The sequence below is a fragment of the Natrix helvetica genome, assembly GCF_964273705.1.
Source record: "Natrix helvetica genome assembly, chromosome: 1".
Lineage (NCBI taxonomy): Eukaryota > Metazoa > Chordata > Lepidosauria > Squamata > Natricidae > Natrix > Natrix helvetica.
In genome coordinates, this window is record NC_138548.1 from 217,090,117 (window position 1) to 217,162,205 (window position 72,089).

The window sequence follows — 72,089 nt, forward strand, 5'->3', positions numbered from 1 at the left end:
CCCACCTCTGTGCCTTCTGCCAGGTTGGTGACTATGTTAAAAACAGCCTCCCCCAAATTTCATTACCAGCCTACTTTATCCAACTGCTCTTTAAACCTCTCTTTTTACTCCAGACTTAGAGATAATTTGCCTCATTTCAGATGCTGTGCGCTGAAACGTCTATTAAAACAGTTGTGTTAAGGGATTATAGGAGATAGAAGTCCGAAACATTAGGACAGCATCAAATATGATCTATTCCTTCCCTAATCATTTCTCAGTTTCTTCGCTGGACCTCTCTCCCTGTCCCTGTTTTATTTATTCCGCATATCTTGAGGGTACTTGGGCAGGGATAATGTTTATTCTGAATAATGGAAAGTTGGCTGGGTTTAAATCCTATTTAACTATTTAGAGAAGATTGTTATCTATCCATCCGCCCATGTATCAAAGTAACATTTCTACTTCAAGGCTTAGAAGGCAAATTAACCATAAATATAACCTGGGAAAAGAGCATTGCTTATCTGCCCATGTTCCTTTGTTCCTCAACATCCTGCCTGACCCAGAGCCTCACATGTGAACAATAGCACTAGAGCAAGCGAAGTAACCAAACTTCTGGGTCAGGACAGAGATCTCCTTCCTAAGGGAGAGACGGTTTTAGCCTGCTGAGGTAGGGAACGGTTTTCGGGAAAGAGGCGAAGCTTTCACGGTCGTTTAGCGAGGACCACTGTCAAATGTTTCGGAAAAGAGGGGAAGCTTTCACGGTCGTTTAGCGAGGACCACTGTCAAATGCTTGCAATGAAATGAACATGCTTGGGTAGGGCTGCCAGGCGATTGAAAAAATCTCCTCAGAGCTGCTTTCCCAACCGCCTCCTCCGAGGCATCTCTAGACAGGGAGGAGGGAGGATGTTTCTTAGGGCACTTTTCGCATTTCCCGGGGACTCTTCCCCTCTTCCACGTGGTTGAGGTCGGCCGACAGTCGAGTGGCGCAGCGGTTACGCATCAGCCCCCTCGGTTTTCGTCCGACGCCGGCGCGCCTCCGAGGCCCCACGCAAGCCCGGCATCCACCCGCTTCACGCTCTCGCTCTCCTCCCGAAATGTTTTATTTAACATGCTGTACCGGAAGGAGAAGCCATCTTCCCTCTCCTCAGCCCTGAGCCGCCGCCACCGCTGCCATTCGGGCTGTCGTGCGCCCCAGCCCCCGGATCTCGGGGGCGGCGGGAGAAGAGGCGCGGGGAATCGGCTGGCAACCCCGGACGGCTGGGGGCGCCCTGGGACGCAAGCCTAGTGCCCGTCAGGGCCGGCTACATAAAGAGCCGAGGGGGAAGAGGGCTCCGCATCTCAGACGCTGCCGGAGCCTCCCTTCCCTGCGCACGCACGCACGGCCCCGATCCCGGCAAGAGAGGGTGGAAGGAAGCGGCCGCCTGCCGGCGCAGGGGGAAAACCAGCCCGAGCGCGCAGGGATGCGGCTCCTCCAGCCCGGCGGCGCGGCTGCAGTTGAGGCTGCAGCAGGGAGCGGAGCTACCGGGAGCGCTGCAGACAAAAGAACCGCCTGCGCCCGCTGCTGCCCAGCCAGCTCCCGAGGGGAGGAGGAGGAGGAGGCGAAGAGAGGGCCCTGTCGCTGGGGCTGCAGGTCCTGAAGCGGAGGAGCCGCCTCCCCGCCGCTCTGGCGGCCGGCAGTAAAGGGAAGCTCGCGAAGAAGAGGCGCAGCCCGCCGTTGCAGCGCGTCTGCTGAATCCTCCTCTTCCCTCTCCTCCTGCCTTCCTCCCTCCCTCCCTCCCTGGATCCTCCGCTAGCCGATTGCAGGCCCTGACCGCCGGAAAGCTCTCCCTTGGCTCGGCTCGCTTTACAATGACCCGAGGAAATCCGGACGCCGGCCTCCCGCGGAGGGTCCTGGAGGGACTTATGCAGCGCGCCGAATCCTAGCGGAGAGCAACCCCCACCCCCACCCCAGCGCTTCGGAAAGAGGGGGAGCGCGGTTTCTGTCCCAGCCTAGCAGTCCTCCCGCAACACCTGGACCTCGCGCCGGGACGACTGCTCAACTGCCCCCCTCGCGCCACCCCTCTCCCGACCCTATCGCCCCCCACCCACCCCGACGGGACCCGGAGTTGTAGAATCCCGACCTCTCGATTAACCCTTCTCCGCCCGCGCCCAAAGCCCATTCTCTCCGTCATAGCGGGCTGCAACCTCCCCCTCCCCATTTCCTCCTGCCCTTCATCCATCCCTGCCCCCTCCCACCCCGACACCTGTAAACGCGCAGCTTGCCTTTCCCCTTCGCGACGAGATGTGGGCTGCGAGTCTCGCTCCTTCCGTTCCCCAGTCTTCCACCTGCCGGGAGCTTCCCCGATCTTCTCCGTCCCTCGATGCTAGGCAGGAGGGGCACAGCTAGACGGCGGCGTCCCGCAACCCACCTCTCCGTGGCTCTCCCCCCTCCCCCTCCCCATCCCGAAAGGTACACGCTGCTGCCGCCGTCGGGGGGAAAAAAGGTAAATGATGTTCAAGTACCGGATCCGCATGTTTTTCAACGAGCTGAAGCTGCTGGTGTTGATGCGGCGGGGCCGCCCGGAGCCCGAGCCTGGAGCTGGGGGAAGCCGGGGAGCGCTGGGCGGCAGTGGCTGCGGATGGCCGCCCTTCGCCGATTGCTCGGTCCAGCAGGACGATGAAGCGGAATATTACGGCGGGGGAGGCGCCGAGACCCGGCCCCGGAGCCTGGCTTTGGAGGAGAAGGACCCTCGCCTTCAGCCTCCGGGACACCAGCCGGGGCATCAACCCACCGCGGGTGGGGCCGGAGGAGCTTTGGACTCAGTGTCGCTCAGCAGCAGCTTGGATAGTGGCATGAGGACCCCGCAGTGCCGGATTTGCTTCCAGGGACCAGAGCAGGTCAGTGGGATGAAAGAAATGTCGGGGAGGGGAGGGGGGAAGTTGTCCTGGGTTTTGAGGTGTGGCTGAGCCCCAGAAAGGAGGGGGGACCCTGGTGCCTGGGTCAAGTTGGAGCCTGATGGCAGGATGCCAGACCAGATGGGTGTTAGGGGAGAATGGGGCAGGAGGATGGGCTGGACCATTGGACAACTTCCTCCCCAATTTCCCCTAGTGCCTGCATCCTGTTGGGGATTCCTGTCAGTTCAGGGTTTCAAATGTCCTGGGTGGGCCAGAGGGTAGAAATACCAAGGCCAAGATAGTGGCAGAAGTGTGTCAGACATCAGTGCAGCAAGAGCCATAAAGTTATCAAGATATCAATGAAGTTAATTACACACACACACACACACACACACACACATGCACGCATGCATGCATGTATGTATGTATGTATGCTGAGATCGAGGGGCTTGGGTGCCTCTGTCACCCGGTGTCAAGGTGGAGACCACATCATCTCCTCTAACCTGGTTTCCAGGATGCCAAGGATTTGAGATCTGTTTGGGGACACGAGCTGAGCAATGTGGCTTCCGTTTCAAGATTTGTTTTATTTTTGTTTCTGGAGAAGCTCCTGTGGTGCCATGGGATGAAACTAATGGTAGTGCATACAAAAGTGATAACAGCTCTTAATCCCTGGGAAACTACAGTGGCTTCCCTCTGCTCCTGCCAGCTCTCCAATCCCACATGTGGGTTTGCTTTGCCATTTATTTCCAAGGAACTCAAAAGCCTTTTGGGGGAAGCTGCATTAGATGACCTCATTTATGGTTATGGGGATAGTCTGGGCATTGACCCAGGTCACTTAATCTAGGTAGAGAACCACAGGAGAAGCATGCTATCTTTTGAGATGGCTTTTCATTAGCCTTCGAGGAAGTGGAAGCTGCTTTGAGACTACAAAGAAGACCCTGGGTTTACTGAAGGTGTATTGTGCTATTTAAAATGCATGGAAATTGCAACATTCCTGAGTTGCCAGGATTGGAAAGCATTTCCACTGGGACCTGAGAGCAACTGTGTTGCTCCCCGTGAATTCCTTTTGCTTGCCTGGCATAGAGCCTTTTATGTTTGCCTATGCTGGACAGGGTGTCTTTAGGATTTCTCTTTCCCTAGCCAACTGCCTTTAAGAGTGCAGAGTGATGGGCTTTAGGCACCAAGACAAAGAAGGAGACTTCTGCTTTGAAGAGAGCCTGTGCAGCAACATCAGTTGTAGTGGCTCCCTGCGGGGATGTGGAAGGCTATTCTAAAAAGACTGGGCAGTAATTAGCTGCCGAGAGGAGGCTGGGTGGGGAATTTGGTGGGTTCCAGTGGATAAAAAGCAGCAGGAGGCTTAAACGCTGAACCTGGCAAAAGGCCTGAGTTGTGTGTCAATGGGAAGAAGACACACCTCCAGGAGTTGTCTGGTTGGCTCAGAGAAATGCCACCTATTGATCCCTGTCGCCACCTCTTGCAGCAAAGCTGTGTTTTCCTGCAAGAAGCAGACTGTTCCAACAAGCATGCCGGTGATGGTCACCTACAGCTTAAAGCTTTGAAATGCACAGAAAAGACAACAGTTTGCAAAAAAAAAAAAAAAGTAGGCACTGGGTGCCTCCGGCTTCCTTGCCTCAGAGATACTCGTAGGAGAGACAATGGGAGGATCATTCGAAAGCGTCTAAGTGTCCCACTTTAGAAAAGTGGGGATCTATGAAATCGATACTGATCGAACTGTGTAGGGAGAATAAATTGAAGATGGGCATTGCTTACCTTTGCAATTCAAATCTTGGGTTGCTTCAGCCTTCCCTTATGGCCGTGATGGCGAACCTATGGCACGCGTGCCACAGGTGGCACGCAGAGCCCTTTCTGCGGACAAGCCAGCCGTCGCCCCAGTCCAGCTGCACCGCGCATGTGCCTCTTGCCAGCCAGCTGGTCTTTGAGTCTCTGCCACACATGCGCGGGGGGCGGTGCCTTCCCCGATCTCCACAGGTTCCCTCCCCCAGGTAGGCCCTACCTTTCTACTCCATTTCTGCCACCTGCACCAACCTGGAAGCCAAAACGGGGCGTGGGAGGGGTATGTGCGGGGGACGCTTGCATTGCATTTTGGGGATTGGGGCACTTGACATCAAAAAGGTTAATCATCATTGCCTTATGGGGACTCATTTAAACATAGATTTTGGAGTAGATATTAACTGTGTATGTTGGAATTCATAATTAATCATTTTATTAGAGTTCAGGCAGCCACAATAGTTAGTACTAGCTCATTCTCCATCTGTGTGTTCCTGGACAAACGTGCTCTAGTGAGAATACGTCGTTACTGTCCATTTGGCATAAGGAGAGCATTGGTCTGTGGAGTTTGCATTTTTGGGGGGAAGGGGAAAGGGCAAGTAGAGTGGCTTTATGTCCTTTATTTAATATATCCCAGCCTGATTCCCTCCGGATGCATTGGACTTCAGCAATTCCCCTAATTCTCAGACAGAGTGGGTTTAAAGTCACGATGGTTGGGAACTATGAAAGTTGAAACCCAACACATCAAAGGTTATTAGGCTGACAAAAGTTATCATATGGCAAGATCACCGTGAGTGGGAAGGACACCATTTATGTGAAAGAGCCCTCAGACATGCAAAAGCAGTAGTAGTAACCATGCAGATTATACGCTCCATCTACGGAGTTGGACCGTACCTGCACGGTTTTGTTTTCTATCCCTTGATTAGTTAATCTGAAGGGATCGGATAGGTTAGTCTTGCTGAGCATTGCCTATTCCAGCTAGTATTTGCTCTTCAACTTCTTCAGCAGGAAAGAGTTGCTCCTCCAGTCATTTTTAACTAGGGATGCCAGGAATTGATTCCTCCCTCCTGCAGAACATGTGCTTTACTACGGGGGGGGGGGCGGGGGGAAGGGCCCTTTTGGAAAGGTCAGCCAAAGTGTTTAAAGAGTTGGGTGTACCAGGGGAGAAAGTGCTGAAGTCAAGCAGGTGACAGTTTGATGGTTCTGCAGGGTGGCGGCTCAGCCGGTCTGATGGAGACGATGGGTGGTTTCTCCCTTTTTAGCTGACCCGAAGAGGTAGAGAGAAGCTGGGCATCAGTCAGGCATGCCAGGAAAAGCTCTTTTCAGATCACGCCCGGTGCATGCCTTGCATTACGCCGGGATTCAGTCTGAGGAAGGGAGGCTATTGTGTGGAAGGCAGCATTGATTGGAAGGCTGCTTCCATCCTTTCACGTATTGAATGAATGGAAAGCTATGAAAGCTCTATGAAAAAGCCAGGCGACTGAGCTGGCATGATTGTAGGGTGTGGCTGATTTTTTTGTTTTGTTTTGTTTGAGTGACTACACATGTCGGCGTGGGGGAAAAAAACCACACCACTCTGATTTTCTTTTCACAAATTGGAGGCAGGGAAATAAACGAATGTGTCCATGCACTTTTGTGTGCCTGTTGCTCAGATAAAAAGCTTTTGATGAGCCCCTACTTCAAACCAGGACCGCATTTTGACGTGCTTCAAAGAATGTGGGTTTGCACAAGGAGGCACGTGTGTTCCTTGGCGTCTCCTTCCCTGGATCTGAGGAATATTTGAGCATTTGCACATCTGTCTTTGGGCTCACGTGGATGCACACCATGCTTATATAGGGGTGTACAGGGTTACAAGTGCAGGGTATACAAGTATTGTACTGGTGTTTCCTCTACCTCAGGCTTCTTGGTGTGGTTGTGTTTTGCGTCTATGTAGCCAGCTTCTCATTTCTAAGTAGTTATGTGTTTTCCTGAGACTCAACCTGGAGTCAGGAGGAGAGGCATAGGAACCTTTTGCCTTCTGATGAGTATATGTGTATGTTGCACCACCTGTGCGTGTCCACCTGTGCATACGTGTGATCTTATTTCCATGAGGCCATTCATATGCACATAAACATAATCTTTTGCAAGCCAGAGCTCTCCAGGTGCACTAGCTATAACTCCCACCACACACCCAGCAGGACAAAGCCTGCGATGCCTAGGAGTGTTGAGTGCTGAGCTTCAACACAAGGGGATGTCCCCACCTTGGAGGAACCCTGGGACAGATGATGTGAGCGAGTTGTCTAACTCTTAGCCTGCCTTAATTAACTCTTAATTTTATGTCAGAATTAGCCACAGACTTCCTTCCTTCCTTCCTTCCTTCCTTCCTTCCTTCCTTCCTTCCTTCCTTCCTTCCTTTCTTTCTTTCTTTCTTTCTTTTTCTTTTTTTTAATTCTGCCAAGCTTCAACTGTGCAGCATGCAAAATAATGAGACAGGGCAAGCATATTAGAGGCTGAAACATAACAGGCATCAAGTGGCACTTCTCTCTCCTCCCCATCCCCGCACCAAAAATCCTTATTAGTAAAGGGTAAGAGTCCAGCTGAAAGGGCTTCACATGGTGAAACAAGAGCATCCTTGTGTCGCTTCCCTTGATTCCAAGAGGGCTTGGGCAGAGCACCTCCCTGAGGGATTATGCTGCATAGATCAAATCGATTCAGTTCCTCTCCCCTCCCCGCCCCGCTTCCCCCCATTTACATGGCCTAAGTGCCTTGACTCTTGAAAACCCTCCTGGATTCAATTGTGCTTCTGTCGTACATGTATTTGGAGCACATAAAATGACTTCTGGTGCCTCGCAATGGGTTTATCTGTCTCGATTCCCTTATGCTGTTGTTGAAACTTATTCCCAAATATAACATCGTGCAGGCAACAAAGATGTCATTCACCTGTTTATAAAATGTATACATTCATCTATCTCATGGGTCGGCAACCTTAAACACTCAGAGCCATTTGGACCCGTTTCCCACAGAAAAGAAAATACCAGGAGCCACGAAATCCTTTCCGTGCCTGACTATTTCCTGAAAGGCCACACGACTAGCGCATGTAGTTGAATTAAACGTTCTGCTTTCTTCTGAAACTTTTGTTTTCTTGGATTTATCCATGGGGTTGAAAAGTGTACCGGCAGGTATCACACATTGGTAGTTGTGATGCATATTTTGAGCGACAGAGAACCGCAGCAGAGGGATGAAAGAGCCACCGGGTTGCTGACCCCTGATCTCCCTATACATGCACCTGGACAGGGAACCACAACTGACTGCAAGTTCTCTCTGTGTTGGCGCGCGCTCAACAGCAGGCCTGAGTTTGCTTCTGCATAATGTATGAAGTATCCCTCTGCTTAGCAAAAAAAGATAAATTAAAGCTTGAAAGTCCTACTAGGAGCAATAGTGATGCCTGCCATTGATTCAGGAGAGCTGCCTACAAAGATTTTGGCTTCATGGGAGGTGGTCTGAGAGTGGAAGATGTTCCTGGAATTATTAAAAAGTCATGTGGAAGTTAGCACCGCTCCAAAAAAGAAAAGACAACACACCTTAAAGTTCTTGGGGCATTTTATTATTGTCATTATCTAGCATTTGGAACACTTTAGGGAAGAAACTATTGTAGTTCAGCTCATGCCAATTTCAGCTCCTGGCATGTCTAATTAAAAGGATCAAGCAGCAGATGAAGGGGAAAGCTGCCTTCCAGCTGAGATCCTGGAAAAGTTCATTCCCTCAAAGGGAGCAGTACTGGATTAAGCAAACAGATTGTTTCACCATGTTGATAGCAGCTGCTTCTGTCCTGATCATCAGAAAATCCCCGCCACACCCACTTCCAACCATAAAATCTATTGCCCCTCTCTCTCGGCTATTCTGGTATAAATGACTTGATCTATTTGCTTTCACAATTTCTCCTCCTCAGTGGTGGGTTGCTAACCGGTTTACTACTGGTTTGCTCGTGCTTGCACACATGCAACACTTCTGGGCACGTGCAGAAGCGTCTGGGCAGGTGGGCGGAGCCCCCCCTGCCTGCATCACTACTGGTTCGGCTGAACTGGACTGAACCGGGAGCAACCCACCTCTGCTCCTCCACTAAATATAAGTTTGTGATAACAGAAATGCTGGATTTCTGCTCTTCTGTTCTCTGCCAGATGCTGAAACTGTAATCCACGTGTTTGCGGTAAACCTGATTCAATCCAGAGATTCACTCATACCTGAGTGAATATTAATATTGTAAAAGGTGCTAGGCTTGCCCAAAGTCAGGGGTGGGGGGCTGTGCATGTTCCAAAATACCCAAATATCTTTTTCAAATGCTTGATTTGTTTCCCCTGAAGAAAATACTCCCATTTCATATGTTTAAGAATAACAACTGTTACTACTATTACAGTCCTGAGCGAGATTAGTCATTTCTAAATCTTAATTGCTGGTATGTTTTTGTCAAGTGATTAGCTTTCTTAAATATGTGAGATCAACATAAATGTCACCCATCAGAAACTTTCCCAATGCAAATTGGATGTTTTCTGGTGTAAACTGGCTGGTGCAAACTAACCTAGTCACCATAGGAAAAATGTACAATTTGAAAATTTTCAGAAAACCCAGATCACAATTAAAAATAGATGGATTCCCCCACCCCACCCCCACCCCCCCGGTTCTACTTTTCATTGTTAATCTGCTTTCAGTATTGTCACTCAGTGCTCCCATGCATATAAACATGTGAGTGTTTACATGGCTGTAGATTAAAAATACAAATTTGGGGCCCTGGTAATGAATGATAGGAATACAGAATCTTACCACATCATTTATTTGTGCCATTCCGTGCTTCTCCAAAAATTAGTTCAGACACGATTCCAAATCTGCTTACCGTTTTATGTGCTTATTAGATGGCTCTTGGAAACAGGACATAAATGTATACATTTACAGGACTGAAATCCAATTATTTCTATTCTAGTGCTTTAACTGGGCCCTGCTGAGGCTACAAGGAGAAGATTCTCTACCCAGATGTGTAATCACCAGCCAATACCCCCAAGGAAACATTGTTTCCAGGTCAGAAACCCAAGTACACATCTTGATTTGGCCATCATGAGATGACCTTAAGCCAGTGGCTATTAGTCAGCTGAGTGCACCGCTAGTTGATTCAAGAGCTGCATCAACTTTACATAGCACACACTGTGGGACACACTCTGAAAAATATCCATTTTCATTGTTTTAAGGATAACAGGAGTGTCCTAAGCCTTTGTAAAGCTTGTAAAGAGCATATTGCTTTTTAATGTACAACCCAATGTCCCCCTAAATGAAAGAAAAGACAAATGTTCTTGGTTTGACTCATTTTGGAGAGCTTTGAGACAGCTGAAGAGATGCTAGTAGGTTATAACTGGCCAAATGTATAATCACCAACCAATACCTCCAGGGAAACATTGTTCCCCAGTCAGAAAACTCATGTGCAAATCTTGATTTGGCCATCAAGCTCATTAGTAGACCATAAGCCAGTGGCTATTTTTTAGTCAGGTGAGTGGATTCAGTCAGCTTCAGATTGGGATACAATCTGAAAACATCAGTTTTCAAGGGAGCACAGTTGCTCTAAGCCTCTGCAAAGCTTATGAAGTGTATATAGCAGTGATGGTGAACCTTTTCAGTACCAAGTGCCCAAACCAGAACGCCTGTGCGTGTGTAACAGCACTGGAAAGCCGAAGACTGGCTGGCTGGCACGCGCATGCCTGTTTTTTGGCTGGTTTTGGGCCATTTTGGGGGCTGTTTTCAGGCCGTTCTTTGGGCCATTTTTAGGCTGTTTTTCAGGCCGTTTTCAGGACATTTTGGGGGCATTTTCATGCCATTTTTTGTTTTTCTGCCAGAGGGGCCAAAAAATGGCCTGCAAAACAGCCCCAAAGAGCCTGAAAACAGCCTGCAAATGACCCAGAAAACAGCCAAAACCAGCCTGGATTTTGGGCATTTTGGGCTGTTTTCTTACTGTTTTCCGGCGCTCCAGTGGCCGGTGCACATATGCACACTGGAAACCAGAAGAGCAGCTGGTGATAGTGCACGTGCTCACAGAGAAAGCTCTGTGTGCCACCTCTGGCACCTGTACCATAGGTTCGCCATCACGGGTATATAGCAGGGGTGGGTTCCTGCCAGTTCTAAACTCTTCTATAGAAGAGGTTCCACAAATCTACAGTGCCATTTAGAACCAGTTCCAGCTCCCTCCCCCCACCCGTCGGCACATCATCAAGATGAAGAGCGAGAGGAGGAATTCTGGGAGTTGAAGCCCACAAGTCTTAAAGCTGTCAAGTTTGAACACCCCTGGCGTTTTTTTTCTAAAGGGTTAGGGGTGCAAGGGTCTTGTAACTTGATAGCTTTAAGACTTGCGTGCTTCAAATGCTAGAGTTTCTGAGCCAACATTTTGGTTGCTAAGCAAGAGCGTTGTTAAGTGAGTTTCACCACATTTTACAAGTTGGCCACGCCCACCCAAACACATGACTGCCAAGCCACTTCCACTTGGTCACATGGCTGGCAAGCCACTCCCACTCGGTCACATGGCTGGCAAGCCACTCCCACAAATCAGGCCACACCTACAGAAGAGGTTCTAAAAAAAATTGAAACCCACCACTGGTATATAGATAGTCCTGGACTTAAGAACAGTTTGTTTAGTAACCGTTCGAAGTTACAACGGCACTTTAAAAAGTGACTTATGACCATTTTTCACTCTTACGACCATAGTAGCATCCCCATGGTCACGAGGTGCTTGATCTCTGACTCACGTTTACAACGGAGCCATGTCATCCCCTTTTGTGACTTTCTGTCATGCAAAGTCACTGGGGAAACCAGATTCACTTAACAACCGTGTTACTAATTTAATAGCTGCAGCGATTCGTTTAACAAATGTACCCAAGAAAAGTCATAAAATGGGGCACAACATCACTTAATAAGTTTCTCACTTGACATAAATGTTGGGCTCAATTGTGTTCATAATTTGAGGACCACCTGTATTGCCTTTTAATGTGTACACCCCAAATTAAAAAGAGAGAGAGACTTTTTGGCTTTACTCCCTTTGAAGAGCTATGGATCTGCTGAAGGGATGTTGGTAGGTTATACATGCAGGTCACAGTGTTTGACCCTTAGCTTAATATATTTCACAGTTTGTTACTGAGGTGGAATGGGTAGGAGCAGGTCTGCATACACCAGGCTGAGCTCCTTATTTATTTATTGCTTATTTAAAATGTTTTTATCTCTTTTTTGGCCACGAGCCCTCTCATCCCAACATTAGTACACGATTAACAGAGATGACTATGCAACAGCAACTTGAAGGAGAGTACAAATAGCCAACAGAACGAGATAAAACCAGCCAAATTTCAAATAATAAAAACAATAAAACAGAATGTTAATCCATAAGTCATGATTTTGCAAGCCACAATAGTTAGAATTGTACAATAATACCAAGCCAAAATCAAACAAACCACATTATGGCTGAGGGCAATGTGTGAAGCCCATCTGTTTGAATCAAACATCCAAGCACATTTAGAACCATATCAAGGCAACAAAGGATGATCAACAGAACTTTCCTAGGGAGGGAGATTTGTAATCTAGGGTGGCACGACTGAGCTGTATTTCTGAAAACCCGTTCAGAAGAAGGGGAATGGAATTCAGGGATTGCAGATGTAAACCATCTGAAATCATGTATCAACCAACTTTGCCCAACCCAGTGCCTTCTTTGTGAGACCTGGAAGCCATCTTTCATTGGGGCTGTTACTTGGAACCCTGACATTCCTAATGTGTGGTAACCAAGGATGAGGACTATCTAATTTTGCTTCCTGACTCATCAGACCTACATACACCAGCAACTCTAACTGAGCAAGACAGCAGGATTTCCCATTAAAGGGCACCTTCAGTAGTTTCCTCTATAAGGTAAACAGGCCAAATGTCTCTGTAGAATGAAAACTTAAGCTGAGAGAAAGGGGCTCCTAGAACAATATTTCATCTTCTTGGTTTTCAGAAATATATTTTCAGGACATTAGCAGGGTCATCCCTTTTGAGTAGGTTGTGATGGTGCAAAGAGGATCAACATTTCTAAATGACACCAAATGACTGAGATTGACAGTCAACAGATATGCCTAGTAGCATTGTCTGGATGGTGAACTGTAGGAGTTACAGCCCTTCACACTTTGAATTGGGAAAAGGCTGATCTACCTGATGGCTTGATTTATAAAATGTCTACCCTACTTTTTCATTGTTAAAATCAAACTCAAAGCCCATCTAGTGGTAATTAGAAAATGCAATCAACTTCCCTAAGATGCAGCAATGAGGTCAATTAACTTAGATGATCTTTTTGTTTGGCTTGGTAGGGATGAGGCACATTTCATATGCGTATGTTGCACCGTGATTAATGACCCCATAATTAAACATACCTTGCTGGTGCGGGAAGTTTGCATATATTCCAGTTTGCAAAGGGCAGCCCTCTCTTGCAGAGTTTGACTCAAGCCTGATTTAAAAATAAGGACCTTTACAACTTTATGTCACTTCATTTAGTGACATTCAACATTATAGTGGCACTGAAAAAAAAGTGACTCATGACCGATTTCTCACTTATGACCATCACAGCATGCTTACTGTTACATGATCATGATCCAAGTGCTTGGCATCCAGCTCGCGTTTACAATGGTCTCCCGTGGTCACATGGCCACCATCTGCAACCTTCCCAGCTGGCTTCTGACTAGCAGAGTCAATGGGACAGTCAGCAGGGTAGATTGCAAATTACAATCGGGATGTCTCCTTTGACGAGTGTGGTGATTCACTTAATGACTGTGGCAAAAAAGGTTGTAAAATTGGGTGGGGGTCACATGATGTAAAATGTTGTGGTCTCACTTATAAGTCAAGGACTGCCTATAGAAGGGACTGTGGAGCGGGCTAATGTTGCCTTTCAACCGTCAGCACCTGGACAGCTCCCACACAGAGTCCACTCTTGTATGCGGTTTTGATTTAAACCAGTTTCCCAATCATGGCAACTTCTTCTTTTCTTTATTAAATGTATTTCCTGCTTTTCATTCGGGAGCTCAGGTTGGTCCTGAACCTGGATCTCCGCACTCCTAGTCCAACACCTTAGTCACCACAATACATTGGTTTTCTTCCAGATTTGTGGGCTTCCGATCCCAAAATTCCCGAATCAGCAAGATCATTACTGAGACTTCTGAGAGTTGAAGCCCATGCACCTGGAAGTTACCAAGGTTGGAAAACATTGATTTAAATCAGTGTTTCTCAAACTTGGCGACTTTAAGTCCTGTGGACTTCAACTCCCAGAATCCCCCAGCCAGCATAGCTGGCTGGGGAATTCTGGGAGTTGAAGTCCACAGGACTTAAAGTCGCCAAGTTTGAGAAACACTGATTTAAATTATATCTTCTAAATTGGCATCTGCAGATGTAAATTAGCATAAGGGGGTCTCCATGTAAACTTGTATCCTATTTCATCTTCTTTGATGTTGCGCCTTTTAGTTTTCAGACAGAGACATCATATCTTTGTATACCAGAATCAGTAGAATAAAGCCTTCACCCATCTGCACTTTTGGAAAACCCCTAGCTGGCTGCCATTGAGTGCAGAATAGTGCATGGCTGACCTGGCTCTGATTTAGGAAAGCAATTCTTTAATTTTTAACCAAGAGGTTGTAAACCTTTGTCCAATCTGCTCTGGCCACTCTCCTAGTCCCCATGGCTGGCCAAAAACAGATCCCAAAAGGGGTCTTTTTAAAAAGGCTGTTTGTTAGCAATAAGCCCATGGGTTTTGCACATGAAGCAGATGGATCACAGCTGATTTCCCTCTCCATAAAGGTTCTTGGGAGGAGTGAGTGGGAGTGTCTCCACTGGGACAAAACATATGGTTCAAATTTTTAATGAATTTCAGAAGAAACTGATCTTGGGCTTCGCTGTTTGATTAGCTAGTTAGCTTTTTCTCAGAATCATTTTCATGCTTTCACCTGAAGCATTTGAAATGGATATGGCTAGTAAAGGTAATAGTGCTTCACAACCAGGTAGTGAAGCTCAGGTTTATTGGATACATAAATGTGAGGCTGCGTTGTCATTTAAGAACATATAAAAATAACTTTCATGTGGTCCAACATGCTTTTCCTCCGCCTAATGGATGTATCTTCATTCCTGCTTCTGAATGGTGGTTGTCGTCGCTGTGGCAGGTAAATCCTTGACTTATGACCACAAATTTAGCCCCAAATTTCTGTTGCTAAGTGAGAGACATTTGTTAAGTGAGTTTTGACAACCTGGCTTGCCGCAGTTGCTAAGTGAATCCCTGCAGTTGTTCAGTTAATAACTCGGTTGTTAAGTGAATATGGCTTCCCCATTGACGTTGCTTGTCAGATGGTCTCAAAAGGTGATCACATGACTCCAGGACACTGCAATGATCATAAATATCAATCAGTGTCTAGCAGATGAATTTTGATCATGTGACCGTTGGAATAACCCAACAATGATAAGTGTGAGAAATGATCCTAAACAAAGGTGTGTTGCTGCCCGTTTGTCTACTGGTTCGCAACGCATGCACACTCTTCAACGTAAATTGTTCTGCACGCATGCGCATGAAATCCAACATGGCAACGGCCCAGTGATGGCAAGGGAACCAGTTCAGGGGCGTGGCAGGCCTGGGGTTGCTGCCAGTTCTGCGACTCAGGCCTGACTTTCACTATTAGTTCGGCCAAACTGGGCCACCTCTGAAAAAGTCACTTTTTCAGTATCGTTGTAAGTTCGAACATTTGCTAAATGAACTGTTGCAAGTCAAGGATTATCTTTATTTTAGCGTATGATGGCCTAGTTCCAACAAGATACCTCAGCTCTCCTTTGCTACCTCTGGAGCCTGTGATTTGGGCCTCTCCTGTTTCAGGTGGCATAGCCATGTGCCCAGTGAGAGGTCATTCCTTGACCGAATTTGCTGTTGGCACCAGAGGCTTCCAGAGAATGGAGCCTAGCAAAGGAATGAGTCATTTGGAGAGGCAGGGTGCACACTGAAATGTCACTTTAATTGTAGGGCTGACTTATCCTACTGGCTTCTGGCAATGGTTGAGACATTTCCCAGCTGATGCAGAGATGTCCGTGTTGAAGCTTTGGCTAACGGATTGATAAGAAGGACTTAAAATCAGTCGAGATTTATGTACTTTGGGGCCAGGATTCAACCTAAGTAAGAAGGGGAGTCCTCTGAAGGCGTGCATAACGCCTCATATCCACCTTTCTAGCATGATGGGTTGCCTGATGGCAGATCAGTGGAGCTAAACTGGCTGATAAGTGGCTCATTAGATGTTCCTTGACTAACTCACAGGAGGAGTGGTTCCCATTGTAGTCCTTTCAGATAGAGCGGATCCAAATGTCTCTACTGAAACTTTCAGAATCAACTCCCTTTCCACATTTAAGATAATATAATCTTTCTTGTCACTTTTTTCTGTGAACACACTGGTACACATTAAAAAATGAAATTCTCTCAAAAGAATTTTTTTTCATATCTTTGAATGGTCACTAAGCAACTGGTCATAAACTGAGGACTACCTGTATTGAAACTTCCAGTTTGACAGTTCAAATCTCACCAGGCTCAAGGTTGACTCTGCCTTCCATCCTTCTGAGATATATATATATATATATATATATATATATATATGTATGTGTATGTGTATGTGTATGTGTATGTGTATGTGTATGTGTATGTGTATGTGTATGTGTATGTGTATGTGTATGTGTATGTGTATGTGATTGTGATTGTGATTGTGATTGTGATTGTGATTATGATTATGATTATGATTATGATTATGATTATATATATATGTAGTCCTTGACCACAATTGAGCCCCAAATTTTTGTTGCTAAGTGAAATATTTGTTAAGTCACTTTTGCCCCATTTTACAACCTTTCTTGCCACAGTTGTTAAGTGAATCGCTGCAGTTGATAAGTTAGTAACCTGATTGTTAAGTGAATCCGGCTTCCCCATTTACTTTGCTTCTCAGGTTACAAAAATTGATCACATGACCTTGGGACACAGCAATGGTCATAAGTATGAATCAATTGCCAAGCATCTGAATTTTGATCACATGATGCTGGAAAGATTGTAACTGAAAAAATGTCATAAGTCACTTTTTTCAGTGCTTTTGTAACTTTGAACAGTCACTAAATAAACTGTTGTACGTCGAGGACTACCTGTATATGTATGTATATATGTACTTATAACCATGATCATACCCAACATGCATATGCGTGTACACACACACACACACACACACACACACACCCCAAAAAGTCCTCAGATTCCTCCTATCTAGAAAATGGTTCCAAATCTTCCCCTTTCTTGGTCCAGCTATGCCACCCGTTTTCATGTCATGGGCATTAAACCTGACATCTTGAGTGCGTAAGTTCATTGCCTAACATCACAGGACTTAAATAAGAATCTGGGCATGTAAGTTGCTTGGCTAACCCCCAGGAGGATGTCGGTTTGCTGTCGGTTTCCTCGATCTCAGGGCAGGTTCAGGTCAGCCAAACTAAGCCAGAAAGGAGAAGTAGGACAAAAGCATGGATCTAGCAAAGAGTAGCAAATTGGCTTGAAAAGCCATGGGGACACTGTGGTTATATGCTGAAAAGGCAGAACAAAAAAAGAATAAAAGTGGGGAAACGTTAGGAAGCATAATCTGAATCAGAATACAATAGAGGAGGACAGTTAAAGCAAAACTGCAGGAGCAAGGGGGAAAAATAAAAGAGAGATGGAAAATCTTTTGTAGGTCGAGAACTAAATTTCCAGGGAGACGGAAATCTCTGGAGACATAAATCAGGAAATCAGTGATGGGCAAATCTGAAGCCTAAAGTAGATGAAGCCAGAATTGGCAATAACTCATTGATTCTCTTTCTTCCCCCCCCCTCTCTCTCCCCCGTCGTCATCATCATAATCGTTCTCTTTCTCTCCTCTCCTTCATTGTCTTTTCCCCTTTTTCTCCAGGCTTTCTCTGTGATGAGTGCTTTAGGTCTTTGCAAATTATGTTGTGGATTGTAAGATCTTTGTTTTCACCTATCATCCATGTGCAGTTTTCATTGTGGCTTTTAATGAGTTTATTTACGTGTCACGCACTATGAAAGAATTCCTTCTTTTCCAGCTCTTGTGATCCTGCTTTTAATTTGTTCTGGAATTTTGGGGTTGTTGGGTCAGTAAGTTAAGGCCGCCTAGAAACTTATTGTCATCAAGGCCACATTGGCCACGATTATGTCAGTGTCGATATTAATTTCTCACCTTTCTACAGTATTTCTCCTAAACGTGGAGTTTTCTAATTACGCTAATTGTTATATCCCCCTTTTCTCACAAGACCGAAATCAGTAAAAGATCGAACATGGAAATTTTCTGAAACCCACGCCAATTAGTAGCTCCAAAACATATTGAATTGCAGCTGCTGCTGCTGCTGCTACTCTGTGGAATTAATGAGTGAACAGTGTAACCTTTCTGCATTCCAAGGTAACTGTGTTTTGAATGATATGCAGGGTGAACTTTGCAGCATTTTCCCCAGCTATAAATTAATTACAACATCTGTTCAGATAGCTGAGCTGAGCTTTGGCACTTCAATGTTACTTTCCATGAGCCACCTATGGGTGACTTTGGGATCAAACGTATCATATAAGGAGATAATAACATATGCTATTATTGATTTCTTTATTGTTTTTCTCATTTAAAAAAGGTGCAGGATAAAAAAAGGGTTTTCAAGAAGCCTATCTCCACCGACTACGGGTGGTCCTCAACTTATAACTATGCACATAGTAACTGTTCAAAGTTACAGGGCCACATGACTGATACTCATGCTTATGATCATTGCAGTGTCCTCATGTTCACATGATCAAAATTGGGCACTTGTTAACCAACGTGCTTTTATAGCAATAGCACTTAGACTGATATACACTTCATGGGGCTTTACAGCCCTCTCTAAGCCGTTTACAGAATCAGCCTATTGCCCCCAACAATCTGGGTCCTCATTTTACCCACCTTGGAAGGATGGAAGGCTGAGTCAACCTTGAGCCGGTCAGGATCAAACTCCTGGCAGTTGGCAGAATTAGCCTGCAATACTGCATTCTAACCTCTGAGCCATCGTGGGTCTTATGATTGCAGCATCCCAGGGTCATGTGACCATCATCTGGGACCTTCCCAGCAGACTTCTGACAAGCAAAGTCAACGGGAGAAGCCAGCTTCACTTAATGCCTGTGTGATTAACTTAATGGCCTCAGCAAGAAAAAAAAGATTGCAAAATCAGGCATGACTCATTTAACAACTGCATTGCTTAGTGATAGAAGTTCCAGTCCAAACTGTGGTTGTAATTTGAAGACTAACTGTAGTAAAGCTAGGGCATTTGGGTTTTCATTTACTTAGGCAAGTGGCATATCTTGTCCATGTATTTTGTTTCCATTGTATGGTTTATGATTCCAACTGGCTTTGAATTTGGTCCCACAAAACAACACTATAGGGGCAGGGAAACAATATGACTACAGGCTCTGAGTGACAGCTTGCTTTACCACCATTTAACATGCGTTTAATGTCAAACAGCTTGCTAGGAACTATACTGAGCTTTGAAGTGACAGCTCTTTGCTTAAGGGGCTAACTATCATGAAGTTATATGTGCACCACTTCTCAAATCCTCAGTGAGGTCTATCAGGACCTGCTGTTGCATAGTCTGAAACAGTGACCTGATTCTGAAATTGTCATTGCATTTTGTTGATTTCCCTGAATCTAAAGCAGTCACTGTGGGATTGTTGTTGAGAAATATACAAGAAGAAAAATATTCAAGCATCAAAGGCATTCGACATCAGGCTAATCTCCATCCATTGTATCGCAATATTATAACATAAGATTATTATAATGTAAAGAAGAAGACAACAACAACTGCAAAACGGCAGGAGGAGAAGGAGGAGGAGAAGGAGGAGGAGAAGAAGAAGAAGAAGAAGAAGAAGAAGAAGAAGAAGAAGAAGAAGAAGAAGAAGAAGAAGAAGAAGAAGAAGAAGAAGAAGAAGAAGAAGAAGAAAATCATCATCATCAGATGGCTGGTTTTTATGTTGACTGCATAGAATTTCATTCTTACATCCTGCATGCAGTTCCTTCCCACCTGTGGCTACCAAGCAAGTACTGAAATGCAGGGCTGCAATATTGCATTACTGCAGTGGTCACTATACTTTAGTCAATACAGGTAGTCCTTTGATTACAACCATTTGTTCAAATTTACGATTGTTCAGATTGCATATATACTGCTGGAAGCTGTAACATTGAACATAATTTTTTTTTTCATGTGGCTATTTATTGACAGAATATATAACTGTGGTTTGAGGCCAGCCACATTGCTATATTTGTTTTACTAGCAGCTGTGTCTCACAATAACATGAGAACAAAATCGGTGTAACATAGAGCAGCAATAAGGAAGAGACTGATTGGAATTTGTTGGTAGATTCTAGGTGATTGGCACTGGATCGGTTAAAGTTTTGGTAATTTATTATCTAAATAGTAGTAGCAATTTAGAACCATTTTTCTTCCTAAAAGTGAATGTTGGGGAGGAAAGAGAATGCTTATGGAAAAGCTAGGAGTGGCATTTAAAAAAAAGATAGATAAACTTGATTCATAATTTTGGGCTAAGTTTGCATGTAGAGTCATGATCCCTGTTTCTTAGGTGTCTGCCAATATACTGTATTTCATGAAACTGTAGATGGGGAATCTCAAGGTTCTATTAAAACATAAAATACTTCTTATAAGCCTCAGATCTGCCCACCTTCAGTTTAACTGATAGAAATTTGGACCACTGTTGGAAAAGCCACGGTGTGAAAGCTTCAATTAACCACCTGTTTTGCTACAGAAGTTCATTATCATCACCATGAGAGTATTGTGGTCGTACTGGGTACCATACTGGAGAATTGAGAAAATGGTGCAAATGGAACATTCCCCCTTTTAAACTCCCTAGGCAGAATGCATTTTTTTTTGTTTGCTTACCTGCAAAATGAGTGAATTGTTTCAATAGATATTCATGCCATAAAAAATTTCAGAAATTAAAGAAGGAACAGAGCAAGGCTTTCTGTGATTAGGCTCTAGGATATGCAGATTTTTGCTAATACTTTGGTTCTTCGTTGCTTTGTGAGAGAAGCAGGAAAAGCAGGTGTACAGAACACTGTGCCTCTAAATGCCTAAATAAAGATGTTGATCTGCCCCCCCTCTTTCTGACACCCATAAGCAAATCAGTAAACTATCTTGCCCTGGGTAAGACTCATGGCCATGTCAACTGGTATAAATGGAACTAAAACTAACTGGTAGAGTCCTCTGGAGTAGCCTCGGTGGAACCTGACATTTTCTGCATACAAAACAGCTGCTTGACCCATGGAGCCACAGTGGCGCAGTGGTTAGAGTGCAGTACTGCAGGCTACTTCTGCTTACTGCCAGCTGCCTGCAATTTGGCAGATGAAATCTCACCAGGCTCAAGGTTGACTCAGCCTTCCATCCTTCCGAGATGGGTAAAATGAGGACCCAAATTGTTGGGGGCAATAGGCTGACTCTGTAAACCGCTTAGAGAGGGCTGTTAAAGCACTATGAAGTGCTTTAACAGCCCTCTCTAAGTGCTATTGCTATTGATCAATAAGCAGTGTCTGATCCTCAATTGCAACCCACTGAGTGTGTGAGTGCGCCACTAATTACAGGAGGGCATGGTAGCAAAAGTCTTGCTGAAGTATCAATTTGTTGGGGGATCCTAATGGGTTATTCAGTTTGGCTGGCTGAATTCCCTTTTGGTGTAAAAGGAGTAGTCAGTTTGAGTGGCCTGGAAATGGGCAGGAAGTACATAGCAACACAACTTGCAGATTGTGGGGGCCAGTGGATTCTCCTGTGGTTGCTCCTCGCTGGCAGATAGGCAAGCAAATGACAACAAATTCGCTCGCTTGCTTTTCCTCCTTCAATTAATCCCAACCCCTGGCATTGACAAGCAGACTTGGGCAGCATCCTTGTAAATAATCTTGCTGTTCACTTGTCTGCTTTCTCCCTCCGGTGAGGGTGAGGAGAGTGTTGGTGCCACTAAAGGCATGCTACTTGGGGCATGTTGCCAAGAACAACATGAACCCTCAGAATCTCCCTGCTTTTTTTTGCCAGTGAATAAGCCAGAGCTTTTGGCTCACAGGCTGAGACTCTGATTCAAGGTTTTGCCTCCAGCTTGAAGTTCCCACCAGGGGTGGGCTGCTGGCGGTTCGGGAGACTCTCTAGCTAAGATTCTGTGCAGTTCAGAGAACCCCCAAATCCCACTCCTGGCTGGCCCCACCCACCCCGCCCTCCCAGAGTCCCCACGTGGCCCATTTTGGATGCAGGCAAGTGCAGGGCATGTGGGAAGGCTCGGGGAGGACAAAAAATGGGCCTACCGAAAGGCCAGAAATGGGCCCTTCTGGCCTCCAGAGAGACTCCGGAGCCAGGGGAGGCCGTTTTCACCTTCCCGGAAGCTCGAGGAACGCCTCCGGATCCCAGGGATGGCAAAAACATCCCCCCCGCCCTGCGTTGGTGCAGGAGGCTGACTAGGCCACGCTCACCCAGCAACCTGGAAGAGAACCCCTTGCTAAAGGTTTTGAAGCCATCTCTGGTTCCCACCATCCCAACTTGCTGGGAACAGCAGGATTACAGTCTCTTTCTACTTCCTGGACTGAAAACTACCTATATTGGTTCCAAAGGGAGAGCTATGATCATCACTGGTTTTGGTGATTGCTAAAAGAGCTGCCGGGTTATTACCAGTTCAAAGCCTTGAACTCAATTTGGGGTGATGGGAAGAGCCTTTGCAGTCTCATCTCACCTTCAGACTTAGGGGAGAAGAACACTAGATTACTTGGAAGGGTTGCTGAAACTGACAAAGGTCTTGCTTTACTTTAAGCCAAACCAGGGCCTGTTGTGAGCCTTGGCATGGATTTTAGAGCATGATCTAGATCAGGGGTGTCAAACTCAAAGCTCGCGGGCCACATGCGGCCTGTGGGGTGCTTAGATCTACCCTACCCTGCAAACAGCAAAGGACCGGCCCACGGTGCCTCTGCCAGTGCCCCCCCCCCACTCCATTTTTGTTGGCAGCCGGCTGCAGGAGGCCAATGCTGCCAAAAATGGGACCCAGGGTTGCCGCCTATGCCCCCCCACCGGCCTCCATTTTCACTGGCCGAGGGCTGGCAAAACAAACTATAAACCAAACAAAAAACAAAAGGAGAAACGTTTCCCCTTTTGCATTTGAGCATCCAAGAAGGGACAGGGAAGGAGAAAAGGAAAGAGGAAAGTCAAAGAAAAAGAAGGAAAGAGGGGAAGGAAGAAGAAAGGAGAATGAAGAGGGAATGAAAAACAAGAAAAAGAAGGAAAGAAGGAAGGGAGGGAGGTTATAATGAGAGAGAGAGAGGGTCTGAGGGAAGTCCTGCCTTGGCACTTAGCCACCACAGGTGCCCCGGACATTAGTGGTTGAGCTGGTCACGCCCAGCCTGGCCATGCCCACCATCCTCCCCACACTCCCAAGGTCAAACACAACCTTGATGCAGCCCTCAATGAAATTGAGTTTGACACCCCTGATCTTGATAAAGGCCATCCTTTAGTGTTTTCTGGGGAATCCTTGGTGCCCCCCAAGCTTAGTTGTTGTTGTTGTTTTTGGTGTGTGTGTGTGTGTGTGTGTGTGTGTGTGTGTGTGTGTGTGGTTATTTCATTACCCAACTGTTTAACACCTTCAGTGCTAGACGGTTTGCTCTCTGTGTTTAATGGCTTGCCCTGTCAGTGTTGATGGGAGCGCTGTTTTCTGAGAACAGACCACGCTGCCTTTCAACACTGAAGATGTTACCTAGTTGGGAAACAAAACATCTGCAAGAAAACAACCAAGCTCAGAAAGCATCAAAGACTCCACAGTTCAACCCTGAGCTACAAATATTCTCTTCTAGTGTTTTCTCTTGCCTTTGATACCTGCGATTCTGGGCCAATAAGTGATTTTTTTCAACTGAGAAGAGAATTTGACCACATGTATCAGCATCCTTCAAGTCAACATGGCATCTGTGATGGTATCTTGGTATTAAACTGACCCTCAGCACATAGTCCGTGCTTCATTTTTACCCAATGTGGCCTTCCCACATTTGAGGAGCTGAAGGTCCTCGGCAGGGTGGGATTCCAAATCTTTTCCTACGGGTTCTATGGAGAGTGCGCTTCGCACACGTGCACAGCACTCAAAGACCGGCCTGTGTGTCAGCGCTGTGAGCTGAGCTGTTTTTTAGCTCAGCTGAGGTGCGGCAATCCACTCTGCCGTGCAAATCAGCTGAGGTAAAAAATAACAAGGGAATATAGGACAGGGAATGATGGGGGCGGGGCCAGTCAGAGGTGGTATTTGCCAGTTCTTCGAACTACTCAAAATTTCCACTATCGGTTCACTTGAACCAGTCTGAAACGGCTGAATACCACCTCTGGTCCTCGGTTGAACGCAGAAGTCCCTGGATATGCCATAGAATAGATTAACATACCCTTAGCACCTAGGTATGATAACAGACAGAAGCTGAGGTGGACAGCTGAACTAAGCAGGGCAACAAGGACACTCGCATCCTGTGAACCTCTGACATATTTCCAGATCTCTTTTCAGAGATTTTTTTTTCCAGTAGATGTACGTGTGTGCATTTGTGACAGAAAGGCAGTGCACACACATCGGAATGAGGGCGAACAAGGCAGCAGCAAAAGGAATTAGCTAGCTGTGAAATTGCCGATTACAATATCCCTCCAGGCCGATAGAACGCTCCTGGCACGAATTGACAAATACATCCTGGGCACAAGTTGCTAGTGAGGAATATCATCCACTGGCACACATGCTTCCTATGAGGGTGGCAGTGGCATTGAGCTTCTATCTCTCTTGTAAGCCCGTGTTGGGGGCAGGTAAATTCCAGTTGGCATTTAGCAGACGGAGGAGGCTGATGGCCCATCTCTTCCCGTGAGCCCTGAGAAGCTGAAACTAAGGGGGAGTGTGGAAGACTGGTGGAAATTGGTAGTAACAGCAATTTGAGTAATTTTCCCTGTAGTGTAAAATGGATCCCATTATACCACCAGAGCCTACGAGTATGTCATAAATAGCTACACAAAGTGGTTAACACCACACAGTGATTCCGCAGCTTAAAATGAGCTCCGTGAACAATTGATGTGAATCGTCATACAGATATAAATGCACAAAAGGCATCCTTTGCCAGCTACTCATCAGCAGCTACTGACAATCATGTTTGAGGGAACCAAGGCCTATTTCCACAAAGGGGGTTCCAAAAATCATTTTAGGGAAAGCCACTTTCTTTCCCGGTGAAGATCTTGGACAGGCTCCTGAGAGCCAAGACGCTCTGCATTTGTCCATCTGGGTGTGTGGCTTGGTCATGAGTGGACATCTCTTGAGTGGCTCATGGCCTTTTCCATGGAACTGAAAAATAAGCCCACTGCAGGCGACTGAATTTGGCTTGCCTATTTTAAACTGCAGTCTGTTGGAAAGCGAGATTGGGGGGAAAAATTGGAAGTGCCAGTTTGGCTTGTAGAGTTGGAGAAAACTTTGGCAGCCAAGCCTGATGTTTCATGGGGTTGGCGATGCATAATACTTGCTTCTTCTTGCAGAATACCTGTTTCTTAGCCTATACGAGGGGTGTCAAACTAGATTTCTTCTCAGGTCAGATCAGCATTGTTGTTCTCCGTGGGCTGGCTGGGCAGGGGAGAGATGGGATGGAGGCCTTCTGCAGCACCCTGTTTTGGCTGGCAGAGTGCTCCAGGAGACCCTCCAGGCTCAAAACAGGATGTTGGGGGAGCTGCGTGTAGCCCTCCTGCACCCCATTTTGGCTGCCAAAGGCACCACGTGCCGGTCCGTTGCTATTTCCAGGCCAGCCCCATGGGCCAGATTTAAGCAGTCTGAGGACCGGATCCAGACTGTGGGCCTTGAGTTTGACATCCCTGGCATATATAGTCTGTGCATATGAATTATTGAGTTCTAGTTCTCCCTTTTCCTTAGAAAAAACTATGCTACAAACTGTCTTAAATTCTCTCTATTGCTTAGGAGATCTGGCGTGAACCCAAAACATTGCAGGCAGTCCTCGACGTACGCCCACAATGGAGCCAAACATTTATGTTGCTAAGTGAGACATTGGTTAAATGAGATTTGCCCCCTTTTATGACTTTCCTTGCTATGCTTGTTAAGTGAATCACTGCGGTTGTTAAATCACGTAACAATGGCTTCCCCATTGTTGACTTCACTTGTCAGATGGTCAGAAAAGATAATCACGTGAACCCGGGACATTGCAACTGTCATAAATATGAACTGGTTGTCAAGCATCTGGATGTAAATCACATGACCATGGGGATGCTGCAATGGTCATAAATGTGAAAAATGGTCATAAGCAGGGGTGGGATTCAGCTGGTTCGGACTGGTTCAGGTGAGCCGGATGCTAATTTTACATGTCGTTTGCTGAACTGGTAGTTGCAGGGATGGCCCTGCCCATACTGCCCTGCCTCTCCCAGGAGTCTCCACACGGCCCGTTTTGGATGCCAGGTAAGTGCAGGGCCTGCGCAGAACCTGGGGAGGGTGAAAAACAGGCCTCCCGGAAGTCTGGAAACAGGCCCGTTTCTGACCTCCGGAGCCCAGAGGAGGCCATTTTCACCCTCCTGGAGGCTCGGAGAAAGCCTTCGGAGCCTGGGGAGGGCGAAAATCCACCCCCCTGTCGTGGTGCAGGAGGCCGAGTAGGCCTCGCCCACCCAGCAACCGGGCAGAGAACTGATTGCTAAAATTTTTGAATCCTATCGCTGGTCACAAGTCACTTTTTTCAGTGCAGTTGTAATTTTGAACGGTCACTAAATGATCTATTGTAAGTTCAAGATTATCTCTATTACTTGCCTTCCCCCTCCACCCCCACCCCCCCGCCTGCTTACATTTCTTTTGTAACTATTGGCAAATAAACATAATTATATCCGGGTAAAGATAAATTCACATAGCTTTGAGCCCTATTGCGCAAAAATGTTCACCTCTGGTAGGAGAGAGCCTTAATGTTATCCCAATTAAAGAAAACAATCACCAAAACCAAATATATGAATGGCAGGGTTAGAGTTCAAAGGTAGCCTCTGTGGAATGGCCTTGGCAGCAGTACGTACCAACCTTCAATCTTTGAGAACAGCTCCCAGATGCCTATCTCAGGCTTAGACTTAGAATAACTTTATTATCACTTTAAATCATATTATTACCAGATTTGGGTTGCTTTATGCTGGTCTACCACTGTCATAAGCATTTGATTTGGGTTGCCAAATTCTAGATAACCCAATTTTCTTTCTATGTTCGCTGCCCTTTAGTGACCATCTGGAGTTTTAGTTACAAAAATATAGAGTAATAGAGTTGGAAGGGACCTTGGAGGTCTTCTAGTCCAAATGGTATAGGGTAGGAAAACCTATGCCATTTCAGACAAATGGTTCCCCAATCTCTTCTTAAAAGCAGAGTTGGAGCATTCACAACTTCTAGAGGCAAGTCGTTCCACTGATTAATTGTTCTCACTGTCAGGAAATTTCCCCTTAGTTCTAGGTTGCTTCTCTCCTTGATTAGTTTCCATCCATTGATTCTTGTCCTGCCCTCAGGTGCTTTGGAGAATGTAGGTCTTCTTTGTGGCAGCCCCTTGGATATAGGAACACGGCTATCACATCACCCCCAAGGCCTTCTTTTCATTAAACTAGACAGACCCAGTTCTCGCAACTGTTCTTCACATGTTTACGTGCTTGTAAAGGATGCCATATTATGAAGAAGTATAGTCTTCCTGAACGTCTATGGACATTCTGGGCCATCCAGGTCATGGTTGTCCCAAAGGTGCTTTCTGAAGAGGCAACTGGACTTTCTGGTTTTCCTTTGAAGACGTTTCACTTCTCCAGAGCTGAAGAAGCTTCTTGGATGAGAAGCAAAATGTCTTCAAAGGAAAACCAGAAAGTCCAGTTGCCTCTTGAAAAAGCACCTGTTCTGACCCAGGCTTCCTTAAAAAGCAAGAAGCAGAGTCTTGGTCCCAGCAAAACCTCTTTTATTTACATGACTGTGAATTCCTTTCATTCACAGTCAGCAAGGGTTGGCAAACAGTCTTTCAGTGGAATATTTATCAACATGAACCTTATCTCGTTTGGAGACCTGCCAGATAGCTAGTTTCCAAATGCAGGGCAAGGCAACACTTGGCACAGAGACTCTTATAGTCACCAACAGAACTTTCCACTCTTGAAACAACTGAAGGAACGAATTGTTTCCTGCAAAAGCCCACTCCTCTTTTGTTTCCTCTGGGAGGGGCCAATCACCTGCAAGGTGTGGCTTTACTCCCAAGTTGACCCTGCTTTCTTAGTTGTTGTCTCCTGGCAGCTCTGCGCATGCGCACACTGGGAATGGGCTCCAGCTGTTCTTCTGCCTCACTGCTGTCTAACTCCCTCTCTGCCTCCGATGCAGAGCCCTAGTCTGAGCTTTCCTCAGCCCCCAGGACTGGCCCATGTTCCTCCCTACCCTCCTCACTTGTGCCGGCGGGCCACAACAGCACTTTTGGGACATTTATTCTCTCTGCTTTCCTGTTTTCTACAGGGAGGCATTTTCTGTGGATAGAGGTTCAACACCTGAGATGGAACCAAGGGATTCAGAACAGATTTTCCTCCTTTGAAAGTAGGGTGGTGGTGGAAAAACCTCTACACACTTCTAATAGTAACACTCCTTTACATGAACACTGCCAGCACCATCAGCGCAACTGAAATGTATGAAGCTGAGACACAAGTTAATCATCTTAGTAACAGTCTGTGCCTTGGGCTGGCTGGCTGGCTGGCTATGAATTTGGGAGTTTGCAGTTCTGACACATCTACAAGGTGCCAGGTGGGAAAGGCTCTCTTTGATGTCTCCTTGGGGAAACGAAAGTGTGAAAAAACAAATAGGGGCAAACTTGTTTGCAAACACACATTCATTAGGAAGCCACAGAGATATCTGCAGCTGCTTGTCAGGTATATTTTTAGGAACAAACGGGAGCTTTACTGCTTTAGGAATGTGTGAAAAGGCTCTGTGTCTCTAGGATTTGTATCAGAGGCTTTAATGGTTTGAGTGTTAAGAAGAGGCAGGAGGGGAATGCCGAGAGGTTGTGGGGGGTTTTGTCAGTCGGATTCTGCAGCCAACCCTGACATGAGCTGAATAATTATGAAAATTGCACTGTAACATTTGACTTTCCCATTTAATTAAATTTGATTTTATTAAATGCAGATTGCCCTCGGCCTCAAGAGAAGTAGTTAAGACTTATTTGGATGACAATAGCTGTACTCATGTGCTCAGCTGTACAGTGACGTTGGCAGGTGCTGTGGGAAGAAAGCCTCGTGCCTCTCTCAAGTCTGGCCCTATTGTTGGGTAGAGGGAAGCCATAGTTGCTGGGTAACAAGTGTGTAACAACGGAAGGGAGGATTGTGCATAGGCCACGTTACTCTGAACTTCAGGCTACTTCCAGTTATGCTGAGATTCAGCTATTCTGTAAGGTCAGTGCAATGCTACCTTAGCCTTCCGACGTTCCAATCAACTCTGAACTGTGCATTCAAAAATGTGCATGATTAAGCTTCTATATGATCTAGTCAAGTGCCTTCCTTATTCCAAGTTCCGGATCAGACACATGACTTGTACCAGGATTTATGCAGCATTCTTCAAATCCTGACCCTCCTTATTTCATGGATAGTAGGAACTGTTCTGACCTAGGCTTCCCAAGGGCATGAAGCAAATCCCTTGCCCCGACAAATTGTTTTTTGTAAATTTCACAGTAAGTGTATTAATTTACTGTGAATTCTGCTCATTCACATCTAGCAAAGTCTTTCAAAGGAGGATTTACAGTCACAGACCTTATCTGGCTTGGAGAGCTGCCAGGCCGATAATGTGCAAAACTTGACAAGGAGTCTCGGAGAGTCAGGAACCAATTAAGTGAAAAAATTGTCTCCTGCAAACTCCACTCCCCTTTCGCTCCTCTTTGATTTCCTCTGGGAGGGGCCATTCATCGTCCACCTGTGGCTTTCCTCCCAAGTTGACCCCTGTTCTTTAGCTGTTCCCTTCGTCTGGCAACTCTGCACATGTGCACACTGGGAAGAGGCTCCAGGTGTTCGTCTGCCTCACTGATGTCTGACTCTGAAGGCAGCTGATAACTGGCATATGATCTCTGCCCCCCTCTCTGCCTCTGACACAGAGCCTTCTCCAGACTCCAGGACTGGCCCATGTTCCTCCCCAACCTCCTCACTGTCTGAATCTGCTGCCAGCTCCACTGTCTGCTGGCAGGTCACAGCAGGAACAGGCTAAGGTTGCTGGGCTACAGGAGTGACTTACTGATGGCTTTCTTTGATTTCATTCTGGGCAATTGTAAAATAGGAAAGCATGATCCTTTAGTATATTCTGCTAGTGACCAAACGATTAAATTGGTCAAGAATAAAGAACAAAAATTATTTTGTACACCTGCTAAACTCACTTAAACATGACTTTGGTCAGCATACATCTATCAAAACCAAAAAAAAATCAATTACTGTATAATTAAAAGTACAATAATAGTTAAGAGACGCAGGATCTCCTATCATCCTGACCCCACACCATGGGGGATTGGGAGAAGAACAAGCTTGTAATGTCTTTCAAAAATGAGCAAGGTCAACACCACCTGTATTTTGCTGGGTGGGGAGACGTAATTCCAAGGGGAAGGGAGTTGGCGGCTAATCAGAGAAAGGCAGTCCCACAAGTAATCCAGTCCTGTACCATGTAGAGCTTTGTAGGGGTCAGTAATCCAAGGCAAAATAACTGAGGAAATAAATATCACAAGTAATGCTAGGCTTTAATGATTTAGGCTACAATAACAGAATCTTGAAAGCCTAATGGGTTTTTTCCTTCGTTTCCTCATATACTAGTGTTGATATGAGGGCGGTTTTCTTCCCCATGCCTTCCTGTATTTCTAAGCTAAGTTCAAATATTTATTCAACATTCGTCACCTGTGCATTTTTTTCAAAACCGTCTCTGTACAATAGCAATTGCACTTAGACTTATATACCGCTTCACGGTACTTTACAGCCCTCTCTAGAGCGGTTTCACAGAGTCAGCATATTGTCCCCAACAACAATCTGGCTCCTCATTTTACCAAGCTCGGAAGGAGGGAAGGCTGAGTCAATTTTGAGCCAGTGAGAATTGAACTGCTGGAAGCCGGCAGTCAGCAGAAGTAACCTGCAGTACTGCATTCTAACCACTGCACCACCTCTACAATAGGCAATATTCAAGGTCATCTGGAAGCTAACCTGGCGGCAGTGCACCTCATGAAGTAGTCGTATTACATAGCTGTACTGAGGTTGATTGCTTTTTCAAGCTGGTCCCTTCCAAATGTATTCACTCCCATAATTCTCTGTTATCCAGCTGGGAAGGTACCAAGGTACTGGTTCGGTATGGAATGGATTTAGACCAGGGTGTCCAAACTTGGGAACTTTAAGACTTGTGGACTTCAACTCCCAGAATTCCCCAGCCAGCATGGCTGGCTGGGGAATTCTGGGACTTGAAGTCCACAAGTCTTAAAGTTCCCAAGTTTGGACACCCCTGATTTAGACAAAGACAACCATATTCACAGGGGGATAAGAATCCCAATTTAGATTTATAAATGTTTTTAAATGTGTAAATGTATGTCTGCTTTGTATTTCCCACCCAAGACAGGTCAAGTTGAAACTTTCCTAAGGTCGCTTAGAGTGGTTCCCTGCAACATTTTCTTTCTTCTTAGAAAGTATGAAAGCTCTGGGCTTTGTCACCCCTTGATTATGACATTTTATTTGTAAAAGGTGTATTCATGCGTACCGTACGTTGCTGTATTTTTGTAGACTTTTTTTTACCTACAATTTAAAAGTAAAATAAAGTAAGAATCGTGATAAAGTGTGATGATCCTGATAAAATTCCATGGAACTATCTCCACTGAAAAAAGCCAATGAGATCCACACACACAAAAAGACTAGCGTCAGTTAATCCAGAGATACTATTTGGGGTCTTCCTGAAAGCCCTGAAAAATTGTAAGTAACTGGCTAAAATTCAGAGGCAAACTGATGCATTCAACTTGGGAAGCGCTATTGTGGAGGAAGTTTTGAGCGCCAGTATAGTGTGAAGGTTAGTGTATTGGAAGAGACGAAGGAAATTCATTGTCCAAGCCCATTCTGTCAGCTGTAGAAGCTGATGTAGCTGCTTGGAGCCAGATTCTCTCTCTCCAATCAACACATTTCACAGAGTGATTGCTGTGGGAATAAACGTGGAGGACAAAGGCCTATGGATGCCATTTTGAGCTGCCAGATTAAAAAATGGGATATTAATCAACACTTAGAAGCGCACAGAAAATAGGACCACACCTGATCATTTTTAATATACAAGGAGAAATAAGAAAGAGAAAAAAAACAGTGTTGTGTGTGAATCAAACTGGAGATTCCTCTAATCTAGTGTCTTGTTCCCAAACAAATCCCAACCAGACACTACAAACTGCAACAGCAAGATTCTGCTCTCATGTTTTGCAGCCACTAGTACTGGGAAGTTTTGAAAATGCAGATAATATGTAACCATCTTTCTAATAGCCACCAATAACCCTCATCCTTCATGAATGAATAGGAGGAGGTATTCCTGAGGCCTCCAGAACCTAGATTAGAAACATGCATGACTATAGGCGTTCTAGACTGTGTACAGCCACACTACTTTGAAGAGTTGTCAACTCCAGACCTTGGTTAACCAAAGAGATGCTTTGATGTACTGTGATGTCTTTGTTGCAACATCTAAAAGTGGGGTGCCATTTTGATGGCAGAAGGGCTTCAAAGGGGTGCTTAAAACCCCAATAGCTGAGCGGAATGTGTACATGTGGCAGTGGGGAAGCTATCTCACATGTCCTATTACATGGCAAATACTACAGGGGCATCAGATCAACATATCTTCCTTCCTCTATTAGAGAAATTTCTAGGGAGATCAGACAATTTGTACGTGAACTATCTCCTTTAGAATTCAAATCCAGCCGCCACTCATGCAGTAGCAAAATGATAATAAGGAGAGAGAGAGAAAAAAACACCTAAACAACTAAAGACAGGGATGGGCTGCTACGGGTTCGCCTGGGTTCGGGAGCTACCATTACAGCCTGTTCGGAGAATCTCCAAATCCCACCCCTGGCTGACCAAGCCCAGCCCAGCCCTCCCCTCCCAGGAGTCTCCATGCACCCCTTTTTGGATGCAAGGTAAGTGCAGGGCCCATGCAGAAGCTCAGAAAGAGGGGGGAAATTGCCCTCTTGGAAGTTCCGGAAGGCGAGAAACGAGCTTGGAGGAGGCAGTTTCCGCCTTCCAGAGGCTCAAGGAAAGCCTGAGGAAGGCAAAAATGCGTCTCCCCCCCCCCAGGGTTCAGGAGGCCAACTAGGCCACGCCCACCATGGCCATGCCCACCCAACAACCAGCCAAAAACTCTGTTGCTGAAATTTTTGAAGCCCACCCCTGATTAAAGATCCTTATTTGTATTACTAATTCGCTTAGTTATTTTCCAATAATTTTTAGAAAATGGATTTATTTTAATGTTTAACTTTTGTGGTGGTATGTGACCATAATAAAGATGGATTCTGATTCAAAGAGGTGCTTCATTGAGGGTCCATTCAAAGCCAAGATCTCTGAGGCTTCTCATAGTTTTAGCATCATGGCCTTATGTGCATCATGAGAAGCCAAAGTTAGTTGTTAGTGTAGACAAGTGGCAGAGCTACAATCTTGTACTGTTACAATGTATGATTGCATATATGGGATTCATATTCTATCTAGGAACCAATTCAGTGGTGGGTTTCAAATTTTTTTAGAACCTCTTCTGTAGGTGTGGCTGCTTTATGGGAGTGGTTTGCTGGCCATGTGATGGGGTGGGAGTGGCTTGCCGGCCATGTGACTAGGTGGACATGGCCAACTTGTAAAAAGGGTGAAACTCACTTAACAACGCTCTTGCTTAGCAACCAAAATGTTGGCTCAGAAACTCTGGCATTTGAAGCACGCAAGTCTTAAAGCTGTCAAGTTACAAGACCCTTGCACCCCTAAGCCTTTAGGGAAAAAAAACCTAGGGGTGTTCAAACTTGACAGCTTTAAGACTTGTGGACTTCAACTCCCAGAATTCCTCCTCCAGTCATGTTGGCTCAGGAACTCTGGCATTGAAGTGTGCAAGTCTTAAAGCTGTCAAGTTACAAGACCCTTGCACCCCTAACCCTTTAGAAAAAAAACGCCAGGGGTGTTCAAACTTGACAGTTTTAAGACTTGTGGACTTCAACTCCCAGAATTCCTCCTCTCACTCTTCATCTTGATGACGTGCGGACAGGCGGGGGGAGGGAGCTGGAACCGGTTCTAAACGGCACAGTAGATTTGTGGAACCTCTTCTATAGAAGAGGTTAGAACTGGCAGGAACCCACCCCTGGACTAATTAGACCAACTGTGCTAGAACTATACTGTACTGTGTGCCTGAAACAGAAATTTCTCTTCTGACCTGAAGCTTTTAACTCCTCACCCTATTGACAAATGGAAATATATATCCCCCTTCTTTTTCAATATCTTGTTCCCCTTTATTCTTTACCCTGTCCCTCATCTTCCTAGTTATCTAAAGCAGACCAGAAGCCTGGACTTTTTCACCAATCCCACAGAGGGATTTAGTAATTCAGTTAATCATTGATGCTTTGCTTTCCAATAGTTTATGGCTCTGAAAGGGGGGAGATCTTTTTCTCCCTTTATAGCATGTACCATAAAACGTGATTCTAATTTAAATTGTAATTCTTCCGCTTCATTTCTGTTATCTGTTATTATGGTAGACAACATTCATAAACTGTGCTTACACCAGAGGTGGTATTCAGCAGGTTCTGACCAGTTGTGGAGAACAGATAGTGGAAATTTTGAGTAGTTTGGAGAACCTGTAAATACCACCTCTGACTGGCCCCGCCCCATCTATTCTCTGCCTCCCGAGTCCCAGCTGTTCGGGAAGGAATGGGGATTTTGCAGTATCCGTCCCCTGCCTCGCCCACCAAGCCATGCCCACCAAGTCACGCCCACAGAACCGGTAGTAAAAAAGTTTGAATCCCACCTCTGGTGCGTACGTGTGTGATCATTGGTGCAGCACCCAAATGCCTATCTGTGAAGCCATCCCCAATAAAATCTGTCATTCCTGCATCTGTCTCCTTAAATTCTGAAGTTTTTTTAACTGCTGTTGTCTCTCTGTGTGTTCATACATTGGGAGATATTTTTCAGCAGGATGCCTGTACAGAATGCATTGTGGGCAGAGGTCCATTACTTCTGTTTTTCTTTCAGAGTAAAAATTCACAGCATCTTAAATAAATGTGTGTGGGGGGGGTACGTATGTGTCTGGTTTTTGCTTTACAAACTGGGGACCCCAGTCAGTGTCTTCTGGTCTTTTGTACTGGGTCTCCCCTTTGTTGCTATGTGATGGGATTCATAAGGCCATCAGTTGTACCTGAGACAGGGTGTGTGAGAACTCTTTCTGACCCCTGCGTTGCCTGTCCTCCATTTGACAGGAACCCACAGCAATTTCCTTTCTGAGGCTCATATCCATAACATATCATTAATACTTCCTGCAAGCAGGTCTGAAATATTGATGCTAATTGCTCTTCTGGTTTGCCTAGGAGCACATTAAGTAGGTAGAACTAACAAGCCACTTTTAAAAATAATCAAACAGGGCTAATGGACAGCCAGCCTAGAGGTGGGCCTTATTACCCAGAATTCTCTGAGTAGGCTTTGAGGGGATTGTTTGCTCAGATTGGGTGTTCTTGGCATGATGGGAGATCAATCAATCAGAATAGAGCTGGAAGGTACCTTGGAAGTCTTCTAGTCCAAACACTCTGCTCAAGCAGGAGACCCCATTCCATTTTAGACAGGTAGTTGTCCAGTCTCTTCTTAAAAACCTGCAGTGATGAAGCCCCAGGGGTGGGTTCCTGCCAGTTCTAACCTCTTCTATAGAAGAGGTTCCACAAATCTACTGTGTTGTTTAGAATCGGTTCCAGCTCCCTCCCCCCATCCGTCCGCACCACGCTTGCCCCGCCTGCTGCTCACTTATTAGCTGGCTCACCAATCGCCCCACCCACCTCTAAGAGTCCTATCTAAACCTTAAAGTCTTAAAGATGTCAAGTTTGAACACCCCTGGGTTTTTTTTCTAAAGGGTTAGGGGCACAAGGGTCTTGTAACTTGACAGCTTTAAGACTTGCATGCTTCAATGCCAGAGTTCCTGAGCCAACATGACTGGAGGAGGAATTCTAGGAGTTGAAGTCAAGAAGTCTTAAAGCTGTCAAGTTTGAACACCCCTGGTTTTTTTTTCTAAAGGGTTAGGGGTGCAAGGGTCTTGTAACTTGACAGCTTTAAGACTTGCGTGCTTCAAATGCCAGAGTTTCTGAGCCAACATTTTGGTTGCTAAGCAAGAGCGTTGTTAAGTTTCACCACATTTTACAAGTTGGCCACTCCCACCCATTCACATGACTGCCAAGCCACTCCCACTTGGTCACATGGCTGGCAAGCCACTCCCACCCAGACACATGGCTGGCAAGCCGCTCCCACAAAGCAGCCCACACCTACAGAAGAAGTTCTAAAAAAATTTGGAACCCACCACTGTGAAGCCCCCACAACTTATAAAGGCAAGCTGTTCCGCTGGTTAATTGTTCTCACTGTTAGGAAGTTTCTCCTTAATTACAAGTTGCTTCTATCCTTGATTAGTTTCCATCCATTGTTGGTTGCCCTGCCCTTTGGTGCTTTGGAAAATAAGTTGAACCCCTCCTCTTTGTGGCATTGTTGTTGTTAGTATTAGTATTATCTCTTATTAATTAAACATGAAACTCAGTCAACTGAACATTTAAAAGTGCATCACAAATATCATTGACTGGTGCTAATGGTTGTTATGGGTTGTTGTTATTATTATTATTATTATTATTATTATTATTATTATTATTATTATTATTATTATTATTATCCAAGATATAGAAGGATAGGGTATAGGTTAGGAATAGGGAACTATAGTTTTACAGTTGTCGCCAGATGCCAATACCCATCATCCCTAGCTAGCCAGGATCATTATTGGGGATGCTGGGACTTAGGAGTCCGGCTAGAGACCATATATAGAGTCTGTTCCTCTACTGTAAGCCGTAAAGGATTCCCTGCTTTAATGTGATTCCTCCAACTCTCTTTTCTTGCAGGGGGAACTGCTCAGCCCCTGTCGCTGTGATGGTTCTGTTCGCTGCACCCACCAGCCTTGCCTGATTCGCTGGATCAGTGAGAGGGGCTCCTGGAGCTGTGAGCTGTGCTACTTCAAGTACCAGGTCTTAGCCATTAGCACAAAGAATCCATTGCAGGTAAGCCTTGCCTGGTGACTGAGCTTTAGGAATAGTGGCTGGAAGGGGAAATAGAGGAGTCAATAGCAGGGGATGGTAGACATGGTGCCTCTGGCCCATGTGCTATACATAATCTTTGTCCTCCTCCTCCTCCTCCACCACCACCAACTCCTCCTCCTCTCACACATGCACACAAACACACACACACATGAACACAAACACACACACACATGAATTGAAGACTCACCTGTTCCGACTAGCGGGCCTGGCATAATTACAACAGTTACCTCCTGGTAGATGTACTATTAACTGGTTATTTTAGGGGTATTGTTTTTAATTTAATTTGTGTGTTTCTTAGGGGTTTTAAAATTATATTTATATATACTGGCTAACTGTACAGTTCTTTTTAATTCTATTTTAACCTCCTCCATATTTAACTGTACATATTTAATTTTTCTATTTATTGTATTTTGATGTATTCTCTGCATGGACTGTACACCGCCCCGAGTCCCTTTTGGGAGAGGGGGCGGTATAGAAGCACAGTAAAATAAATAAATAAATAAATAAATGAACACATACACACATACACATGGTTACCATCACATTCAGTTATTATTCCATCTATCCCCCTCTGAGATATGGGGTAGATGAGAAGGTTCCCCAGAAATGCCTGTTTTCTTGGATGTACATCTCCCTCCCCACTTGTCTTTTTTGTTCCTCCACCCCATACACTAGCCTTATCAGCCCCAAATGGTGCTGGAGGAACTGCCCAGAGGGAGCAGGTTCCGCTTTGAAGCTGCCGTTCACTCCTAATATATCAACAGAGGCAGTCGGGTGACCTCCACCAGGAGTGTCATGCTGGAAGGGATCTTGGCAGATCAAGATACTGTACATCTGCCCGTGTTCCCTTGTTCTCTTCTGCAAGTGCAACATAATCTGGGAGGCAACATTTGGCCTGGAAAAGTCTCAGGCATAACCTTTATTTTTAATTTTTTTTGTTTTTCACGGTGGAGCATAACCGTTTGCTTCAACTTTGGGTGCTCCTTTCCCTCACTCCATAGCCTCTCGTCTTGTGAATTCCGGCTCCATGTAAGGGGCGAATGGAGAGGGAAGAAACTGAACCAAGTGACAGGCGAAGAAGTCGCGTTGCGGTGACTGTGCCAGTGACAAAAGAAATGAATTGGTCCTGAGTCATGCACAAGCGGACAGTTTGCTTGGCAACGTCAATTCTTGTCCTTAACTCCAGGGACAAGCTGTTCAGAGGGAAGCTGCTTCCTCTTTCTCTAACTTGCTCCTTCCTCATGGAAGGAACTGTAAAAGTTTTTTTAAATGTATATATATATGGTATATATATGTAATATGTAATACAGCCAGGGTTCGAATCCCAGTAAGGGTATGGCTAGCTGATGAGCTAAATAGCTTGAAATAGATCTATACTAGTCTCCCTTTATTTATTTATCAACACAACTACAACACAAACATAGCAAAAGCAACATTAAAAATAAAAATATCGTTTTCTGCCTGGATGGTCTTCTGTAATGAGCCGAAGGACAGAAAGGGGGAGTAGTGAGCTTCCTCCCATATTTGGGCATACCAGGGGTTGTAACACAAATACATACAAACATACATACATACATACATACATACATACATACATACATACATACGCAAAGAATATAGGAGTTTCAGCAGCGGGTTCTAGTGCTGAAAGTAGACTAGAGGAGACTGAGTGGCAACTTACCTTGCAAATATGATGTATTTATTTATTTAAGTATTTTCATGGGTGGGTGGCTACAGGTCCGCCCGGGTTCAGGAGAACCTGTACCTAGTGTTATGGCCGGTTCAAAGAACCTCCAAATCCCACCCCTTGCTGGCCCCACCCACCCCTCCCCTCCCAGGAGTCTCCATGTGGCCCATTTTGGATGTGAGGTAAGTGCAGGGCCCATGCAGCCTCTCGGGGAGGGAGGAAAATGAGCCTCCTGGAAGTTCGGGAATGCAAAATAACGGGCCCATTTCCAGCCTCCGGAGTGCCTCTGGAGCCTGGGTGTGGTGGTGGTTTTTGCCCTCCCAGAGGCTTGAGGAAAGCCTCCAGAGTCTGAGGAAAGCAAAAACCCTCCCCTCCCCCCCACTCTGCCATGGTGCAGGAGGCCAACTAGGTTATGCCCACCCAACAACTGGGCAGAGAACCCATTGCTGAAATTTTTGAAGCCCACTCCTGGATATTTTGTGTGGCTGCCCAACTCACCTCAGTGATTCTGAACAACTAATGGAACTAAACAAACAATATGTGCAAGCCCAGATCCATGACATTTAAACCTAATTGTGTCATACCCCTTCCCACCCCCCAATGACAAAAGCCACGGCATCTCATGGACACAGACTAACCTCCCAAATGATCAGATGATCCAAGTAGATCTTTTGGGATGGACAAGAATGAAACTTGTGTCACTTCCTTATCAACTGTAGGCACATGCATGCTCTCTCTTTCATGCAAAGAAACCACCCTCCAATACGAGAATTAATGCTTTTTAACTTGACAGGGGGTTGAGTTATGGCAGGGAAGGATAAAGAATTGGTGGCTCTCAAGATGTGGGCGAATGTCTTTGTTAGTCCCAGTGATGGATGCTGAAATGGTGCTTCAGCCATCTCTGGCGGGCCACTGCCGCTCCCGCCTTACTACAGAGAGAAGAAACGTGAATAGAAGTTGCAGCTAGGATAGGAGAGAAAGTAACATTACATTTGCTCTGCTAATCCCAAAGGTGACTTGCATCACCTCTGTGTGGTTTGGATTTCTCGGTCCTATTGGGTAGGCGCGCCCATCAACTCCACAAGAGTAATCACCCTCTTGGCTTGTTTCCTCCTTTACAGTGGCAGGCAATTTCCCTGACGGTGATTGAAAAGGTGCAAATTGCAGCCATCATCCTGGGTTCCCTCTTCCTCATTGCCAGCATCTCCTGGCTGATTTGGTCGTCACTCAGCCCCTCGGCCAAGTGGCAGCGGCAGGACCTGCTCTTCCAGATCTGCTATGGGATGTACGGTTTTATGGATATCGTCTGCATAGGTGAGAACTTCCTTTTCCCAAGCTGTCTTTCTCCTGTCGCTTGAAAAATGACCGTGTTCCCTTCTTACAAACAGAGGATGCCACAGGCAGACAGAGGCCATTCCCCATGTTTCTCTGGTTCTCCTATGAAAATCAAAGCACAGAAGGACCAGGGTAGATTTCAGTCAATTTGTATCATGGTCATTAATGAAATCCAGAGGTTTCCTGGAATGTCTTCCAGGAATAGTCTTAAGGGCATAGAGCAGGGGTGAAATCTATTTACCTTCGCTACCGGTTCGCAAATGTGAGCGCACGTGCCACCTCCGTACATGCGCAGGGCAAGCCTGCTACCGAGCGTGCCTGAAAGGTAAGTAGAACAGCGGGGGTGGTTGGGCTGAATCCGCTATGCCATGTGATTTGGATTAGCTAGAAAGCAGGAAATCCTCGTCGGAAATACCGGTTCTCACTGTGTCCAAAGTCACTGAGTTTTATTTTAGGACTTACCCATTAATTCTGAGGTTGCTTTTGCTCTTTCTAGGAGCAAGATCAGCTTGGCTTACAATAAGGAGTGCCTTTTAGTTTCACAAATTCATTCCCGACTTCAGGAGAAAGCTGAAGAACGTGGGTGCTTAGGAGCAACTCAATTTTTTAAAACATAAAAAAAATTACCCAGCTGGGTGTCAGCACCTAGACCCGTGATGGTGGACCTATGGCATGCTTGCCGGAAGTGGCATGCAGAGCCATCACTCTGGGCATGAGAGTCATCGCCTGTTGCTCTTCCGGGTTGCAGAGTGCGGGTCAGCTGGTCTTCACGTCTGCGGGAGTGCCGGAAACCGGTGCACATGCATACACCAGGAAGATGATCTTCCAGTTTCTAGAGTGTACATGCACACTGTTGAGTTGGTATTTGTGGGCGCATGTCTGCCAGAAACTGAAAGACCAGGTGGCCAGTGCGCATGCATGCACCGGAGACTGGAAGCACAGCCTGCACACCATGCAATGGCTTTATTAGTTTCCGTCCCGTGCACAAATGCGTGCAAGCACACACTCCAGTTTTGGCATTTGGTGCTGAAAAGGTTCACCAACAATGACCTAGACAGTCTTAGCAGAGACCAAAAAAAGATAATATCGGTAGCTCAGCCTTTAAATGTGGGGTCCTTGACGGTCTCTGAGTGTGGTTGTTTTCTACTTTGTTTCATTACCAAAGTAGGTGACGTCATCATTCTTTGGTCATAAAACATCTGCAAGAAAACAGCCGAGCTCAGAGAGCACTAAGGACTCCCATAATCTTAGCAAATCTCAAAAAACCAAGTGCAGTTGAACTTGGCTAGTGCTTGTCTGGATGACTACCAGGAAATCTCTGAATTATAGGTAAAACGTAAAAACAAAAATACTTGAAAAAGGCAAGAGACAAATATTGTTGCCAAAGAAACTAGATGGCTATATCTATGAATTCACCAAAGTTCAGCTTGAGTAGGGAGACTTTATCTTTCATAGGAATATTTAAGGAATACATCCAACAGTAATTAAAGGAGCCCAGCATTGTTCAGGCTTCAGGGTGAAGCGGTGGGGGCTGAAAAAAAGAAGAAGAAAAGATGTTGCCACTTTAAAGGATCCAGAGGACTCTTAAAGCAGTGGCATATATTATTTTTAGGGTAAGCGATAGCCTGCAAAAGACTCGGCTCTTTTAAAGGGTATCAGAGGGAAGCTGTACTTGTGAGCGGTCAGAAGCCTTTCTTCTTGTGACGCATGCATTTTCCTAATATTAACTGCATGACGCTACATCATGCAGCTTAGTCATAGCCCTAGAATTTGCAAAATATTTCTGTTGAGGCCTTCAGAGCTGAACACACGGCCCACCCATCCCTGGAGAAACCGTCTGTCATCTAGGCTGGCATGTCATCATTGTTTAGTTTACAAATCACCCCACCCTTCTCTGCTACCCACTCTCATCCATGGGACAACCTTCTGGTTCCATCTTCCCCCTCACTTCTGCTTTACCCGTATGCCAAATACTCCATCATAACATAAGTGAGCCAATAGGCATAAGGGAGCCAATCCCCTCCTTTGAAATCCCTAGCAGATTGAAAAAGGCTATAATTCTCAATCCGGTACTTTCCAGCAAGCAAAATGAGTAGAATTATGGCGGAGGGAAGCGGCTTGAATATTTCAAGACCACATGGGCAGGGTGACCAGTTCAGGACTGTAGGAATCCAGACCACTGTTGGATGGTAGCAAAAAAAATACTCAACGCTCTCTTGGACATCATGTAATGATCAATTAGAGGTGGCCTTAGGGGTGGACTGCTACGGGTTTGCCCAGGTTCGGGAGAACCCGTAGCTAATGTTATGGCCAGTTCGAGCTGTTGAGCTACCAATCAGCCCCAAAGGCTGTGAATCTCACCAAAGATTAACATAACAACAACAACAACAGCAATAATAATAATGATTAGATGAAATGGAATAACCGCTCCCTTTTGGGTCTCTAAACCCAAAGAAATAAATGTGGTGCATCAGGATTTTTTTTAAAAAAATATTGATCAGTCTTGCCACATTATTATTACTATACTATTACAGTAAATCTCAATTTAATAACCTAACAGGGTAAAAGGGGTATCCATTAAACCAAAGTGTCCATTGCATCAAAATAAGAATTTACACAAGATTACTTTTTGTAATTTGTGCATGTGTAAAATGGCATTGGTTCCCCCAGAGAGAAATTTGGTGTTTTGCATCCAAAATCTTCTAATACAATACAATACAATACAATACAATACAATAGTAGAGTTGGAAGGGACCTTGGAGGTCTTCTAGTCCAACCCCCTGCCTAGGCAGGAAACCCTATACCGTTTCAGACAAATAGCTATCCAACATCTTCTTAAAGACTTCCAGTGTTGGGGCATTCACAACTTCTGGAGGCAAGCTGTTCCACTGATTAATTGTTCTCACTGTCAGGAAATTTCTCCTCAGTTCTAAGTTGCTTCTCTCCTTGATTAGTTTCCACCCATTGCTTCTTGTTCTACCCTCAGGTGCTTTGGAGAATAGTTTGACTCCCTCTTCTTTGTGGCAACCTCTGAGATATTGGAATAATGCTATCATGTCTCCCCTAGTCCTTCTTTCTCTTAAGCTAAACATACCCAGTTCCTGCAACCGTTCTTCATATGTTTTAGTCTCCAGTCCCCTAATCATCTTTGTTGCTCTTCTCTGCACTCTTTCTAGAGTCTCCACATCTTTTTTACATCGTGGCGACCAGAACTGAATGCAGTATTCCAAGTGTGGCCTTACCAAGGCATTATAAAGTGGTATTAACACTTCACGTGATCTTGATTCTATCCCTCTGTTGATGCAGCCTAGAACTGTGTTGGCTTTTTTGGCAGCTGCTGCACACTGCTGGCTCATATTTAAATGGTTGTCCACTAGGACTCCAAGATCCCTTTCACAGTTACTACTACTGAGTAAGGTATCACCTATACTGTACCTGTGCATTCCGTTTTTGTTGCCTAAATGTAGAACCTTACTCTTTTCACCATTGAATTTCATTTTATTAGATAGTGCCCAATGTTCAAGTTTGTCAAGATCCTTCTGTATCTTAAGCCTATCTTCTGGAGTGTTGGCTATTCCTGCCAGCTTGGTATCATCTGCAAATTTGATGAGTTCCCCATTTATTCCCTCATCCAAATCATTGATGAAGATGTTGAAGAGTACTGGGCCTAAAACAGAGCCTTGGGGTACTCCACTGCATACTTCCCTCCATGTAGATGCAGTTCCATTGAGAACTACACGTTGAGTGCGGTTGGTCAGCCAGTTACCAATCCATCTGGTGGTGATGCTGTCTAACCCACATTCTTCTACTTTATCTAGTAGTAGGTTATGGTCTACCTTATCAAAAGCCTTACTGAAGTCCAAGTAAACTATATCAACGGCATTCCTCTGGTCCACTAATTCTAAATGGAGATCTATTAAATAGAGCAGGGGTCTCCAACCTTCGCAACTTTAAGACTGGATGACTTCAACTCCCAGAATTCCCCAGTCCTCCAGGCTTAAAGTTGCCAAGGTTGGAGACCCCTGAAAGAGAGGACCTTCTTCATCATCGCCAAATGACTTTGTCATAATCCAGCCAAAATCTTTTAATTCTTTAAACCATTATTCAATTGGATAACATTTGTAAAACATAATTTCACATAAGAATCATTGATTTCTATTGAAAAAAATACCTTCCCGAGATATTTCCATAAAGAACAGTGACTTCTAAAAGTGTTAATTGTGGATTACAAATATGACTTAATTGCATTAATCGGCTATGCTTTGTTTGTTTGTTTGGATTTATATGCTGCCCTTCTCCAAAAGGACTCAGGGCGGTGTACAACATTAAAAAACACACATCCCAAAAGTTAAAAAAAAATTAAATTCATATCCAAAAAAAACAAACCGAATTTTGAGAATTGCATTAATTTTAAGGGGTAGAGTCCTTAAAAGGATATATATTTTTCAAGCACGCCTAACAATTGAAAAAAGTTGACCCGAGGGCTTTAATGAATGACAAAAAAGGGTGCTTCCTTTTTTTCCCCTGAGGTCTGAATCATTTTTACAGCATATTCAGCCTTAATAATTTGTCCCCGGTGCACCCTGTGCTGTATTTGCTGGTGGGTTTCTCATCAGATGACTGGATATTTTTCCTTTAGCACTACACACCCTTGATTGGAAAGAAACCTGTTTTAAATTGGAAGCTGGTGACATTCACTAAAGAGACCGAGCCAGGTCTATGGCACTGATGGATGAGCTCTGTTGAGATGGGTAGGATAACAGGCAGACTCTTGTGGGCAGGAGCCAGCTGCTGTCACTGAGAAATGAATGAATGACTTTTCTGTTTCCCCCTTGATTTGACTGAATTACCTGTATTGCATGGTAATGACCCACCTTGGGAGAAGGCAGCATGGCGCTCAAGCAATTGCTACTAGGTGTTGCCTCTTTGGTACATATTTATATTTGATTGGTGTACCAGGAGTTTGTGAACAGATCGAGAGGCGAAGACTTGTATTTCTTTCACAAAATTCTTTTTTTTTTAATTAAAAAAGTACTGTGATCAAACAAACATGAATCAATTTCACTTGTTGAAATACATATAAACCCTATTGTGACATCTCATCTAGTGAATGGTTCTTGGAAAAATTCTGATTAAACATTCTGATCACCCCCTTTATTTATGTAAAGAGAGTTGAGTGAGAGTTTTGTTTATTCTTAAACATACTATTGAGAAACAAAATCTTTATATATTCTTTAATGGCAAATGGTTCACAAAATGTGTGTTTCCCATCAATATTTCAACTTAATACAATAGTAGAGTTGGAAGGGACCTTGCAGGTCTTCTAGTCCAACCCCCTGCCTAGGCAAGAAACCCTATACCGGCTATCCAACATCTTCTTAAAGACTTCCAGTGTTGGGGCATTCACATCTTCTGGAGGCAAGTCGTTCCACTGATTAATTGTTCTAACTGTCAGGAAATTTCTCCTCAGTTCTAAATTGCTTCTCTCCTTGATTAGTTTCCACCCATTGCTTCTTGTTCTACCTCAGGTGCCTTGGAGAACAGTTTCACTCCCTCTTCTTTGTGGCAACCCCTGAGATATTGGAACACTGCTATCATGTCTCCCCTAGTCCTTCTTTTCATTAAACTAGACATACCCAATTCCTGCAACCGTTCTTCATATGTTTTAGCCTCCAGTCACTTAATCATCTTTGTTGCTCTTCTCTGCACTCTTTCTAGAGTCTCCACATCTTTTTTACATCGTGGCGACCAGAACTGAATGCAGTATTCCAAGTGTGGCCTTACCAAGGCATTCTAAAGTGGTATTAACACTTCACGTGATCCTGATTCTATCCCTCTATTTATGCAGCCTAGAACTGTGTTGGCTTTTTTGGCAGCTGCTGCACACTGCTGGCTCATATTTAAATGGTTGTCCACTAGGACTCCAAGATCTTGAAGAATTAATTTTATGTCAATTCCCTATGCATGTAAAATAGAGATTACTAACTCAAAACTGTAAATGTTCATTATTTTTTAATAATTTGTGCTAATAACCATAGACAGGGTGAGTTTATGTAAGGCAGGGGTTGGGAACAATGGCCTTTTTATGACATGTGGACTTCAACTCCCAGAATTCCCAAGACAGCCTCAAAAATTCTGGGAGTTGAAGTCCACAAGTCACAAAAGGGCCATCTTTCCCCACCCCTGATCTAAGGCTTGGTGACAGTTTTCCAAAGCAAAGATTTTGTAACAGAATAGTTATGTCTTCACCATCATTAAGACTAGTAACAAATAAAAGGATTGTATTATGCCACTCTACGTGGATAATTTTTTACGTACAATTTTTTCTTATTCTGTATTAAGGGCTACATGTGGCTTACAAGATTTTTTTTTAAACACAATTTATTTATTTACATATTTCATAGCCATTATATGCTGCTCCAGTCATAACATTTTATTATGCATTTTTAAACAATAGACAAAATACTAAATTAAAAAAAACAGTGGGCAAAACTAAAAATACTTGTTACAAAACTGGTGATAAAGAAACAAAATAGAGAAAAGGAAAAGTTATAAACAATCTAAGTATATCACCTATACATCAATATTAAACGATATACGGATAGTCCTCCACAATTGAGCCCAGAGTTTCTGTTGCTAAGTGAGTTTCACCCCATTTTATGACTTTTCTTACCACAGTTGCTAAGTTGTTAAGCTAATAACATGGTTGTTAAGTGAATCTGTCTAGTTTCCCCATACCATCAGAAGGTTGCAAAAGGTGATTATATGATCCCGGGACACTTCAATAGTTATAAGTCAGTTGACGAGTATTTGAATTTTGATCATATGACCATGGGGAGGCTACAATAGTCGTAAGCGTGAAAATGGTCATAAGTCACTGTTTTCAGTTCTGTTGTAACTTCGACCAATTACTAAATGAACCATTACCTGTATTAGTTTTCAAATTGAAAAGAGAATAAGAATATATTATTATAAATATGTGGACATCTGTGTCAAAGGTATTATGTCATTTTTAATTAGTAGAAAAAATTACCCTTAATGTCTGGAGTAATAATAATAATAATAATAATAATAATAATAATAATAATAATAATAATAATAATAAATAAAAATAAAAATTAAATTAAAAATCATGATTGTAGAGGGCCAAAGTGTACAGTTTATTGATATAACTGTTCCTGGAGATGTTAGAGTCGAAGAAAAAGAACTAGAAAAAATCATGAAATATCACGAACTGGCCATCAAAATTACACGGCTATGGATGAAATTAATACAGGTAATGGTTCATTTAGCGATTGCTCGAAGTAACAGGGAACTTGGTACAATGTCCAAGAATTTTACAAAACACATAAAGAAATTGCAGCTTCCTGCAATAATACCAGCAGAACTGCAAAAAACTGTACTACTAGGAACATCGTACATCTTAAGAAGGTACTTGGCTGATACTTAGGAAGCTGGCAGCAACCCGTATCAACCATCAGTAGCAGTCAATGGTATTTGTGATGCATTTTTGAATGTTCAGTTGACTGAGTTTCATGTTTAATGAATGAAAGAAATAATAATAATAACAACAACAGCAACACACTGACAATAATGTTAGTATTATTTTCCAATTTCTTAAAATAATTTTCTTAATTCCACATGCCCAATGTAGCCAAAGCTGCTCAAAATTCCACATTGTTGAAACATAATCCAATATGAACATTATCGTCTTTAACATTAAATGATTTCCCCATAAAATTGACTGATGCATATTAACATATTGTTCCAAAAAGATGCCAACATAAAAGAAAATATGATACAAGTCAGTGATCTCTTCCATAAAGTTAAATATTCATGAGCTTCAATGTCAGCAATCCAGTCTCCAACCCGACAGGGCCCAAACATCTCCGGCTTTTTCCAGTCTCAGAATTGAAAGGTCCTTTTTACTATACATTGACCCAAGTAATTGCCAAGGCCTTAATGGAAATAAATCAGAAAGTTTCCAATGAGATCCACAAAGGAAGACAGCCTACTAAATTTCCATTCCACATAGACATGGCTGATACGATAAAAGCTCACTGATATTTTTGAAATCACCAGCATTAAAATATAACCTCAGTTTAATCAGGGAAATCCTTGGCAGCCTGATTTGCATATAAAGGTGCTCAATCATTTGTCTATCTGAAGAAAATACTTGGGTGAGGTTTTTATGTTCAGTTTCTTCCGGCTCTTTATTAACAGGTATGTATGTGCAGTTTTTAAAAATTCTATTTTTATATCCAGTTTTGAAGACTCAATCCCCTAAGACTGTGTAAGCACAGGTAGTCCTTGACTTACGACCACAATTGAACCTAAAATTTCTGTTGTTAATTGAGACATTTGTGAAGTGAGTTTTTCACCATTTTACCACTTTTCTTGCCACAGTTGTTAAGTGAACCATGGCAGTTGATAAGTTAGTAACCCTGTTTTTAAGTGAATCTGGCTTCCCCACTGACTTCGCTTGTCAGAAGGTTGCAAAAGGGGGAAATCACATGATCCCAGGACACAGCAAGCGTCATAAATATGAGTCAGTTGCCAAGCATTTGAATTTTGATCATGTGACCATGAGGATGCTGCAAAAGTTGTAACTGTTAAAAAACAGTCATCGGTCACATTTTTCAGTGCCGTTGCAACTTTGAATGGTTACTAAATTAACTGTTGCAGGTTGAGGACTACCTGTAGTCCTACTTGCCGAAGGCCAACTCAATTTTTGTAGTTGAGCAAGAGATTTAAATCTTGTTTTACATTTCTGGAGATTTCCCCACCACCATCATCAACACACACAGACCTCTAAAAAAACCCAATCCAGTGGGGAGAAGGTTAATTTAAATTTGTTTCGGGGTGGAGGTGGGGTGGGGGAATGGAACGAAAGTTCTCATACCAATTATGAATATTTTCCTTTAGAATGATGAATAAAACATATATTCCACTCTTTTCCTGCGCACAAGTTACGTCTAGGACTAGGCAACCAGAAGACTTTGCTTACCCAGAAACCATTAAAATTTCATGCTAAGGAGATGCAATCGTTGCAGGATGCTCCAGCTTGTGCTGCAGTTTTCACCAGAGAAAAGCAAGAATTCACTGCCATTTTTCTCTTGAGTGCCTGCGCGTTCGTTGTGTTAGAGGTCAGTGGGACAGAGCGGAGCCAGCAGCAGTTCTGCCTCCTCATAGCAGAGAAAGTCAAGGCACTAAAAGAAATGAAAACATAATACTCCTTTACTGAATGTTTGGAATACTGAATTCATCCGACTGCATTGTAGCTGCGATGATATATATTTTAGAAGAGAAGCCAAGTTAGTCTTCTGCAAAAACAACAATGAAGCACTTGTAGCACTTCGATGCTGGTGCCTTGTCCATATTCAGGTAGTCCTTGTTTAGTGCCCACAGCTGGGAACCAGCAACTTGATCGTTAATCAAAATGATCACTAAGTGAATCGTCACGATTTGACGGTTCTCCTTCAGCTCTCCTTTGCTTTAAAAGGTAAAGGTTCCCCTCTCATGTCGTTACCGACTCTAGGGGGCGGTGCTCATCTCCGTTTCAAAGCCAAAGAGCCAAAGAACCGGCGCTGTCCGAAGATGTCTCTGTGGTCATGTGGCCAAAGGTGCACAGAACGCTGTTACCTTCCCACCAAAGGTGGTTCCTATTTTTCTACTTGCATTTTTAACGTGCTTTCGAACTGCTAGGTTGGCAGAAGCTGGGACAAGTAATGGGAGCTCACTCCGTTACGCGGCACTAGGGATTCGAACCACTGAACTGCTGACCTTTCTATCGACAAGCTCAGCATCTTAGCCACTGAGTCTCCGCGTCCCTTTGCTTTACAGACCTGTAAATGCAAGGATTAGTTGCAAAGTTAGTTCTTCATTGCTGTTGTAACTTCGACAGGTCAATGTGTGAGGCAGTCACTAAGCAAGGACTCCCTGTAGTTCATTAGATGGATTGTAATCCATAAAACATATATGTTATTATAAATATGTTGGTCTTTAAAAATTTTTTTTGAATACATCAGGTGACTTAAACAGACATCTTTCATGCAAACTACAGAAGTCATTTGCAATTGCCTTCTGCATTTTTTTCAACCTTCCAATCCAGCATCTGATCTTTAAGGTCCCTCAAACCTTTTTGTTATTATTTTTTCTAGCCTATCTTAATAGTACTAGAATCCTTATTTATTATAAGTTTTGTGGTGAAAGCTAAACACTATACACGTTTTTAAATTAATGGATCCCTTATATTCTTAAACTAGAGAAGCCAAATATTAGGATTTTAGGGCATACAAAAGCATGCATAATGTAATTTATATTCAAAAGGTAACAAGGGGATTTTAAATCTACAGAGAATATTGAAGAAAAATACTTCTATTTTTCCCCTCCCCCAAAAAATTTCTGTATCATTTTTCTTGGCTTCCGAAGGTACGAGGATCTTTAGATCTTTCATATCCTGAAACAGAGCTTTGTTCCTCTGTGAAAATTGAATGTACACAAGTACATAGCAGAAGATAAATGATCAGAGAGATATGGGTGTTTTGTGGCAGAGTGATGAATTTCACTAAAGTTGGAGGTGGAAATAAAAAGGACTGCCCAAGTGTATTCAGCGCATCAGCCTGTTATCCCTGAGCTTTATTTCATTTATTCATTCATCTAATTAGGTAGTGTCAGAATGTGCCCGACGGTACATAGGAAAGGGGGTGATGGTGGAGGGAAACAGGGCGATTTCCTGCTCTGAAGAGCTTAGTGTGAAGTTCAGGAAAATGGAGATATGGCAACATGGGGGGAGGGGGAAATATGTTCACGCTTTGGTGCAGATTCAGTTGGAAATAAAGCAAAGGAATAAGGGGAAAGGATAGCTTAGCAAATACTGTGAACCCTGCCAGTTTTGGCTTATTGGTTAACCCAGGGGTGTCCAAACTTGAGAACTTTAAGACTTGTGGACTTCAACTCCCAGAATTCCCCATGCTGGCTGGGGAATTCTGGGAGTTGAAGTCCACAAGTCTTAAAGTTCCCAAGTTTGGACACCCCTGGGTTAAGCCAATCATGGCTTAATGCATTGTGTGAATCCAGACAGGGTGAGAGGTAGCCTGCAGGAACTAAGAGGATGGGCTGAAGTATTTAGGGAAATGATGTATCCTGCATGGCAACTGACTGAATGTGCAAAATGGGTGATTGATTGATTGATAGTTGCATTTCTACCCCACCTTTCCTCAATGATCGAAGGCAATGCACATCCTTGATTTAATTCTTACAATAATTCTGTGGGATGGACTGGCTTGAGAAGTAACGATGTAGCCCAAGCCACCCACTTCCTGGTCTTGGCCCAAACTTTTAAGCTATTAGATGAAATAGCTTGTGATTATTTTGAGTCTTTTGCAAACAAGGCAATGCCCTCTAATCTAAGCGTATTGGTTCAAGTCAGCTTTTCCTTAACCCTCTTTGTCTGCGGAAGGATCACAGTTGTCCCTCGTCTCTTTCCACAGGCCTGATCACTCACGAAGGCTCCTCGGTGTATCGAATATTCAAGCGCTGGCAGGCAGTGAACCAGCAGTGGAAGGTGCTGAATTACGACAAAGCCAAGGACCTGGGGGAACCCCTCAGTGGGAGCACAAAGCCAGGGGGGCGGAATTCACGGACGAATCCCTCCTCAGGGAGTGAGAGGACCTCCCAGCGGGGCCAGCGGGTTAGGACTATTTTGAACCATCACTGTGGTTATACAATTCTGCACATTCTCAGCCACCTGCGGCCTAATGAACATCGCGGGGGCTCCGGTTCCGGCCGCGAAGTGGTCATGAGGGTGACGACCGTATAATAACCGCTTAGGGAGCTTTTGTCAAGAGGGAGAGGCTCTGCAGATCCGATGGAAGGAAGACACCGATGCCCTTGCTTCCACACACAGGCTCCGTTCTGAGCCCCTGCGGGGTTGGCCACACATTGAATACTGTCTGATGAAGAAGGCACCCGGCTCTGTGGCATTGCCGCAGACCCCACTCAAGCCTTCCTTGTAAGGGAGGAGCGCCTCAGTGTGGTTTCCTCTTCCTGACCTCCCATCAATGTGAATTCTTTTCCTTTCCATCCAGGCCTGTGAGGAAAGGAGAGACAACCCAGCCCTCCCCACCCTGGCCCAGCCTTCCTGACGCCATCTCCCTGGCTTCTCTTGTTATGATTAAACTCTTCGGAAGTTGGGTGGGCTTTTAATTTATTTTATTTATTTATTTTTTAAAAATGGCCCCTTGCTGGGTCGCTTTCTGGACAAGTCTTGGCGCCAACCCATCCAGAAATTTGGAAACATTTTTACCTCATCTTTCAAAGGAAAACCTGCCAGAAGAACCACGCCTTGCCACCCTCATCCTGTTGCTCTCTTTCTCTCTGACCAGGAGATGCCAACCAGAGAGGCTCTGAACTTTGACCATCCCCTCCCGAAAAAAATAAATTTGAAAAATGGTGCAATAAACATGTTTCTTAAAGCAAAATGGCATCTTGCAATAAGGTTGCTGCACGTTTCATCTTTAATTTACTGCATGGAAGTCTGTTTCTCCTGTTCTCCCTTCCCTCCCTTCCCTTTCTCTCCAATTATGGAAGGATAAAGGATTGTTTATATACAAATAGGTGTCTTCCATTTGCATTGTGCACTTTCCTTTTTGAAGTTCTGCTCCAGAGAGGTAGACGTGTGTATGATAGATCCTGGGGGAGAAGGGAAAATATACACTTGGGGGAATCAGGCAGGAGGGTGGGTGGAAACCTCACTATGTTCAGCCTTTTGGGTCTATTTTGAGAAGAAAGAGTTTAAGTTCTTGTTTAGGACTAAGCTACTTTGAACTGAATGGGGTTTGTTTCTGAGTGGACATTTATAGAATTGCTCTATATATCCCATTTATGCGACAATTATGGCAATCGTTTCTTGCATTTAAGAACTTGAGCTCAACTGTAGTCCAATCCTATGCTTGTTGATTTGGAAATAAGTGTTACTTTAAGTTCAGTGGCAATTTACTCTGGTGAATAAGCAGAGGATGGGGACATTAAGTGTCACTGGTATCTCCTTCTTGTCTTAGCTGAACGTATTACAATTATGTTTTTTAAAAAAAATTTAAAAGGAAACATTATGACATTTTGAGACGTTCAGGCATATTTCCATAGTTGTGGTTTGTTCCCACCAAATTCTTCCCCAAAACCAGTGGTGAAATTTAAAAAAATTTACTACTGGTTCTGTGGGTGTGGCTTGGTGGGCATGGCAGAGGAAGGATACTGCAAAATCCTCATTCCCACCCCACTCTGGGACCAGCCAGAGGTGGTATTTGCCGGTTCTCCGAACTGCTCAAAATTTCTGCTACCGGTTCTCCAGAACCTGCTGAATTTCACCACTGTCCTAAAGGATGTTTCTGTTTTATGGTTTATTGTGTGAATGTAGGATTCACTCCTGAACTTGACCATCTGGACATCTTTAGTTTGATTTTTAAAGATGACTTTCCTGGTCTTCTGGTTATAGAGATAATATTTGTTACCTTAACATGGATATTCTAAGCAACGATCTGTAATTGCCCTGGTTGACTAAAAGTCATGATCTGGATTTCCAAGAGACATTCCCCAGACACATTGTCTTTTAAAACAGTATTATCAAATTCATAATAGAGTACCTATTCTTTTCATCTTCTAAAACTAGAGATATGATATAAGAAATGTTGGAAGGGAAATGAGACCAAATTCTATAGTTGAATTTTAGGCAAGAGAAATACAAAAGAAGGTGCATCATGTGAAAAACTGCAGGAAAAACTACAGTAAGGTTTATAGAAAGCACAAGCTATTTGTTGATATATAGGCAGGATGTAGAAATATATACATAATCAACCCAAATCAATCCACTGCATGGCTGAAGGCCTCTTTATTGAAGGTTATACAGCATGATCATAATCTACCGTGTTTCCTTGGAAATAAGACAGGGTCTTATTTTCTTTTGACCCTCGAAATAAGTGCTTGGCCTTATTTTCGGGGAAGTCTTATTTTTGAGTTGCAGGAGGTGGCGAGTGTGGTCACCTCATGGCTGCTGCAATATTTTCAGGGTGGGCTTATTTTAGCGCATGCGCTCAAAAGCCCGATTGGGCTTATTATCTGGGGAGGTCTTATTTTCAGGGAATCAGGGTATTACCTGGCTCAGTTTAGACTGATAAATAGATATATTTCAGCTTTCTAGTCCAGGCTAAGGGGGAATTACTGGCCCTGAATCAGCCTATGGAAGGAGTAGAATCTGGGTCTCCCTGCTACTAGTCCAGCATGTTAGCCACTAAACTATGTTTGTGTTTAATACACGTGATACGCACATATATATATATATATATATATATATATATATATATATATATATATATATATATATATATATATATATATATATATATATATATATATATATATATATGTTGTATTTGTGCTGATAAATTAAAAATAAAAATATGGGTTTCTGCCTGCATGGTTTTCTGTGATGAAGCCGAAGGACAGAAAGAGGGAGGAGTGAGCTCCCTCCCATATTTGGGCATACCAGGGGTTGTAACACAAACACATACTTATTTCCCTGGCTTAGCTGATAAAGGAGGATAACCGGTGGTGTAGTGGCTAGCAAGTCTGCCTAATATGTAACACATCCCAGGTTCAAATCCCAGTAAGGGTATGGCTAGCTGATGAGAGCTAAAACAGCTTGAAATGGATCCATACTAGTCTCCCTTTATTTATTTATCAGCACAAATACAACACAAATATAAAAAGGCAACATTAAAAATAAAAATATGGGTTTCTGCCTGCATGGTTTTCTGTGATGAAGCCGAAGGACAGAAAGAGGGAGGAGTAAGCTCCCTCCCATATTTGGGCATACCGGGGGTTGTAACACAAACACACACACATATATACATATACATACATACATACATACATACATACATACATACATACATACATACATACATATATATATATATATACACACACACACACACACACACACACACACACACACACATACATACACACACACACACTCAATTTAATTCTTAGCGGACTTTTCAACGATCATTTAAATAGCTACGCCTGGCAAATGTATGCCAGGCAAAATTAACAGCTATTTTGAATGTTAATTTTCAGTTTCACTTAATTATATACCAGCTCAAGTAATTAATACAATCCCTTATAAATATCTGCATAGCAGTGTCAATTAGAAAAAAAGGAAGTTTTACAGTGATAAAATCCACAGCAGATGAAATGAGCAAAATGAATGGGGAGCCAGAAATTAAGAAATCACAGTCACAACAACATTGCCACCGATACAAATCTCTGCAAAGTGGAAATGAGGGGTTATAATTGTCACTAGCATTTTTCCCCTCCTAAGATTGTAATATATCGTCTAAATTGGATGAGGCTCCTGTTAGGCCAACATAGGCCAAATTTATTTATTATCTATTAAATTTATGTGCCACCCAACTTGTCCAAAGATGACTACGGGTTGCAGCATGGGTAAACATTCATCTTAATGCTTGGCTATCTAATGCTTATTAATCAACCTTTTCACAAAATCGGCAAGATGATCTGGAACTGTATTCCACTGTGCGGCAACAAAAGCAAGTGGCTGTTGGTTGAAGAGCTGAGTCTATATAGCAGAGGCGTCAAGCTCTATTTCATTGAGGGACACATCAGGGTTGTGTTTGACCTCACGGGGCCAGGTGGGCATGGCCAGCTCAATGGCACTTGTGTTGGGGGTCCGAGCACTCTGCCAGCAAAAATGGAGTTTGGGACGGCCACACGCGGCCCTGCCGAGCTCCGTTTCCCTGGCAGAGGCACCTGCAGGCCAGTCCTTGGCTGTTTCCAGGGCTGTCCTGCAGGCCAGATCTAAGCACCCCTTGGGCCTTGAATTTGACACCCCTGCTACATAGCCTCAGGCGGGGGTCTCCAGAGAATGCATGCTTTATAAAAATGTAGAGCGAGCCTCACATTCAACACTAGGATACACAGCAGCGCTAATTTTAAATAGCACAATGATTTTAAAAAGTGTTTCCTTGGGTTCAGGCCCCAGCGGGATGACTCTTAATGCCTGTCCTGGAAACCCCTCTAGCCAATCTCTGCCAATCCAAACATTGAGATGAAACAGCTCTGCTATTGCCAGGTCACGATGCTCTGTTACAGCAACATCTAGGAATGAAGGCACCACTTCTAACTGACCGCCAGATATGACCACGGCAACATGGAAGGTGGATGGTGGAAGACTCCTAAGGGTCTTCTCAAATCCACCTTCATGTTTCTACACCATCCAATGTCCCTTATTCTTGATTAATTGTAGCAAAGTACACATTGCTGGCTATGCTTGTCCAGTCGTAGTTTGATCTTCATCCGTTTTCTGCTAGTAAAACACTTGCCGGATTAAGTTTCCAGAGTCCAAAGCCATAAAAAAGCAGCAGTGCCCCCACTTTTTCTCCAGGCAGCTTAAATAGCACCCTCTCTTCCCAATTTTCTCATCCCCTCAGATCAGTGGCAGATTAAGGCTCACTGGTGCCCCAAGCACTGACAAATCTTGGTGCCCCGCTCCTCCTTTGTACATACTGTACAAATCTTCATTGGTTTATTTTTTTCTTTCTCAACTTTGTGGTGCCCCCCTTTGGGCCTGGTGCCCTAAGCACGTGCTTAGTCTGCTCTTGATGGTTAATACACCACCGCCTCAGACTGGATATTAAACATAGTTTCCTCAGTTCTAGTTCAAAACCATAATCCCTATTCCACCCCACTCCACTGCGTGTCACTCTCAGCTTGGCTGCCTTAACAAACTCAGCTATTCTGGATGCTGCATCTCAGGATAGGGAATTGGAAAGAGGAGCCAGGTTAATGAGACAAAATTACAGCTGTGACTTCACTGCAAGGCCTTCTTGCTGCTGGCATTATATCTCTGTTATAGGGTTCCTGAGATAGGAAAGGGGTCCTTCCTCCTCATTTACAATAACTGGAAAACTTTCTTTGAAGCTGATCGGTTTGGATGCCGCTGTTCTTGCGCAACAAATGCCATGATAGAGGACATAGCAAGGGCTGGAGAAATTTTAAAGAGCAAGTACTCTGTGAAGAAGTATCATCGAGGACTCTCTCTGAGCTTGGTTGTTTTCTCGCAGACGTTTCATTATCCAAACTATCACTGATGATGTTACCTAGTTTGGGTAGTGAGACGTCTGCAAGAAAACAACCAAGCCTAGAGAGCACCAAGCATCCCTCATTTCAACTCTGAGCTACAAATATTTTTTCTTTAGAAGGATCGTCCTTGGACAAAAGGGCTCCCTCCCCCCTAGTGCACATGACTGAAAGATGATGGGGCCAAGGAGGATTGGGTGGAGAGAAGAGGGGTGGGCAGTGGAGGCAGATCAGAGCTTTCACTCCGCTCAAAGGGTCAATATTCCCACTAGAAATCATTCTGACAGCCTGGAAATGCTGAAACAGTGTTCGAAGGAGAGGAAAGCCAGAGTAGCAGGGGAGGAAAGTCCCAACCTGCCATTTCTCTTCTCTACATACCAGCTACCTGGTTTGAGCTACACTGGTTTTCAATATTTTGAAAGGAGAGGCCATAGGACACTGCTTCTGAGAGAGAGTGGGAAATGGTACTGACTTTTTTGCACAGGTAACAACATCCTTTTGATAATGCTTACAGTAGTTGGGTATAGCTCCCTGAACTTGTCTATTATTTTGCCCACTTCATAATCTCATGAACAGAGGGATATCCACCTGAAAGGTGGGATGTATTGAAAGAAGTAAATGCAGAGGAGTGCAATCCAGCTCTGTAAATGTGTTGTGAAGTCCTTCTTTCTTTGAAGCATTTCACCTTTGTAAATCCTTTGGTCTTCTATTTTGCATTTTTACATACAATGTTTCCCTGAAAATAAGACAGTGTCTTATGACTCGGGCAAGATCTTGCATCCATGTTCTCCCCCAATGCAGGAAGTTATGTGGATTTTTGTTTTTGTTTTAGTCACATACATCACGGGACTATGGCAAAAAAAAAAAATCGGGTGCATTATTTATGACTCTGTCCGTGGTGCTGAAACTCCAGCTTATTTTATAGGAAGAAAGAGGCTGCCAAGCTTCTGAGCAAAATTTCAAATATTTCTCCATGAATGATTATCTCAATGGGTATGATAATTGAGTAGAAAGATGCATCATTAATCATTCCAATTATAATATAAATGCTTTAAATGCTGGTATTGTGAAGGGTTTTCTAGGTACCAATTGTGATTGCTTGCATTCAGATAAGAGCCTCCATGCAGTTGATCCTGGAATTTTACTGTTGAAGCCAGGTGTTCTTTGAATCCATTCACCTCGTACTTTTTAGCATCCCTAGGAACGACTGAATAGAGGAATTGCAATAAACAGAGGGATTACCTGAAAGGAGGGTGTATTGAAAGAAGTTAATGCAAAAGAGTGCAACCCAGCTCTGTAAATGTGTTGTGAAGTCCTTCTTTCTTTGAAGCATTTCCTCTGGTCTTCTATGTTGCATTTTTACATACTGTGTTTTCCTGAAAATAAGACAGGGTCTTATTTTCTTTTGACCCTCCCCTCCCCAAATAAGCACTTGGCCTTATTTTCAGTGAGGTCTTATTGTTTTTGAGGTGCAGGAAGCGGCAAGCATGGTCACCTCATGGCTGTTGCAATATTTTTGGGGAGGGCTTATTTTCGGGGGAGGGCTTATTTTCAGGGAAACAGGGTAGATCTTGCTGGTTTCTAGAGGCTATGAATCAAGTCTTGGGTACCTTAATATTGTGTATGCATACTTCCAATGGGTGGCATAAATTATACAGTGGATCGAATGATGTAAGTATCATTTGCTGGACAGTCCTTCATAATCCTAAGTGCACTTGCTTGAAAGTCAGCTCACTTCATAGTATCTAGGAAGGACTAGTAATGTGAAATATGACATTGTTTCTATTCTATAAATCTAATCGATAAACTTATCCAAATGCAGTTTTATCTATTTATATTTGGGGGGGGGACATTCTTCTCCCCAATATATGCTGATAATTGAAAACACAAATGAGTAAAAGTGGTGAAGAGATCTGCATTTTTTGCTTTATAAGGGACATTTTAATTGCCTTTCATATGCCACCTCCCCATATCATGAGGAAATATATGCAATGTTCACCAACAATAGTAAAAGTCCCCATGCATGTGTATATATTCACAGTGGTGCGCATTTCACAATTCTCCCCTTCGACTGCATTGTTTCCACATCTGTTCCCTGGCGTGTGACTAAACGTAGCACATGTTCTGATGCGTGTGTCTTAAAGCATCTTTTAATACCGGCAAATAGCATATTTTGGCAAATTTACTCCATGACTCATTCTTATATCAGTTTCTTAAAAGGGGAATGACATCATGTAATTAATACTCTTACACAAACAAATTGAGATGTTCCAGTGATTTAGTTGGACTTCATTTACACAAATTCTAGTGGGAAATAGAACGATCTCAATGAGTATTACCTGTGGTGTTTACAATGAGAAGCAGCCATTCACTTACAGAAAGAGTAAAGAGATTGGCAATAAAGCACCACTCCTGCTGTGTAGACTGACACCTGATAAAAGTGCTGATTGGAAAATTAGATGAAGGAAATGGTGTTTATCACTTCTGGCAAAAACGTGACATTAATGAAATATCAGATTGGGTAGCTATAGTTCAACTGTATTGCTGATAAACCCCCAAGAAGAGGTGTGATGATGGTGAAGCTGATGGAAAGAGTTTGCATGAACTGAAGAACCTTCTTGGATGAGAAGTTTTTGTCTTCAAGCAAAAACAAAGGAAGTCCAGTTGCCTCTTGAAAAATTACCATTGGGACAGATTTTATGTCTCATTCAAGACAATAAGACCAGTGGTGGGATTCAAAAATTGTTACTACCGGTTCTGTGAGTATGGTATGGCATGGCTTGGTGGGGGTGGCAAGGGAAGGATACTGTAAAATCTCCATTCCCTCCCCACTACAGGGGAAAGTTACTGCAAAATCCCCATTCCCTTCCAATCAGCTGGGACTTGGGAGGCAGAGAATAGATGGGGGCAGGGCCAGTCAGAAGTGGTATTTACTGGTTCTCCAAACTACTCAACACCGGTTCTCCAGAACTGGTCAGAACCTGCTGAATACCACTTCTGAATAACACTCATTGGTTCAAAAATGACAGTGATTTTACTTAATATCCATATGTATAGTGGAGAAGAGAGTGTGAGATGGAAGTTACCGTTCATGCTATTTGAAGTGAAAGGACTCCAACCATCAAAGAGAAAAAATAATTTTGCATTGATCTGTGTCCACATTTGACATAGGCATATAAGTTGCCATGTGGTTGAGTAGATTCAAATTAAATGAAGAGCTTTTCTCTAGATTCTAGAGTCAACTAAAGCTGCCAAAACTAACTTTAAAAGTAGAAATTCACAAGCCCAAACACACGCCCAAACACATACACACAAACCCTGAGAGTGCATTTTCCATGAAGTTTTAAACTGATAGTCTAATTGTTTCTCCTTCAGTCTACAGGCAGTCCTCAATTTATCACCACAATTGAGCTCCAAATTTCTGTTATTAAGTGAAACATCTGTTAAGTGAATTTTGCCCCATTTTGCAACTTTTCTTGCCACAGTTGTTAAGTGAATCACTGCAGTTGCTAAGTGAATCTGGCTTCCTCACTGACTTTGCTTGTTTGAAAGTCATAAAAGGGGATCACATGATCCCGAGACACTGCAGCCCTCATGAATATGAATTGCCAAGCTGATCATGTGACCATGGGAATGCTGCAATGGTCATAAGGGTGAAACAAGTCGTAAGTCACTTTTTAAATGTTGTTGTAATTTAGAGCAGTCACTAAATGAACTGTTGTAAGTTGAGGACCAACTGTACTGAATAATAAAGTGAGTTGCAGCAGTAGGACAAACATTGGCAAAAATAGTTATGTAGGCAAGAATCGTTTTATAGGAATAGCAGACAGTAACTTGTGAAGATATACTGGGCCCTAAAGTCCATTTTCTACATTTCCCAGAACTCAAGGATTGTGCCAAAAAGTGAAAACTCAGAGGAGCATCATTTTAGGGTATGCAAGCTAGAAGGCTTGTTTGTGAAACAGAAACCTAGTAAACTTTATAATTTTCAGCAAACATCAATAAACAAACAATTAGTAAATAATAAAAAATAAACATTAATTTTAAAATAATAAATATGTGGCTAGGGCACTTTGTGATACCTGGATACAGCAGAAGAGAAAGAATAGGAGAAAATCAAGTAAAAAAGGTAACATCCTGCAAATAAAAGAGGAACAACTGTGACAAAAGAAAGCAAAGATAGTACCAATAATATTAAGTGCCTTGAGTGTGATCCCAAAATAATTGGAGCCCTGCTTTAGATAAGATAACATTCTTCTCTTTTTTTTTTTTTACTGTGAGCACACTGGCCCACATTAAAAATAAAATTCTATTGCCTGCTCTCAAGAGAAAGTATGTATCTACTCAAACACATACATAACACACATACACACCAGAGGTGGGTTGCTGCCGGTTCACTCTGGATCGGGCAAACCGGTAGTGGCGGCGGCAGGAGGCTCTGCCCACCTGCCTGGACACTTCTGCGCATGCGCAGAAGCGTCACGTGATTGCACGAGTGTGCACAAGCGATCCGGTAGTAAAATAAATTGCAATCCACCACCGATACACAAATAATATATACACACATATAAACCTGTACCCATAGATGGATAAATGGAGATAAAAATAGAGATAGAAATGGATGGATGGATGGAGAGAGAGAGAGAGAGAGAGAGAGACAGAGTGGGATGGATGGAGAGATAGAGATAGATGATAGATAGCTAGGTAGCTAGGTAGATAGATAGATGATAGATAGATAGATAGATAGATAGATAGATAGATAGATAGATAGATAGATAGATAGATAGATAGATGATAGATAGATAGATGATAGATAGATAGATAGATAGATAGATAGATAGATAGATAGATGATAGATAGATAGATAATTATACATTGTTCATTTTGAATACGTAGTGGAAAGAGGAAGCTTTAACGTCATCAACATTGGCAAAATGCTCTGAATTGCAAAAGCTGCCCTCACTTGGAACAGTTCATATCCTGCAATTATACCTTTAACACTATAAAACAATAATATCTGCTTATCCGAGGTCCTTGAGGATGACTCAATAGATGGATAAAAATGCCAAATCCGATCTAAATATCTGGCTGACTGTGCGACCTACCTCAATAATAACGTAATCAAACTCTCCTTCCTGAACCTTTTCCCAGTTTTGAATTAATTTCTGTTTCCCCAAAGGAATAAAAACCGTCACAATGGAAAGCTGACTAAGTTATATCACTCAGGTCAATCAGGGACACGTACATATATTTGGGGAGAATGGATTTCTGAGCGTTGCAACACATTCATCTGAGAAATTCAGAAAAATGCCAAGGAAAGTCATAATAAAGTCTTCAACAGTCCACCCGCTCCATTGCTTTGAATAGGAGGTCCTTGATGAATTGATACCCTACTGTTTCCCCTATTTTTAAAAGGGAATTGCAAGTTTGCTGTCTATCTTCCTTGTTAAGACAGGTAAGAGTAAATCCACCTTCAAGCGGAGGTCAGTTCCTGGGGACCTGAGGAATGGGTCCACATTTGTTACTGACATAGTTTTATACCATTGTGGAAGCAATTTGCCATTAGTTTCTTCTGGAATGTTTTTTTTTTTTAGTTTCACTTTAGCCTTGAGTCTTGGGATTCCATGGTAGTTTCCCATCTAAATAGCAATCAGGGCTGACTATGCTTAGCTTCCAACCCAGACAGACAGTTACTGCCACCTGCTGAGACATGTGCCGTTTTAAACAGAACGCTTCCCTCCTCCTTTTTTTCCATTTGGCCAGCACACAAAACAATTTCAGTTAATTAATCTAACGGTCTATGTAAAAGATGTAAAAATGCAATACAAATGCTAGAAATTCACTGAAACTATGGCTATACATATGGGCAAGAGGACCCCAAAGATGCAAAACAAATCCAATGAAAAATCTAAATTGCTCAAGAAACAGAATAGGAATACTTGGAGAACACAAGCAGAGTGAAACCTTTAAAAAAATCTAGCAATTAGAACAAAAGGCTATTTTTTGTGATATGTATGGGATTAATATCCATAACTATCAGGTGGGAGAAAGAAGTAATGGACATTGTTTTCCTAAGATGAAAATAGTGACAGTATAATCAAAATTGAGATCTTTAAAAAAAACGCATTATATTTATTATAGCCATCACTCCAATAAACTCCGGGTGGCTTACAACATTGTTAAAAGCATGAAACAAAATGGAATAGCCTGACTAAAGAGCCATAACAATAAAAACACGATAGAAGCTCCGTAGAGACTTTACCTCAGGCATGGCAACAAATGAGCTAGAGTTTCTTTCTGAATGGAAGATGAACATGGATTTGTTAAATGCTTGTAATTTCGTTAAAAAAAAAACCTCTCCTGTTGATTGATCCAAATGCTAGAATAGGTGTCCTGTTTTCAGATTCCATCCAAATAAGAAATGTAGCTATTGTTCTGCTCATCACAATTTGGAAGAACAAATGTTTGATGTTTTCACATAACCCTTAAGGGCCTGCAGAATGAATGGGCACTATCCTGTTACCTTCCAATTTTCTTTATTCTTTTAGGTTCTTTTTTTTAAAAAAAATCCTTTCAATGCAAGGGGTCAAATTCTTGTGTAGGAAGTTAGCATCCACCCCTCTCCTGGAAAAATGAAATATCCTGGGAAATATTGGAAAGGCAGAATATTATATTTCCCTGGATTAGAAATGGAGAAACATGTTTTTAGGCAGGAAACCGACTCACTCTTAATAGCCTCCACCTTTGTCAATGGGCCATTAAAAGACATGAGCCAGTCTGTTCTACATAACAAAGATCCCCCCTTCAGCTCCAGGATGGGATTAAGCCACAATAGTATTAGCCCTTTATCCATCTCACCACAGGGTACCTGGAAAGAAACAATGCTCAACCAAACATGGACTCAAAATACATTCTAGAGAGTTGCCCTGGCATGGCCCCATGGGAATCTGACAACCAATCAGAATACAAGATCAAGATCAAAGGCCAGAGAGGGCATAAAACCAGGAAGTTTCAGCATCTCTCTCTTCTTCTTCACCCAACATCTTGAAGCATGTGATTCAGTGGTGGATTCCGGATCCCATTGCTACCGGTATGCTCTGTGCAAATGTGCAAATGGCCCGGTTGGGTCAAATACAGGTAAGGAGGGCGGGTGGGCGGGCCCTCCAAAGCACTGTACCGGTGCTCCCAGCAGGCACTGGTACGGCCGTACCAGGACATACCGGCCATAACCCACCACTGATGTGATTCCTTTTTCAGTTCAGGACCTCAAGCCATGTGATCCTGTCAGCCATTAAACCATCTTTCCAAGCAGCCTCCTCGTTTCCAGTGTCTTTTTCCCCACTTGGAACTGAACCCAGAAGGACATTTCTTCCAACACTTGAACCATAGAGTCAGCGGTGTCAATTCTCACCATCTAGACCAGAGGTGTCAAATTCAATTTCATTGAGCGCCGTATCAGGGTTCTGTTTGGGGGATAGATGGATGTGGCTGGGGTGGGCATGGCCAACTTGACATCACTCATGTTGGGGGCACCCCTCCCAGGCTCTGTTTTCGGCTACAACGGCCTCCTGCAGTGCTCTGTCAGCAAAAACGGAGCTTGGGAGGGGTGTGAGTGCCGTCGAGCTGGCAGAGGCACCGTGGGCCGGTCCTTCACTGTTTCCAGGGCAGCCAGATCGAAGCCAGATCTAAGCAACCTATGGGCGGGATCCAGCCTGCGGGCCTTGAGTTTGATACCCCTGATCTAGACCTGCTCTGTGAAGCAAACTCAGAAACCAATTTTTTCTCATTCCTAGGAAAGTCCCTGCAGTTCTGAATGGTCGCCTGCATTCTACACGCCTTCCTTGAGATTTGTTTGCTTTTTACTTTTGAATTAACTTGTTCTGCTGCCTGAATACAGTGACTGCCTTCTGATTGGCATTTAGCCAAGCTTTTGTTCTGCAGTGGAGACCAAAACCAGGAGAACAGTCTTTTCATCACCTGCTCCAAATTAAGTTAGCAAGCCCACCCTTCCCAGGCACTGGCCCTGTTTTCATGGAAATATTGGTTAAGAATTAATGAGGAAATGTCCATAAAAATCACTCAAAGTGCTGCAATCAGGCCTGTCTCCAGCTAGTTACAGGTATGTGAGTTTTACTTAAACTGCAACAGGCAGGAAAGGAAAGTGATCAGAATATTTTTTGGATTGGACTGGAGGAAACAGGCTGAGCCTTAAGAAAACTATTCAGCTGAATTCAAAGATTACCTTTGCAACTAATGAAGTTTGTGGCATAAAGGTAGAAAAATATTGAAATAGCCACAACCGATGAATAGATTGTAAAGATGATGGAATGCACGGAAATGGCAAAATGGTTTGATCAAGGATAAGATAAGCACTTTTATTAAAGACCGGAAACCCCTTATGGACTTTTGCTGAAAATGGAAAACAGCAAACTGGTGATTGATGGATTTGCTGATTAAAAGAGGTTGATGGTGGAAAGAAGAGCACAATGATGTAATGATGTAGTTTGTTTGTAATTGCTGTAAAGGATATTGGGAGTCGTTTCTTTATAGATCTTTTCTTTTTTCCGTTTGTTTTTATTTTTCCACATTTCTTACTTTTTCACTTCACTCTACTCTTCCTTCTTTTCTGTAATCTCACTTCATAGTATTTCATGTTTGTCTTTTATCTCAGATTTATTTTAAATGCAAATTATATTTAAAAAAAAAACAGTTTGTGAGCCTGCAGCCAAATCCCAACAAAGCTGATCCTGCTCACCCACAGCTTGCATGAAAAATAATAAACAATAAATAAGCTTGCGTAAAGTCAATTGGCTGAGCAAATGTATAGCTTACCACTGCATCCCCTTGAAATAGTTGCTGGGCCAAAGATGCAGGTAAGTGCCTACTGTATGACACCAATGTGCCATGTCCAATTCAGGGTTTCCTCGTATGAATAACTTGCCTCCTGCTCCTTACCACTAAACTACAAATTATGCAGCAGAGAAATGGATGTCAGCTGATAGATGGGGGGAAAATTAGCTACACACAACTTAAACAATACTGTACTTAGAAGTGAAAAGCTTTTCAAACATTAAACATAGGGATCAATATTGCCATGCACCAGAATGGAAGGCATTTACTTCAAGGGGTGGGGGGAGGCATACTGAAAGTTGGAGCAAGTTTTTTGGAGCCTGAGATGGAGCAGAAGAATGGCTTTGGGGCTTCACTCTAACCAAAACTGTCTTGGCTGGACATCCTCTTTAGAACATCTGCAATCCTCAAGCTTTCTTGAGGCACTCTGTCCCTGTTTGTTTGTTTCATCAAATTTCTAGGCCATCCATTTCCAGAACGACTTTGGAAATGCAGCATTTTGGAAAATGGGAAATGTTCTTGGCTGTGAATGGTATTAATCAGAGGCTGCCAAAACCTGGAGTTATCGCTTTCATAATGCACTGCTTGTGTAAAGCAGAAAAAGATCATTTATAGATTAACTCGTACTAAAATAATGTAGTTTGGGGGACATTTTTTTTTCAATTCCTGAAATGAAAAGAATGATATTTGAAGATTTAATGTGTGCTATGTCTGTTCCTCTCTTTTTAAATATTCTAATAAAATAAAAACTAAAAAGAATTGTTCCCATTAAATGTAAAGGTGAAGGTAAAGGTTCCCCTCACACATATTTGCTAGTCGTTCCCGACTCTAAGGGGCAGTGCTCATCTCCGTTTCAAAGCCAAAGAGCCAGCACTGTCCGAAGATGTCTCCGGGGTCATGTGACCGGCATGACTAAAGGCCGAAGGCGCACGGAACACTCTTATCTTCCCACCAAATGTGACCCCTATTTTTCTACTTGCATTTTTACCTGCTTTCGAACTGCTAGGTTGGCAGAAGCTGGGACAAGTAACAGGAGCTCACTCCATTACGCGGCGCTAGGGATTTAAACTGCTGAACAACCGACCTTTCTGATTGACAAGCTCAGTGTCTTAGCCACTGAGCCACCACGTCCCCTTCCATTAAATGTAAGGTTTACCAATTCTTAATATTTAAACATTTATAATTGCTCCTATATCAATAGATCTCAGGATGGAACACAAACAATAAAGCAATCAAATCACACTTAAAATATAGAAAATACTTGAGGCTGGTTGTTGCATAGACAGGGATACCTTGGTTCTCATGGTTAATTGTTTCCGGGAAGCGCAATGAATACCATAAATGATGAGTACCAAACAATTTTTTTCCATAAGGAATGTAGTGAGTCACAACAAAGTAGCCAACACCAAGAAGTTCTAGCTTGTGCATTGAGTATCAAACAAACAGTGAGTACCGGGACAACAATTTTGCATCAAAATGCATTGAGTACCAAATTCGATGAGTTTCAAAACCATTGAATACCAAGATGCAGGGATGTGCGGTCAGGGGAGGCAGAGCCTCACTGCTCTCATCATGAAAAAAAGGGGGGGAAAGGGGAAAGGCACAAGTGGTCCGATTGCCTGCCTTCCTGAGTCAACATGAAGGGGACCGCGGAGCACACTCCGCCGGCTCGCGCTCCGCGGTCCCCTTCATGTTGATTCAGGAAGGCGGGGAATCGGACCAGGTGTGCAGGAGACTGAGGCTGCCTCAGCCTCCTGCACACGTGGTCCCATTCCCTGCCTTCCTGATGATGTCACCAGCCTCACCAGCCATAAACCTCACCGCACGTCACTGCCAAGATGTACCACTGTACATCTTATGCAGCTTCTGCTATTCACAGAAACTTCAGCATTACATTCCAATAAATCTTATGGATATTTTTTTTTTTGAGTTGGAGGAAAGTAAGGCCCTGAAGAAATTATTCTGATCATTTCAAATTTGGGAAATTTGCCTGAACTGCATTTTTCCCTGTCGTGCATGTAGAGGCTTGCTGTTCACCTCCAAGGATATGTGTGAAAGACATATCCGTTGAGGAGTGGCAGTAATAAAGGTGGAAGTTGCCCAGGGCAGACCAAGATAGGACACTTGCCAGGTATATCCCAGAGCTATTCATCTGGTGCCAACACTATCTGCATAGCTATGACTCTCTATGACACAGGAAGCTGTTCTGGAGAACCTCCCATTTTAACTGAATGAGCACTCCAGGGTTAGCCCTAGCCTTACCCCACATCTTCAGATCTTCTGATAGCCCCTGCCAAATCTCAGGATTAACAGCACTTAGGACACTCAGAGGAGTCAGCAAATTGCTTCATCCTTTTCCTCAAGCAATAGAGTATTACCGTAATGCCTACGGAGGAAAAGTCATAACCTCCGACTGAAACATCATGTTGGCTACACCAATGACACCAAGTACTCTTTGGGGTAATGTTTGGAGAATGAGTCAACTCCTTCCTTCCTTCCTTCATTTCATTCATTCTTTCTTTCTTTCTTTCTTTCTTTCTTTCTTTCTTTCCTTTTTTCCTTCCTTCCTTCCTTCCTTCCTTCCTTCATTCATTCATTCTTTCATTTCATTCATTCATTCATTCTTTCCTTTTTCCTTCCTTCTTTTCTTCCTTTCCTTTCTTCCTTTCCTTCGTCATTGGCAAAAGTTTTCTTTTTTTCCCCTTTTCTTGTTTCAACATTGTCTGTAAACTATTAGTAGATACAGGTTCTCGCTCTCAAGAGTAACCTCTAATTTAGCATCACCCTCTTCTCTGCTAGCTTCACCCGTATCATGAAAGCCTCCTGAAGACACCACAGCCAGGAAACCTCTGCTGAAACAGGAACAGAAAATGCCTTTGGCCCTACAGTTGGAAAAGTCCCATGCCATCTAGAGGCAAAGATGTGCAATAACATTTCATACATAAAGGCCTATGGCGAACCTATGGTACCACAAGTAGCACATGGAGCCCTCTCTGCAGGCATGCACGCCGTTGCCCAGCTCAGCTCCACCGTGCGTGTGCGTGCACCTCAGGCCAGCCAACTGATTTTCGAGTCTCTGCCGCACATGCGGGAGACGCATATGCATGTGCGGGGGGTCACACAAACATGCATGTGCATCTCCCGCAAGCATGGCAGAGACCCCAAAATAACCCCCACTCATGCATGCCCCTGCCCCCGCACATGCACGTGCCCCCACGAACCCCCGCGCGCATGCTGGTGCACCTCCCACCGGCCAGCTGATTTTCACCTCTCTGTCACACATGCATGAGCATGGGTGGGGATCGCATGCGCATGCATGGGGGAATGAGGTCACATGTGCATGTGGGGGGAGCACGGGGTGTGCTGCACACCCTCCCACCCCATTTGTTGTCCCAGGAGGCTTCAAGGAGGCTTGTTGGGCCCACAACGAAGTGTGGGAGCGGTGCGTCCCCTCCCGTGGCCCGTTTTTGGTCCCAGGAGGCTTCAGGGCAGCCTGCTAGGCTCACAATGCAACACACCACCCTGTGGCCCACCTTTGGTCCCAGGAGGCCCAAAACAGGCCATGGGGAGTCGTGGTGGTCGCATGCATGGGGGAAGGGGAGTACAGGAGGTCATGCGTGCATGCCCAGGAGGGCAGGGCATATTGCATTATGGGTGTGGGTGGGCACTTGCATCCGTTATCAGCACACAAGGAGAAAACAGTTAGCCATCACTGGGCTATAACAAGCAAAGCTGGGGGTGGGTGGGATCCTCCCCATCCTTAAATCCTGAAGATCTTAATATAGTTCCTGCCGCTGCTAAAATACACATGAATTGCACCTCCTATGCTTACATATGAGACAACTTGGAGCTCTTAAGAAGTTTTGGACTACAGAACCTCTGCAATGCTTTGTCATCAGTTGTGGAGCTGATGCTGATGGGAACTGAAGTCCTGTCATTCGGGGTTCCTTCCCCTTCCCAGATGTTATCGTTTTTAATTTGACCTGATGAGTTCAAATGATACAAAGAAAAATGTCCGGCTTCAGCATTCTCACTGTTTCCAAGAGCACCTCCAAGACATTGAGAGAACACAGCCAATGTTTCACTAGGAAGGGTGTCCATCTGCCAAGGATGGTAGAAATCTTCAACATTTGGCATGATATGTGACCATCAAGAAACAGTGTATGACTGGGTTCATCTTTATCGAGACTCATCCAGTACCCACAATCTTTGTAGTTACATGGAAGATTCTTCAACATTTTGCTTTCTGATAAATATTTGGTGCCCGGCTCACACCATAGCAGCCACATTACAGCTGCCAAATTCTCCCCTCATTTTGTAATTCTTCACAGCATGTTTTACTCATTTTGTCCAAAGATCCTAAGGGAGAGCTTACTGTCTATTCAATTATCACTAAGGCTGTGGCTTTTGGACTATACGCTCCGGAACAATGAAGCGTGCCGAGTCTTTTACACGATTGCCTGCTTGAGCTGGATTCTCGGATCCTCCGTTAACAATATGATGACCACAATGGGGCAGCCAGGCATAACCACAGATTTACCAGGAGGCCAACTCATCCTCTCTTCTCCTCCAGCTAAAACTCTGTGGCTTCTCTTTTTTCCTCTGAGGAGGGTGTGGAGTATCCTCTTTTCACCCCAAAGTCACAGGCAATAACCACTTATTTTATGTCTATGATACTCAACGGTTTTCTTATAAATAAGGATGATTGTTAAGGATAGATCTACATCTAGATAGCCAGCCATGGTCGCTCTAGTAATTGCTCATAAATAATTTAATTTTATGCATAATTTTATTTATCTTTGTGTTTTTAAAACAGTTCACCGCTTTGGTGTTTTTTAAAAAATAAGTTTTTTTTTTATTTTTTTACAAATATCACTGCGTGAACAGTGTAGCACCTGAGTGTCATACATTTTAATACAAATAAAATAGTATTAGTCATATTTGTTTCATTTAAAAGCTTGTACAATCCTTGTAATAATACATATATTTGTATTAAATTATAATCTTTCATTATTTAATCATTCAATATGTCAATGTGCCATTTCTATGCCAATCACCCCATTTTAAGTGTCATACCTTTTAATACAAATGGAATATTATTAATCATATTTGTTATTTTTAACGAGCTTATATAATTCTGATAATAATACAAACATTTATGCTAAAGTGAAATCTTCCATTATTTGCTTGTTCAACTTATAAGCCATGATTTAGTTATTCAATATTTCAATGTTATTTCTATGTCAATCACCATATTCTGCTTGTCATACATTTTAAAACAAATAAAGTATTTCTTATCATATTTATGTTTTATATTTTGATGCACATTTTGTATGTTGTCCCAAAGGTGTTTTTTTCAAAAGGCAAATGGACTTCATTTTTCCTTGAAGACGTTTCGAAAAATAAACTTCAGTTGCCTTTTGAAAAAGCACTTTTGGGACAACCATGAACCTGGATGACCGAGAATCTCCATAGATGTTTTGTATGTTTTTTCTGTGAATTTTTATGCCCTAATGCTGTTGTGCCCTGTGAAATAATAATAATTGTTGAGGCTGGGGCTTTCCTTTGCAGCATCCTTTTAAAAAATGAATTTCTCAAGAAGTTGATCATCTGGGAAGTGAGGCTTATTAGAGCCAAAGATAATATCTGTGGCACATTGGTGACTATGGGCATTCATTGGTCTACCTATGGGTCAGTGGTGGGTTCCTGATCCCGTTCCAACCGGTACAGTTGGAATGGGCCCGGCGGCGTCCACATGGATGCGCGCAGCGTGCATGCGTCTTAGCACCTCCGCGAGCCTCTGTGACGCTCCAGCTGCTCAGCGTAGCATCGCACAGGGGCTGTACGTGCTGTGTGCGTGCACAGAAGCGCCGAAGACTTAAAAGACCGGTAAGGAGCTCAGGCAGGCAGGCGGGCCCTCCGGAGCCCCGTACCAGAACGGTATCCGGTGCTCTGGGCAGGCTCCGGTACGCCCATACCAGGGTGTATTGCTTGCAGCCTACTGCTGCTATGGGTGCATTTTATTACACGCAGCAAATAGAAA

General features: G+C 43.7%; 1 protein-coding gene across 1 annotated transcript; it reads left to right on the top strand.

The window, feature by feature from the left end:
• The first annotated feature begins 1,060 nt into the window (after positions 1 to 1,060).
• Positions 1,061 to 52,651, top strand: MARCHF9 (membrane associated ring-CH-type finger 9). Its single transcript, XM_081939189.1, has 4 exons — positions 1,061 to 2,853; positions 36,820 to 36,975; positions 39,823 to 40,015; positions 51,529 to 52,651. The coding sequence occupies exons 1-4, from the start codon at positions 2,464 to 2,466 to the stop codon at positions 51,855 to 51,857; spliced, it is 1,068 nt and encodes a 355-aa protein (XP_081795315.1). The 5' UTR covers positions 1,061 to 2,463; the 3' UTR covers positions 51,858 to 52,651.
• The last annotated feature ends 19,438 nt before the right edge of the window (positions 52,652 to 72,089 follow it).

Bases quoted from the DNA above. Each gene is read 5' to 3' on its own strand.
- MARCHF9 (XM_081939189.1), top strand. From the start codon at position 2,464: ATGATGTTCAAGTACCGGATCCGCATGTTTTTCAACGAGCTGAAGCTG. The intron at 2,854-36,819 runs GTCAGTGGGATG...CTTTTCTTGCAG, and splicing joins GCTTCCAGGGACCAGAGCAG to GGGGAACTGCTCAGCCCCTG. The intron at 40,016-51,528 runs GTGAGAACTTCC...CTCTTTCCACAG, and splicing joins TATGGATATCGTCTGCATAG to GCCTGATCACTCACGAAGGC.